Genomic DNA, 66,201 nt, shown 5'->3' with positions numbered 1-66,201 from the left:
AAGGAATAGAATGTGATTGCCTTAGCGTATTGGGAGGTTGCTAACCTCGGTTTTGGCTAATTGGGAGAGAGCCAACCTCAATTTCTTAAGAGAAATTTTAGGGATTAAGCTTCTTGATTTCCATTCCAATAGTATCCTATTAAATAGGTACACAAAAAAAGTTATCCATAACTAATGTAACTCCTACTAACACTACAACTCCACGTACACACTATAACCGATCACAATGGCCCATGACACACTCAATAAAAAACTTACCACTAATTCATGTTTGACTCAACCAGTTAATTCTAACTAATCCAAAATAATAAAATACTATTCTATTTTATTTTGGGTGAGTGGTAGCAGGACCTACGTATTGCAATCTTATTTTCACTTTCTTTTAATATTAACCATCCATTTAAGTTTAGATTAATCTAAACCATCAATTAGTTTTTTATATTGTAATTGATTCCTAGTTTTTAGGGTGGAGAAATGACGGATGTGGTTACTTAACTTGTCTAATATTTTTTTTATAAATAAAAAATAAAAATCCAATATAAGCGGACTCCTCCTTCGATTTTGTTGGGAAATCTCAATTCTCTCTCTCTCTCTCTCTCTCTCTCTCTCTCTCTCAAAATAGAATGAGATAAGAAAAAAATCAACATAACTATTTTCAGGCACTGAGCATATGGGAGACTTGGCCACACATATCCAAATACCATGTTTACATATTAATCATCAGGGAAGGGATTTGGACAGTAAAGTTTGCATGTATGGCAAAAGACAAATTTGAATTTATAAAGTAAACAAAGCTGTTGAATATCTAAGATTTTATTATTATTTATTGGGTAGATATTATTAACCTATGAGAATTTACCATTGATGCAAATCTTCACTGAAATTGGTAAACAAAACTTCAACTAGACTAGAGAGCGGTGAAAAAGGAAGAAAAAAAAAGGAACAACCTTGAAGAAGAAGCTAGGAGAGAGAAAAAGAGAGGATCGAGATTTCTAAGCGGAATGAAAGGAGAAGTCCACTTATATTGAGATTTTTATTATTTATTTATTTAAATATTAATAATATTAAACAGAGTTATAACTGTTTACAACTCTGTTAGCAGGATTAACATATTTAACACGTGTCAATCATATCACTTACGTAAACATTCATCGAGCTCCGAACGTTCTGCATTCCTATTTTTTTGCACGTACCGCGACCATTTTGCCATTTTATTGTGCAAGGGTTGCACGTAACAAATACTTAAATGACAATGCCTTCACATGAACAGAACCCTCTCAAAACCATCTCTAATTTAGGGTCTCTGCCTGAGAATATTTATGTTCCTCAACCTATCAGTCTCTGTTTGTTATCCGCTTGCCAACCACTCTGGTACCGGCTGAGACATGGGTCGGCCTTCTTCACTCACACCAATAAGGATGTGAGACATGCCATGTGGGCACTGGAAAGTAATATGAACCTTGTTTGTAAAATCAACCTCTTATATAACACGCACACACACACACACGCACGCACGCACGCACTCACACACAGATGGAAAATCCACATTAGAAATGGATAAAAACCAAAAGCTTAGAAATCTTCAACAAAAATAAGATGGAAAAGAGTTTCTCACTATTACTGAGACAAAATAACTTTTGTCACTCCATGCCATGCAAGAATGGGTTGCAGATGTGTTTATATAGACTGCTGGCCAAAGATACTTCGGCGAATACAACATTTTTTCTTTTTAAGAGGGAGGAGGGGGGGAGGAAACATGCAAGCACCTCAAGGTCCTCCCAGCCATTGGCAGCACACTTGAAGGGCTGGAGGATAGGCAATGTGTGTTACGTACACCAGGGATCAAAGGGATCAGTATTGGATCAGTAGAACTGGCTGGATCGGATAAGTATCAGTAGAGGCCGATTCTGACTCCCATATCGGTCAGCCCAAGGCCCCAACCCCAAAATCCTCTTAGTTGAGCCCAGGCCCGGCCCAGCCCAGCCCAATAATGACTTGGGGCCTGAAATAGGATGAGTGATTTTCTTCCTTTTGCAACCCACACCAACCTTTTCCTGGTGGTCAGTCAGTAACTCAGTACTAGTAGTTACTATATGGATGAAGACCAGTTCTGAACACAGGTTAAGGCCAGTCCACCAATCAGTTCTGAATCACAGAACATGAGACCCCAAATCCAATGTAAAAGGCCTACAGCCCTAAACCATAGAAATTCCCAAAGAATGAAGTGAGTAAACAAATCAAAAGGACAAAAATTAGCATAAAATCTTAACCATCTGACCAAAAGAAGACTATGGCTCTGCCTTGCATAGATGAGTATTCTAGAAAGTATCCAATCATGGAAGTTGAAGTACCTCTTACTACCTGCAGCCAACAAGCAGGTAAAGGGATCCATCTGGAAACAGTAAGTTCTGGAGAAGAAAACCTAGTTATTAAATCTCAGTTGCAATAAAATACATAGAATGAGTTCCTTTGGGATATTGGGGACCATTAAATGCACTGCTGCAGGCATCAATTTGAAAGAAGAATCATTGCTCATGAATATAAAAAAATGGGCATCTTCCTAACCCATATGAAATACAATAAACTTTTCCCCTTCAATTTATTTCACTCTGTATATACTCACTCAAAGTATACCTTCTGTAACAAATGAAATATAACTCTCCCTTGTACAATGTTCGGCAAATAAAACTGTTCATGAATCATCCTCGGCATCCAAAACTGCTGTTACACTCACCTCTGCTTCTCAAGCCCTTCTTTTACTCTCCTTTTCACTTTTGTTGGAGGTGCTTAGCTGCATCCAGGCTCAATATTGCCAAACATGGATATGAAGGAAAAAGAAAAGGATCTTCAATTTTTTTCATAAAATAATATGTATGCTTCACACCGCAGAACCTCTGCAAGAGAAACCTCACGGACATGGGAATCGCTGATATAGTACCATGTGGATTCACCACTGAACTTTTCAGTTCTCCCTCGACTTTTATTGCCTCTCACGTATGCAATATAATGCCCACCTCGCATGGTCCCAGAATGCACCACCACACCAACTAGGTGGTATTCACATTTATATCTCTCTTCTCCACACCTAGACAAAGGGCAAAGAAAGAAAAAGGTCAATAATCTAACTTATCTTATTGTTCATGCTGGACTGCATACACTAAGTGGTTTCATAATTAAATCAAGTAGCTGAAACTACAAAACTCTTCTCAGTTTTCAGAGGATTATAAAAATAAATTGGAAGGCATGCATAGCTTAGGCCTAAAATGAGCCTAGTATTGAGTATGACCTCGAATAGAGCTGATTGGAGGGCAAGGGTCCATGCAGCCGACCCAATTTAGTTGGAATAAGGCTAAGTTGTTGTGTAAAAATAAAACTGAAAGGCTAAAAAACTTGCTGACAGCTATAATCTGATCTGTCTGAATCTGGACCCCAAGAACAACGGATCCCTGAAACATGGATTTCTCCTTCATGTGTACTTCATGCCTTCAGTACATATGTGGTTGTTCACATTTTTTTAATGTAAGAAGAACTGTGAAAGAGAAGAGAGGGGGCGGGGGGCGGGGGCCGGGGAGGGGGAGGAGAAAGAAAGAAGATCATACTATGACATTCAACATAAAGTTCTAATTTTGTTGTTTGGAGCTTAAATCTTCTTGTAGTTGGTGGCCTGTTGTTTGTATTATATTTTTCTTTCCCTTCTCTTAATAAAATGTTAGTCATATACAAAAGAAGAAAAATAAATTTCTGATTTTGTATTCCTATTGTAGTGGAATATATAGAGCATCTTGATGGGTTGACATTCAAAAGCAACATATGATAGTTGAATGAAAAGAATATGATCATTAACAATCATGGAAGCCATTTCTCTTCATTAACAACAACATAGTATTACATCATCAGGTTTTAGGCAACTAGAGCTCAGTCTATTGTATGCATATCATACGAAAATTGAATCCCGTTCAGGGTTTTAATAAGACTACACAAATGCATATATGGATATGCATTTACAAATAGATGTGCATTGAATCAGATGGCATAAAAAAGCTAATCAGTGAACATCGAGGCATTTTAATCACAAGAAATGGGTTGTGTCTGTAACTTTCTTGCCATTGAAAATTACAAATATGTGTATTGCTTTATATATGCAATACGCAAACTGTATAGCATCACAAAGGTTACTAACATTTCTGATCTAAAGCTTTGGCCAGGAGTAAGTATCTGTCACTGATTAGCATCACATGTTGGATGCAAATCATGAAAGATGGTTTCAGCTAGGAATAACATTTGGCTGGAGATAAGATGGTTACTGACATGGATTAGCATAATTTTCTAATATATAATTGTGTATTACAAAATCTATAAACTTGTTAAAACATTAGAAAGGTTTACATTAGACCAAAAAAAAATCACGAAATTGAAAAATATCATGACACTTACAACTACAACATAAGCAAAGGAAAAACAAAATTGTAACAGCAGCTAGCACAACCATTAAAATTGTGGATAGCACGACATTGATGGTTGTTACCCTCTTTTATTCATTATTAAATATTAAAACTAGGATCTTATTCCAGACATGACAAAGATGTCCCTGTAGAAAACAAGTACTGGAGTAGAAAGACATCCAACATAGGAGGTCCTTACAAGCCAAGCAGAAGATAACAGCATAAAATTCATGGGATACTCAAGTCTATTTAAGGGACTGGAGCCAGTACTGTATGGTCCCCACTTCAGAGCATCACACTGATTGATAGCCAGAACTACTCAATAATAGGCCAATCCTAGGCTGCTTATCTGCCATACAACTTTTTTCTGACCATGCAGAATATGGGAAGCAAATCAAGGTCAGGCAAACATAACTCACAGAGTAGCAAAACCTCGGTACCCTGCTGTTAACATTTCTATATGACCAAGTACAGATTGGATTAAGAACAAAATTGAGACATGGAAGAGGTATGGAGCAACATATGAAAACAAACAGATACATCAGAGAACCACTTTGAGCTCAAGAATAGGAGGTCAAAATCCAATGCTACTTTCTCAGACAACTGATAAGAGGAAAGTATAATGCATGGTGCATGTTTCATGCACAAGACATTGGATGTGGACTCAATTTAATCCCCATCAAATTGACAAATGCACCCCCCCTATTTGATGAATCATCGTTGCATGGAATCTCCCGGGCGTCGACTCCTTCCCCTATAGTTATTTAGAGAAAGCATAAAATAAATTAAAGTTTGATGGATGAAGTGGAGAGGGGTGACCAAAGTGCTATGTGACCGACGTATTCCTTTAAAGCTTAAAGAAAAGTTCAATAGGACTGTTGTATGACTGGCTATGATGTATGGGGCGAAATGTTGGGCTGTTAAGAAGTGTCAAATAGATGAACTATGAGTAGCACAAATGAGGATGTTAAGATGGATGGGCAGCAAAACTAGGAAGGATAAAGTAAGGAATGAACGTACTAGAGCTGATTTGGGAGTTGCTCCGATTAATGACAAGCTCCAAGAAAGTCGTTTGAGGTGGTATGACAATGTTCAATGGAGCCTTGGGAACACCCCAATAAGGAGTGATCTGATTCCAATTAAAAGAGCTGAAAAAGCAACGGGTAGGCCTAAAATGACCATAGGAGGAGTTGTAAAGAATGAGATGCATAATCGAGGTCTTCTCCCAAGCATGACCTCAGATAGAGCCTATTGGAGAGCAAGGATCCATGTAGCCAACCCCATTTAGCTGAGATTTCCTAACTTGCTGGGTTGTACCTTTTCCCTCTTACTTTCATTCCTCATTTCTTCATTTCTCCTCTTTTGGTTGGACCACAATTTTCCCTACTTTGTTTTGCACGGATCCATGCAGCCGACCCCATGAAGTTGGGATAAGGCTAAGTTTGTTGTTGCTGTATGAGTCAAAATTTCTAACAGAGAGAATTTGGTGTGTTTGGGGAACAAAAACAGTAGATACATCTATATCATTAAAGAGATGAGTGGACAGTAACTCGCATGAAAAGAAAATCAAAAATTGAAGATGTAAATTACAGAAGGTTTAGAGTAGGGTTTGCACTAAGACTTCTTATTTTGCACTTTTTTGTGGATATAGTTGCACTTAGTACACAAGGAAGAGGTCCTGTTTTGTATGTTCCTGCCAGATAATCTAGTTCATTTGATGAGAATAAATAGCCATTAAATTCAATAACCCACTCACTCCCATTATCAAGATTGAGTAAAGTGATAAAATGAATCTGCCAATACAGAATTTTCTGGGTGAAAGTTTAGCAGAGTGGAAGTTTAGTAACAAAATGATTGATCAGATGAAAGCCACTAATTTAGATTGACATACAAAAAATAACACCAAACACGCACCACCATTATCTCAACTGATGCTATCAAGAGGTTCAAATTGGACATAAGAGATATCCTTGTCCTATATGTATGGGACGTCATGCACTTTGATAAATATTAAAAGTGTTAACATGGTCCATGAGAGGTATCTATCTCCTAGAACATATTCTCTCAGAATTCAGACGCAAGAATGGAAGAAGCCTCTGATGTCTGCAATATTCCCTGGTCTTTTGTTTCTCTAAAAATAATTCAATACAAGACTTGCAAATATTCTATTACTTATTTCCCACATGCCAATATTTGAGTGAAATTGTACACAAATTATGTTAGAAATCCACCTCTCCCTTCGAATTGACATCAGAATGAAATTTTACAGAAGTCATGCTAGCATAGCAGGGCATACCACCATGAATCAAACAATAGTTTTTGAAGATAAGACCTTACATAAAATCCATTCATTCTACCAGGAAACAAAATTTATTTCAAGAAATGGAAAGAAGGAAGCTCACAATTTCTACCAATGTACAGATATTGATAGAGCACATTCTTTTGCCCACGTGTCAGGATCACCAATAGTGCTTCAAGTACATATATATAAACATATGAAGGCATAAGTAAGTATGACCAAAATTGTGAGCAATATTAACAAGTCTTCAATGGTCAACCTCTCTGAAGATTTAACATTAACTTTAATGCCACATAATATTTCCAACAACTTAAAAAAAATTGAATAAAATCCTTGTGTAGTAGGACAACCAGGCTCATAAATTAATGGTGTCATAGCAGGTCAATACAAAAAAAAATCATAATAATAATAAATAATGTTTCAGTTGCTGATTGGAAATTCCCAGCAAAGAAAGAAATAGGTATTTCAAAAAGTAATAAATATATAAATAAAATAAGTGAGATTTAAAGAGAAAATGGATAGGAAACAAAGGATGGTTGGCCCATGGATGGAGATGAAAACCGGAGATTTTAAAAGAAAAAAAATAAATAAATCCCACATGAGGATATGGTATTTTACTAATAAACCAGAGCTTTGAGGAAATTAGATTTTAGAATTCGAAATTATAGATTTTGTAATCCTTGACGTTCTTGCTCTGCATAACCTTGGATATATGTTTGCATGTGTTTTACTTATATCTATATGATTCTGCTTGTTCAATTAATTGTCTATGTGAGAAAAGACCACAGTTTAGTAACTGTTCAGGAAACAAGAACAGCAGAAGCAACAAGAACAACAGCAGCAACAAGAACAACAACAAAAATAAGGTGATAATGACAATGAAACACCTATATAAAATTATATAAACTGGCCAATAAGAAATTCCAAGAAAATTTGAAAAAGCACCTGGGGTCCATATATGGCCGAAGATCAATTGTTTCTTTGAAACTAACATCACCACTCAATTTGCTTAAGCGGCCACGGGAATCTTGACTGAATCTCTTAAGATGAATGGTCAGGATGGGTGGGACCCTATTGATGAGAATCCTCTTAGTTGCATCTCTCATTGCCTTCACACTTTTTGAGTCCATTTCCTTATCTTCATTCTCATCTGAGTCACGTACTACAGCCAAAGGCTGAGAAACCTTAGGCTGTGCTTGAACAGTTTCACATTGTATACAGTTATCAAGAATACACAACTCACTTGTTTGATTACTAGAATCATGGTGATCCAAAGTTGGTGTTTGCCCCTCAATAGTATTATTCGACAAACCAAGTACTTTGTCCCCTTGACAAATTTTCAAGCATGCTAGACAATTGGAAATGGGGTTTACAAACTCTGAATCTGCCTCCTCACCCGTTTGACTGTTTTCAAGCTTGGTACAATTTTGGTTTGAATCATCAAGTCTCTTATTATTCAGAGGCAAGCTTTCAGCGGTAGTTGTGGAAACAGTATCACTTTCAAGCTTCCCATTGTCCAAATGACTGCATTCAGCAAGATCCACAGAATCCTTGTTGAAACCCAATGGGGCATTGCCGCTTCTTACCTCAACTCCACTTCTTACCTCAACTCCATTCATACTAGTCCTTGGTGTGGTTTTCTGCAGACCTCCCTTACCTCCCATCCCTTGGCCACGCAAAATCTTGGAACAATTTTCACAATGCCAAGCATGTTTGTCAGGGAGAAGTTCAGGCTTCGTAAAATATGCCAAACAACTATCAACAGAGACTGGTGCATCTGTATTATCAACTTCATCAGGACAGGAGTCACTGCTGTTTCCAGCTACAAAACTTGTTTCCGTCGCTTCAGTTGCTTGGAACTGGAAGCTCATGTCACCTGACCAGGACTCTGTATTGGGATCAGGAACAATCTCAGGCTCATTAAATAACTCCCCAAAGCCATCAAAGTCTAAACCGTCTGGTTCACAGCCTGCAAGAGACGTAGAGGCCTCACCTTCTTTTCTCACAATCTCTTCAGTGCTTGAGTTTTCCTCTTTAAAGGGAAGCAACACAACTTCTGAACTTTGAACCTGTAAAGGGAGCTCATCCTCACAAGAATTACTTTGAGAAGAATATAAGTCCAACTTTGGTTCTGCGTTAGGATAATAACCCTGGCTGAGCAAGTCAGAGCCACCCCGTAACATGCCATTCTGGATAACTTGCCCGTATTCAGAATCTTGAACAGCTGAAGTATCATAGTTTTGTGAAACTGAATGGCACTCAGCAGCCAGTTCACCTGGTTGTACATAACCCAACCATGAAACATCATCTGATGGCTTGGCTCTCTCCTCTGCAACATCCTTAAAGACCTGCTTGTCACCAGAATCTTGAGCACCTGAGATGTCCTGATTCTGTGGAACTGAAACAAGAAACTCCGATGCATTATCTGTTTCAATGAAATCCAACCAAGAAGAATCATCCACTGAAGCCATTGATTGTTCGGCAACGGGCACAACAGATGGATCAAGAGAAGAAGACTTATTGCTTTCTGATGGACCAGGATCAGGCTCACGTTTTGGGGAGAAAGTAGTACCCTCCTTTAATAGATTTCTCCCACCTTTCTTAGGAGGCAATTTTGGTTTCCTAGGTCGTGAGACTGTTAAAGCCTTCTTAGGTGGAGATTTTTTAGTTGGCACCGGCAGTGAGAGATCCAAAAAGGGCTCATAAACAATGGAGGAGTGCCCACACTCCACACAGCAAACAGTACTTGAGAGTTGTCCCCCAAAAATTGCATCTACAAAAGTGGGACTATGATTTGAAGTGGCTCCCTCTTCCCCAGAAGAATTCCGTAATCTTCTAGCCTCCAACTCCTCAGTGCACAACCCATCAAACAAGCACCTGAGAAATTCATGGCTGTCCTGTTGCTGGTATCCCCTAAATTGGGGGGCTTTGGCACAGATGCACCCAAAGAAGGATTTTGGGTTTATCACACTCCCTGAATCCACTTCCAGACATATTTCACTGAAAAGCTTCTTTAAAGCTGCAGTCAAAGGCCCAAAAGACCAGTCCAACTTCATGAAATAGTCCCGCAACATATCAATGGCAAAAAGGTTCTGCATCACTGAATTGAAGAAGCAAGTATTCCCAAGGTTAACCAAGCCCTTTACTCTATAACCAGTGTCTAGAATTCCTGATCCAATGTTGTCTAACACCGATTTGTTCCCAGCATTTCCACCACCAAACCAAACATCTTCAACATCAACTGAAGCTCCCACTGATGATTGCCCCTTGATCAATTTCACTACATCCAATAAGATATCTTTCTGCTCACCATTGTCTTCTGACTTTTCTACTGGAATTAGTGAATTACAAGGGAAGCACCAGCGGAGTTGAGGGTTGTCAAATTGAATCACACAAGGGTGACGACATTGTCTGGCATGCCTAGCAGCATGGCTTTGGGGAATTGTCGGCAATCCAATCCCTCCACAAGCAAAATGCGCACATTCCAAGCAGATCCAAATGGATCTTAAATCCGACTTTGCATCCAAATGACCTGTTCCTTTCTTCTTCCCAGCTTTACTCCTTCCCTTAGCTGACCTCCGATCAACCGCATCTTCCCTACAATCTTCGCACCTAGCAGATTGGACTGAACCAATTTTTGAAGAGAATCTATCCAAATCAATACCCTTACTGAGATGGGTACATGCTTTTCTCTCATTGACTACAACTCCAGCACCTCCAATCTCATCCGTTGGATTCAAGTCCGTGGGAATGGTTTTGGAAGAAGCAGAGGAAACTCTCCTCTCCTTCTGAGTGCTTCGTATCTTCTTTTTAGCCCTTTTCACCATTAATACAAGATGAATCCAACAGAACCAGGCACACTAAGATCTTCAAGCCCAACTAGCATAAAAAGGAAAACCAAAAAACATTATACAAGGAGCAAAAGGGCAAAAACTCCAAAAACAACGCAGAAAACTGGTCCAACAACCGAAGTTTAATCGAAAAAATCAACCCAACGCCGGCTATGTGCTAAAAAGCCTAAAACAAACAGAGATTATGGAAACCCATCAACAGATTCATGTTCTAAGAGAAACCCAGATGCTACTATTGCATCAACAGCACAAATTAGGAATTTGGAACAAACAGATAAACATAAATAAATAAATAAAGGGGAAATATCTGCTCACCTAGAAAATTGAATGCGGAAGCAACCCAGATTACTCGGCATGCATTAGTGTTTGGAGAGAGAGAAAGCGAGACGACCTCGTTCCTGCAAGATTAGAATCCGAGCTGCCAAGCATGGTAGGACAGTGGCGGGGGCATTATAAGGCTCCTCCGCACCTTCTCTGTTCCAAGTATGAGAAGAGAAAGGAGAGAGTATCAGCTTGGATTTGGGAAAGGACGTAAATAATTGGAGGTAAGAGAGAGCGTTTTATGTTAGGGTTAAAACTGTAATAATGTTCTAATAATCTTAAACACAGACCAAACAGAATGGGACCCATAACTGCCTTGGTTAGAGGATCCTTACCGTCCATTCTTGGGGTTACATTTCCTGAATTGTGATAAATTAAAAAATCAAACGGCCACAGCTGACCCTTCAATATATGACAAGTGTTATAGACGTAAAGGTTTATTTTATTTTGAATAAGAACAGAGAGGCCATTGACTGAATAGGGGAGCACAACCTCACCCACCCTCCACTATGGTTAGTGACAAAGGTGACTCTCAGCTTCAATACCTCGTCCTTCCACCAAAGAAAAAGAACAAAAACCTCAATAACTTGTACCCATCCCTCTCACAAATAGGATTTTGGATTTCAAATCATTATTTTAATTAATGGAGGATTCAAAAACACCTTTAAGTTTCATGGGTCCATTCCTTTATTTTCTTTTATGATATTTCATATTCTATCTTTTTATATTTTCACATGATTTTTCATGTTTTTACAATGTACATTTTTCTTATCCAAGGAAGTATTTAGATTGGATCCCTTCCTTTTGTTTAGAGATCTTCTCTCTTCATCTTTGGGACTTTATTACTTCAACTTCTTGAGAGTCTTTGTCTCTTCATTTTCAAGTATTTTGTCTCTTCATGTCTTTTTTAAAATTCTCTTTTCCTCTATAAATAGAGGGGACCTTTAGGCATTGCATACATGATTACATCAATTACCAAGTTCACTCAAGTCATTTTTGTGAATGTGTGTAATCACTTTTGTAAAGATTAAAATCATGTTTTGCTCTTATTTTGAGTGTTTAAACTTAAATTTGTTTTAAGTATTTTACCTTTGGTTTAAGCACAACATTGGAGAACTCAAAGGGGTCTAGCAGTTGAGTGCGCAACTATTAGGGGTGCTATTAGGTTGTTTCATCTTGGAGGCCGATACTCAATTCACTCGATTGCATCATTGGGGACATCTATGGTCTTAAGGAGAGTTTCAAGTGGCACGACTCAACCCACCTATGTTACTAACGTATTTTATTATCGGATCCCTAAGAGTTTGTGGTACAAAGATAGTTTGAAGTCTCAACAACCAAAGATAAGTGTGTTTCATCAATATTCTGACATATTTTCCTACATATGGCCTGTTGATGCTGAGAATCCTTTGGAGATCGTATGTCTGTCATGCAATAGCACAGAAGGCAAACGCCCGGAGATGGCTCCGGGATTAGTCCTCCGATGCCCAAGTTAGAGACTTGTGCAACAGTAGTAAAAGAGTAATAGCGAGTGAGATAGTGAACTTACCTTTGCCTAGCTCCTTCATTCTCTTTTATAGGATCGGATCCTTTAAATTCCTACTAAGAGACATCCTTATGTTTCTGATAGACTTGGGGCAGTTTGGAGGATCTTATCTCGTGAGTCTCCTTCTTCTATGAGGAATATTCCTATCCTTTGGGAATTGCCTTGTCTCTCACTTTTAGGTGGGCAGAGTCCTATAATGACTCTATCACGGAAAGAAGGCTTAAATCTCCCAGCGATCTTGATATCCAAAGTTGCTAGCTTTCTGTGGTCGTTGCAAATTTCTTCTAAATTTAGGCATGTGATGGAGTGCCACATGTTAGCATCTCGCTGGGTGATTAATTTATGTGTATCATGACCAGATAGCTTCCATGGGGGGAAGTATTGGAACAGTCCCCTCCTCCACTTAAAATATTTTGGAATTTCCAATAAAGGATAAAAAAGAGACAATTGCAGTGTTTGCCTAACATTTTTCTTTATTTTTTATATAAGAAATAGTGTACTCAATGCATGAGGCTCCCGCCATTGTGGAGTCTGAGGAGGGTCATAATATACGTAGCCTTACCTTTGCTTCATGGAGAAACTATTTCCAAACTCAAACCCATGACCATTTGATCACAATGAAGTAACCTTACTATTGTACCAAGGTCCGCCCTCAATACAAACTTAAATTAAGAATAGCAATGATAACCATACGAGAAGCAACCAAAACCATAGTTTTTACATACATTTAATAGAAACATCCAATTTAGACTTAAGTAAACAAATTCTATGTAAGATATTAAAGGAAATCCAAAGGCCATCCCTTCTTATTTTCCTTCATTAATAATGAACTTAACTCTTTACTATCCACCTAAACCTTTATTTGCTTGAGTCATTTTTCCATTGCTTGGGACAAGCCCTACAAGATGCTTCTGAACTTTGATGCCAATCAACAGTTACCTAGAAATGTTGTTTACTTGTTTTTCTTGTTGGCAATCTCAGCCACATGGCAATGATGATGTGGCCAATTTGGCTGACATGTCCAAAAGTGGTGACATGGCTACACGGTCTCTTCAATGAGATGGCAGTGTTACTTGATGTGTATGGAGTGGATAGAGTCATCCATGTAAAGTGGTACGAGATTCCGGGTCAAAGCTGGTAAATTTGGCCTATTTACGTTCGAGGAATTTTCAACAGTAAAAATTATTTTTCTAGAAGATAGTTCATTTATAAAAAATTTTAAGATTTATTTATCATTTTCAATGCGCCTGATTTCATCTAGTTTTGATACCATATGAAGAAATTAGGGATCCACAAGCAAAAACTAGCTTATTTGATAGTCGAGACAATTTTGGCATTTATGATGATTTTCTGGAAGAAGAGTTCTCTATGTAACTTTGAGAGAAAAATCAAAATTTTCCAATGCACGTAGTTTGTCTCATTTCAATTCTATATGAAGAAGTTACAACATCCAAAATTTTTGGGGCAATATGGTCCTTTTGTATAGCTGAGTCTGACGATCAGGTCTTTTGAAAAGTTGTAGAGCATTGAGTTGTGGTAAAAATGTTTTTCATTTTGTCTCGTTCCAAAGTTGTATGAAGAATTTATGTGTGTTTTCGTGAAGCCAATCTGAAAATCCAACTCCAAAAAGTGCCAAAAGCTCTCAGCGATGGTAGGAATTTTTGGCATTTTTTATCTGAGGAGAGGGGGCTTTGTGTAAATATCAAGAGTTACGTTGGGGTCTTTCAACACACAAGTTTGAAGAAGGAGGGGTTAGATGCTATATAGGTAGATAAGTTGATCCAGATCAGAGGGTTGTGGCAAATCCATGTAACGCAGATCCTAATCTGGTGGTTAGTGACAGTTTGCACTGAACAGGGGATGATGAATATGCTCCCGCGAGGTTCCTCAGTGGTTAGGTGCATCGCCTACGGTGCTACATATAATCAAGGGTGGTTTTGGTGAGTGAAGCGAATGCATACACAAGCGCAGCAATTTTGATTCATGCAATCTGGATTAAACTAGATCTCATGATGCCAATCTAAGGGATAAGATTCTGTTGATGTGACCAATGGGCGCTTGACAATAGATATGGTGCTGATGCAAGCACTGACAGTTGAGTCAGTGTTGATGCCAATCGAATGGTTTATATTAAATATTCGTTATATTAATCCTAAGGATGAGATTAAAGGCGCCATCGTATTCTGATCCAATGGCCATGGTGCATGCCGCCAGTGCACTCCACATAGCCCTACGAAAATTCCTTTTGGAGCTTTCTAGTTGCTCCAACTTTGAATGGCCATATCTTCCTGACCCTAGGGCCAAATTGGTCCATCCAAGTTGCATTTTCTCAATTTTTCGTTTTCTATCTTATGAAAGCAAATAAAAAAGGAGTTTGGACTTGAGGAACGTTATAGATTTTTAAAGACAAGCTCCCCCTCCATTGTCGGCCTTTGTATGAGCTTAAATGCTATATGGGTATTGTATTTACTCCATTGAAGAGAAGTAGAAGAGGTAGTTGAGATCCATTAATGAAACTTTGATTCCAAGCCAAGGAGAGAAAAGTGAGGTTGAGGGTTTGTGTTTAGTGCATTGAAATGCAAGAAGATATAGAGAGAACATTGTGAGCTTCCAACCTAACAATGATCACTTGAAGGTGCAAGTCTCCTACTTTAGAGGGGAGTTGAAGATTCCAATGTGTAGAAACTGTGGCCTAAGACAACTCTGAGATCACCAGACAACAGATTGTGAGATTCCCTAACCCTAGCTTTGATTTACATGTCTGTTACATTGAATGCATGTTAGCTGCAGCAGTTGATGTATACATGCTAGGCAGAGCTTGATTGTAGGGAATTGTGTATAAGTCCCGATTTATCTATATTTTGTATTGGGTGTTTAGTTGGTGCTAAGCATCGGAGTAGGTGTTCCCTTGTAGTAGGGTGCTACAAATTATACCCGCATTGCATGCGCCACCTTAACTGTGGGTTAAGAAAATTGGGTTTGGGTGTTTCCAACAATAGGTGCAGTTAAAGTAGTGTATTGAGTAGGTACGAACCCTTTACAGGCATTACACTGTGGACGTAGGAATATTGCCAAACTTCGTAAAATTCTTGTGTTGTGGGTGTGTCTCTTGTTTGCACAATTGAAGTACGTAGAATGTGGAATGAGTGTGCACACTTGGAAGTGCCTCTGAGAGGCTGAGTGTGCATACGATTATGTGCAAATAGGCACATGTACTATAGGGTTTGCAAGGTCAGTACTCAAGCAGATTTAAGGGATCGAAATTAGACTCACTGATTCACCTCCCCACTCAGTGACTGTCGGGTTACAACAATAGATGATCAAAGCAAACTCTTACAATCCAAAGAAACTAGATGAACCAAATTAGTAAGAAGAATCAGAGTAAATACGAGATCAAAGAAAATAATTAAAAACACTCAAATATCAAATAAAAAAAAATGATATATTTTTCTTTGAAGATGAGTGGCATGTTCAAATTTGGAAAACATCTCACAAATGAGAATTTTCATTTGGCTGAAACATCTAATGGATCTCATAACTGAGGAAGCAACTCCGTGTATACATGGTGAAACCATAGCCATTGATGGCAAATGGTCGATTTTTTGAAAATCAGGTTGAACCACTAGTTTAGATGCATGGTTGGACCACTGACTATGATCCATCCTCCAAAAAACCCAAAAGAGGAACCTTTGGAACTCCTACGTTCTACAGTAGAGTCACCGACTCCATCAACCAATACTCCAGAAGACCATTATCAGGATCAAGCTTCTCAATACGTAGATGGTATAGTGGTGCTACCCACATCAAAATACATATCAAAAATTCAAAGTCCATATGACAACTAGAAATATATGATGTATCTAGAGTGTTTACCTAAGATTTGTTTCTCATATTCTATGCAGCATTTTAAAATATTGTTTGGAGAGAGAGGAAGAGAGAGAGAGAGAACTTAGAATATTATATCTGAAGTACCTAGGACATTCTCCATTTATAGAGAAGAGATCCTTTGGAAACATATATCCATGAGAGTAAAAAGAATATGTCTTTTGAAGAGTGAAGACACAAAAAACTAACTATTACTGGAATCAGATGCATTTGGATGACACAACAAAATATCTCCAATGTCAGCAACAAGCCTGACGTCTCGCATTCGACATTGGTAAAATCACATTAAATGTTATATAGAATTAAAGCATATCGGCAAATTCTTGAGACACCATCTAAGAACATACTATGGCCGACGTTTAACCAAATATACATTCAACATTGGAAAAATCTTATCCTATGTTGGTAAAAGGAACACACATACGAAGGTCTTGCCACTCCATGGGCCTATCTGGCTCAACGCAAATGTGTGAAATTAAACCCTGAATTCCTGAAGACCAAAAAGTTTAAAATGAGTTTTCTTTCATGGAATCGTATCCTTATAGTTCTCATTATACTAAATGAACCTCACTCTATATTCTCTTCCATAAACAATGTTTTCCACTACTTTATTTTATTACAAGCAACATTAGGAAGATCTTGGGTCCAAAACTTTTCGAGACAAAATTAGGAAAACCCAATAATTGGTACTTTAAAAAAAATTAACTAAATACAACATACTTGGCTAAATGTGACTGAATTTTAACATAACCAAGTTTCTTCTTCTTCTTCTTCTTCTTCTTTTTTTTTTTTTTTTTTTTTTTTGAGGGGGGTGGGGGATGGGGTGGGTGCCCCAGATCCTTTGCAGCACTGCATCAGGTGCAATGAGAATCCAACGATTGAGAGTACCTTGGGATGTGTGCTTGGATGCTCTCAGTTGCCGGAAGTTGTATGCACTCAATGCAACGCTGTAGAGGATTCGAACTCGGGGTTGGGTGGGTTGTTCGAAATAGACACCCATTGTATAGAAACAAAGATATGTTTTATGGGAAATGTGTACAAAATAGATGTTTCTCAATCATAATTCTTTCATAGAATTAGAACACATTTGGTTCTACAGAACTGTTATTTCTTCCAATGGAAAGAAAAAAAAAAACAAGGTTCACATTTCTAATGGAAACCTGATCATATATATGACACATTTTTCATCATTTCAATAGAAAAACAGTATGCTTTTGTCCTTTTATTTTAAATTTGCATAAATGACTTATGCGATCTTCAACTTATTATACGTTCAATTAACAACCAGGAGTACATACAAAATAAGGAAGATGATTTTCTTAGTAAGTGGCATAAAGGAGCACAATAAGTAGGTCTGGTGGAAGGATTTCATATGTAGAAGGATAGCAAGGTCATTTCATGTAAGGAGGAGAGATTGCTAATGTACCTCTTGATGTCGGCTCAGAGAAACTTTTCCCATAAAACAATAAAGTTAATAATTTGTTTGAATTATCATTTTTTGTCCATTTTGTCATAATTTCTTGTAATCTCAACAAAATTGTTTGTGGGCTAGGCATGAAGTAAGCTTTAATGGATCTGAATTTTACCAAGTTGGGCCTCTTTCTCAGCTCATGTAAATATTACCAGATCTGAATGGGAGCCATTAAACATTCAATAGGATTATGTATGATCCTAATAGCTGCCATGTGGCAGTTTGGATGGGCATAAATTTTGTAAACAATTGGACTCCAAGGTCTACTATTTACATACCAAAACTTCAGCCGTATGGAGTTTACCAAGTGATAAAATAGAGCCATGAGATTATTATTTTTTTTTTTTGGTAAACGAGCTGTGAAAAATTCAACACTAGGAGAGAGTGCATGGTAATAGTCGAAGTACTATTTATACAGAGATGCATGGACATACATGGAGAGTTTTTGATTGAATTAGGCTTTATGACTAATTAGACCATGTATTACTCTACGAAACATAAAAAATGCTTGATGAAGAACTAAGTATTTGGAACAATGAGAGGGTGCATGCACGAGACTAATTCAGATTATTACTATGTGTGCAATCCACATGTTCGATAGTAGGAGAGGGTTCTCTAAGCCGACTGAGTAGAAGAGCCAACTAGTTGAGAGCGTGGAATACGGTTTATCAATAAGTGTGGAGAGAAGTAGGGGTGCAAGTTTGGCCCTGACTGCCCAAACCCACACTTGGCCCACCCTAATCCCGAACAAGTATCGACTCAAAAATTTTGGCCCTGAGGGTTGGCTCGACCCTGAAATTTCTGACCTTGAGTCAGGGTCAGGGTGGGTAAAGGTTGATGTCTTTGGCCCACCTTGAACCCAACCTTGATTTTTTTACCCTGACTTTTGGCCATGGTTTTGGTCTGACCCGGCCTTGGTTTTTTCCCTTGATGTTGACTCTAGTTGTGACACTGATATTAACCTAATTTCAGATATTGTTTGACATTGAGTCATTGACACTTCAAAACCCCTAATATATCTTCCCACTAATCTCTCTTGCTTTTTTTAAAAAAAAAAAAAAAATAGGATATACCAAGCCCTTGATGGCAAACTAGGATTAGGGTCAGGGTCAAAGTCAATCAGGGTAGATAAGGGTTGGGCATGGGTTGAAGTTTTACAACCCTGAGTCAGGGTCAGGGCGGGTTTTGGCCTAGTTAAGGGGACTCAGGGTTGGATTAGGGTTTTAAGAAGCCCAACCCAACCTGGCCCTGTTGCACCCCTAGAGAGAAGAGACATAGAGATAGAGGGCTGAAAATAGGTTTTTTCTTTTAAAGAATTTTGACACTTACACATATATGGTTACTCTCTAAATATATAAAGTGTAGAAGGGGCAACCACCCTTGTACACTTATGCTGAGGATTTTGACCCAAATGATTTTAGTGATGATATATTGCACAACATTATTGGAGTCAGTCTGATAAATAATCTTTCATTGAAAATTCCACTTTCATTGGTAACCTCAAAATGTTGAAGTTTCAATTCCTCACCTTGAGAGTACACATGGGGGCATCAATATGAATGAGACATTTTATTCCACACTACTCTGCCCTATGTCTGATGCAAGCCCGTCAGGCCTATGCGATCAGACAATTTTCTTTTACAATTTTTATATTTTAAAAAAAAAAAATTCTAGATAAAACACAGGGACTATAACTAGACACAAGGAATGTAAAATGATCCTTGTGCCCCAGTCCCACCCATAAAACACTTACCCTTGTGCAGGTTCATGTGCATATGAGTGTGTAACCAAGCTAAGAGATCAATTTCATTCCTTACCAGCAATTCTCGGTGCACGGGGAATATTTTGACTTCTTTTCCACCAGATTATTAAGCCAACAACAATGAGTGTAAATGCCAAAAATACCCCTAATACTATGCCTATCGTTGCTCCAACAGAGAAGCGAGGCCCGCATGATGGTAGTCCAGGTATGCCACCCAGACCTGCATTGGTAGTAAAACCGCCAAGCATTTCTAGTCCCCACCCATCTTTCTTTCTTTTTTTTTTTTTTTCTTGAGACTATCACATGGTTCCAACATTTTATCATTTTGCACGGTATGGAAATAGCAAGATTTGCCTAGGGCTGAGGCTATTGGATTTTAAATTTCATGCTTCACTTAGTTGACTTATTATTTACTCTATGGATTTTAAATATCATGCTTCAGTTAGTTGACTTCTTATTTACTCTATTAGCGTTATCATCTGTCACTTGGAAATCCAAATATCTCTGCCATTATGAAAAAAATGTTACAAGTCAGCAAAGCCAACACTTCCAGTGATTCCACTACATAGACCATCACGTAAGGTGGGTCCTAGCCGACCCTACTGCAATTATAGCACCCAAAAATCAAGAACAAAGAATTGCAATAAGTAACACTCACATCAATTAGGGTAGTCGTTCCTGAAATAGGTTCATCAAATAGTATTTTTTGTGTTCTAAAATGAAATTTTGACATAGAAACTGAAAATTTTATTTTTAATACGAAACGTCGTTTCTGAAACTGAATGACTACTAAACATAGCCTTAGTTCCTCAATTATGTTATATTTATATTGTAAGAAGATACTGAAGAATTTGAATATGGTGATCTTTTCGCACCTTTGTCTCTGGGCTTTTTTGCTCCAACCGGACAAGATTCTTTTTTTCTTTAATTAATCAATGAAATTTGGGTACAGAATGCCTCAATGCATGTGAGAATCGATGCTCAACGACTAGTCATCAGAAGCCTTGCTTGTTCTTCTGTAACATGTGCTGCAATAAATGTTTATGTGTCCCCTCAAGCACATATGGGCACAGGGAAGAATGCCCTTGCTATGATGATTGGGAGACGAAGGAAGGCAAGTCCAAGTGTCCTTGAATTGAAAGCCGCCATGACAAAGGACTTTAGACATGTTTCTACCTTCTCTTCTCTCTATGTGCTTATTGTTGATCCAGATTTGGTTGTCTAATAAAATTAATTTTAATGTTTTTATGAACCTATTTGTTATGGATACATGGTAGTGCCTTTCAACTGTTGGATGAGAGTGGGAGGTGGAAATATAGTTATATTTTTCCCTCTCTCCCCAGTCCAAAGGGTTTGTCTTTTTTTTTTTTCCGTAAAATATCCAAAAGTTGAAGGCATGTCCGTCTGTGTACATATACAATCAAGGATAAAACCGTTTGCCATTTTTTATTGAGGAAATGGAACTAAGTAAAATTTTTTATAAAGTTTGCTTTCACCCATGGAGAAGAGAGTATAATAGGGGGTGGGTGACCAATGATTTTAGTGATGATAATGGACAGCATTGTTGGAGTTAGCCTGAAAAATGATATTTTTAAGTGAAAATTCCACTTTCATTAGTAAATTCAGGATGAGCAATGGTAGATGAACAATTTCTTTTACCTTTTTTGTTTTTTGGAAATAAAATTCTGAATAAAACACAGGGTTACGTCTAGACATAAGGGGTGCGAAATGATCATTGTACCCCTTCTAAGGTGAAAACATCATTTGCCGTGAGTGCAGCGATGTGACGAGCATCAGATGGCTGAAATGATATCAAGGCACATGCCGATGTCATCTCAGCCATTCGATGCTCACCGCACCACCGCACTCGCAGCAGACAATAATCACTTCACCTAGGGTTACATGCCCCTGTGTCCCACGGACCCCCACCCAGAAATCACTTATCCAAGAAACACTTTTTTTTTTTGGGTAGAAACTTACCCAGAACACTTGCCCCCTATGAAAAGATCTACCTTTCTATTTTTATTTTAATTAACTCTTTATGAATATACGCATGCAATCAATAGATCCCATGGTGGACTGCACAATCTAGGATACTTTTTTATTAATTTCTTTTATTTTTTATTCATTTTTAGTACCTCTTTATGAATAAGAAAACCGAATATTTGTTTTCTATAAATAGTATAGCATTTAAAGAATCACCTAAAAGATTTAAAGAATTTTGATACCTTTGGCTTTTGAGACATACATGGTTGGTTAATTACTCTCCAACTATATAAAGTGTACAAGGGGAAGACCACTCCTTACTTTCTTTGTGTTCTGCAAAACCTGCAAGCATGGCTCGCTTCTCATGTCTTCCTTATGCCTTTCTCCTCATGATCGTTATGTCTTTTCTCATGGCAGTTGCAATTGTGAGTCTCTCTTTTCTTATTTTCTTTCATTAAACTTTATAGTAACAGGAGCTTCGTGCATTGGGATGCTCTTTTACTAATTATTTTTAACATTTTCATTTTGCAGGCAGGAAATGTTCGTTTACAAGGTAAGGGACTAAGGGATTCATTTTATCTTAGTTCTTCAATTATGTTTTTGTGATAATCAAATTATTTAATTGATTAAAGTGGGTATTAATTCGGGTACAGATTGCCCCAAGGCATGTGGGTATAGATGTTCAGCTACCAGTCACAAGAAGCCTTGCTTGTTCTACTGCAACAAGTGCTGCAAGAAATGCTTGTGTGTTCCCTCAGGCACATATGGACACAAAGAGGAATGCCCTTGCTATAACAATTGGAAGACAAAGGAAGGCAAGCCTAAGTGCCCTTGATTTGCCCTTGATTTGGAAGCCAACATGACACAAGGAATGTAGGCATGTTTCAACCTTCTGATCTTCTCTAGGTTTTTATTGTAGGCCCAAACTTTTATTGTCTAATAAAAATCATTTTAACGTATTTCTTTTATTTTTATGGATTTTTTTTTTCCATGATACATGGTAGTGCCTTTAAACCATTGGTTGGGAATGAGTGGCAGAAGAGTAATTACACCACTTTCTCTCCCCCAATCCAAAGGTTGAAGGCACCATGTCGTAAGTGGTGTTGTTCCTTACGTCCTCTAATGGGGCAGCGCACATGGGGTATCCACCAAAGCACACATAGGGGGCCAAAGATAACATTTCACGAAACACTATGAGAAGGCATAGGGAACAACGCTGTTAATCTTTCTTCATCCCATCAAGATTTATGGCTTTTCCTTCTCCTTCACCCATGGTGAAGAGAGCACAATTTAAGCACAAAAAATGAGCATTGAGAATTGAACTGTGGAACGGCATTTTTCTTTTTTTCTTTTTTTGATGAGAAAAAAGATACTTTAATTAATCACAAAAGTTAACCATGTTCAGACAGCAAGCATGGGGGGTTACGGGTGATAGTAGTAGTAGTCACCCAATAATTTACATATTTCACTCTCATTGTCTTGTCTTAATTTAAAACACACTTTAGTAGCTAAGTTATATACATCTAAAAGTAAAGGAAGGGTACATAGGGGCCATGAGAGGGGGGTTAGGTGATTGTAATAGAGTTCCTAGATTTGGATCATCACTCCACATTTCCTTAATTTTCCAATCAGCCTGTCGAGCTTTACTCATCCTATGAAGGAGCGTTCTCGCACTTTGTGGAAGGGCATTTTTTTATCATGTATAAAAAGGGGTAAGAGTCAATGATGAAACTGGCCCGCCATTATTCCCATGATGGTCCAATCTTGGGATCACATTATAGTGGATGAATAGATAGTCACCATAATCAGTTGCGAGAAACTTTCTTCATATGTTGTACAAGTAAGGTAAAGGATTTCCACATTATTTATGTGGGGACAAATCTGCACTCTACTCTAATGATTGTCTTGAATAAAGGTTATATCCACTTAGGACCCACTTCCACCGTAGAAGAAAAAAAATTCCAGATAGGACCCAAGAAATCAAAATAAGTGAGAAAATAAATTAGGGATAAAGAATGTTGTCCATCTATTGGCCCTTTCCAATTCTGATGGGGTCTATGCTTTCTGATTGCAATTTTTTTCTCACCAATTTCAATCACTATTTTTGTAGAATCTATTTGATTCTGGAATGATTCCGATTAGAATTGATATCCCATAACCGATCCCTAGTGTTTTAAACCTTGGTGATGAGCAATTTGGATGGAGCATCAGGTGGCATGTTAGTCTCTCTATAAACATACTTAACAACAAAAATAATCCACCAAGTCATCCAAGATGCTTGCTTGCACCCATAGATATAATGCACTTCACTGTTGGAGTTAGACTGAGAAATAATCTTTGGAAAATCCACTTTCATTGGCAACTTCAAGATGAGCAGAAGTGACTTGAAACTTGGATTTTTTTTTTTTGTTCATTGGAGATCACGAATATTGAATCTGCAGGGTAATTTGATCAAGCAGAGGTTGACCTCGATGCAACTGTAAAGTTTTTCCATTATGACCTAGTGCTTGTAGATTTGAATTAGCCTTTCTATGAAACAAGATAATAATATTGCATACATTATGTCAGACTTGACGAGAGCCTCACATACTAGATACACCTTTTTAAGTAGAATTTCATAAAACAGTAAAACCCATTTTTTCTCTTTTCCACCACATTTATAATAAGAAGTAAGGCTATTAATCGGTTTGGTTTCAGTATATACGGTTTGATTCGGTTCGATTCAATGTAAGATTTTTTAGGTGAAATCAAAATTGAACCATTTAGTAAACGGTTTCATAGATTAAAATCGAAACTATTTATAAACGATTTTCTTATGTTTTCCAAATTTTTCTCCAAACAACTTCTTTACCTTTGAAATTTTGTAGTGAAATGGATGTGTATTGTAACATTGAATTTAATTAATTGTTTTTTGTTATATGCTGTTCTTAATAGTTATTTGATGTAAACTTAATTTTTTTGATTGAAATGTATGTAAACTTAACATTGAATGATTTAAATTCATTAAGTATATATTAATCGGTTTAGCGATTTATCAGCAATTTAAATTTTAAAACCAAAACCGAGTTATGGTTTCAATTTTAAAACCGAAATCGAACCATTTAAATAAATGGTTTTACAGTTTTGGTGTAACCAGTATGATTTGATTTCAGTAAACGGTTTCGGTTTCAAATTCACATCCTTAACAAGAAGTATTGGTACTTACAACTCTGGGCAGCTGGTCTCTTGTGGTGAAGCATTTGAACATTGCTAATGAAGTTGAAGCTCTAGCGAGGGATGTGTTGAGGAATCAAAACAAGAGCAGCCTACACAAACCTTCTTTCTTTAACTCTTTTTTTAGGGTAAATTGCCTCCCAAGCAGTCAACATAGAGGATTAACCACTTGTATTTAGCTATCTTGAAAACTAATGAAAATTTGGAGACATCCATCCCACTATCTTTTCACTGTCACAACCCTAATTAACAAAGATTATAAGGGTAAGGTATCCTGAAAAGCAGTGTCGCCCTTGTGTCAAGGCCTTACTTTTCCATCATAGTTAGTTGTGATATATATATATATATATATTCATGTCCTTCCAATTATGTTTAATTATTTTTACTTAAAATACTTCTTCTTACCAAGCATGTTTCACTTCCGTGGAAGTGTTCACTGAGAACAAAAATTAAAGAATAAAAATAAAAAGTACTATTAAATGGAATTTAAAAAAATAATAATAATAATGTACACATTACTAGTAATACACACCTTCTCATATTCTCTATCTTCCCTCATCATGTTGGTCCCCTATATATGACACTCCGTTCCATTGCATCTATTGACTTGGCCGAAAAAATGCCAATATACATGGCAAGGGGTGGCGCTTTCCCTAAGTGGCACGCTTGGTTCAAGAGTAAGATACAAATATTATGACCTCACTAACCTGATAGTCAAATCGTGAAAACAGCCTCTCCACATCCTCGGGGTAAGACTCTATAGCTCGAGCTAGTTTTACTCGGCGCTTTTGCCAACTAAACAAACCACGGTCGAGCCGCTTTCGAGTTTCATCGCATCAATGGGTAAAGCGTAAACTGTAACACAAGTAACGACCAATGTGGACTTGCCTTTCTACCCTTTCAAGCGATCCCGCGAAATTGTCTCTCCTTGTCTTTCCTCCGTCATCGTCGCCATGGCTGATGATGAGTCCGCAGATGTGTCGTACCCCTCGATAGATCCCTCCACCTACGACCTCATCGTCGTCGGAACCGGACTGCCGGAGTCCATCATCGCCTCTGCTGCCTCCGCCGCCGGTAAATCCGTCCTCCACCTGGATCCCAACTCTTTCTACGGCAGTCATTTCTCCTCTCTCCCCCTCGACCTCTTCACCTCTCACCTCAACTCTCTATCATCGTCCTCAATAGAAGAAGATTCCACTGTCAACGATGGTGGCGATTACATTATCGTCAATCTAAAACCCCGTCGTTTATACTCCGACATTGAGATCTCCTCTCACGTATCTCCAGAATCTCTTGGACCAGCGCGAAAGTTCAATTTGGATCTCTCGGGACCTAGGGTTCTGTTCTGTGCCGATTCGGCTGTTGATTTGATACTGAAATCCGGGGCAGGCCATTGCTTGGAGTTTAAGAGCATTGATACGACTTTCATCTACGGACTTGACGGTGATGGGAAATTGTCAACTGTGCCGGATTCTCGTGCGGCGATTTTTAAAGACCGGAGTCTTGGATTGACGGAGAAGAACCAGTTGATGAGGTTTTTTAAGCTCGTCCAGGAACATTTTCGACCGGTGTCTGCTGATGGTGATAGGATAGAAGAGCGTGGGAGGATTTCGGAGGAGGATTTGGAGAGTCCCTTTGTTGCGTTCTTGAAGAAGCAGCGGTTGCCACCGAAGATTAAATCGTACACATCGCCTCGCCCTTGTCTCTTTTGTTAGTAAGAGTTCTCGTTTCTAGTAACTGTTAATAATTAGGAGTCTCGTTTTCGGTGGTGTTTAAACTTTAAAAATTTGATGTTCTTAATTGGTTTCAGCTTCAATTGGGCGCATCAAGCGTTTGAATTAATTCCTTTTTATTATACAATGCGTATAGATGTAATGAAATATGTGACTGTTTTGAACTCAATTTGCTCATTAGCCTGCTGATACTCTGATTTGCGTGGGTTGCTTGAACTTATTATGTAATTAAAATACAAGAAATCGAAGTACAAGAAAAATGAAACTACAATTAAATAAAACGACCTTGTATCACCTTAGTAAGATTAAAGTGGCCGCACCTTTGCAGCCATTCTTGAATTCATAATATCACAAAACAATCTGGTCTTCACACTATTCTGGAAGTATTCGAGTCTTGTTCTTTGTTGTGTGCTTGTTGTTATATCTCCTTTGAAATTGTTGCTCACTAACTTGCTACATTTAATCCCCATAGGATTGTCCTTTATGCAATAGCCATGGCAGATTATGATCAAGATGACCCTGATGGCTCTAAGCATCTTCTCAAGACAAAAGATGTAGTACAGAGTTTAGCTCTCTACTCCTCATCAGTTGGCAGGTCAGTCTTGATGCTCTTTTCATCATCCTGTTGCCTGTTTAACCAGTGATTTATCTTCAAAATCACAGATAATTGTATGATCTCACTAATAGTATGAGATATTGCATGGCTGCTTGACCGTATCCTGTAGAAATATAATTTCCACTGTGGTTAATTTGCTGTAATTTCTGTTGTGGTTACCTGTGTGACTGCTAGTTTTTGCTATTGCAATCTGAATAATGGTTATCTAATTAGCCAAAGGCTGTGATTAGAATAACCAGCAGTGATCCAGAACAGCAGGTTGACAATAATCTATAATGGAGAAAACCGGCAACCTGGTGTAGAGGGCTCTGATATGGTTCCTGTTCTGGTCGATTGGCCTGATGAACAAAAGGAAGGGTTCCCCAAAATTAGAGGTTATTCCAATGGCTAGATTAAGAGATATCAGTGGTTCACTAAAGTAGAAAGTGGCTGAAAACAGAATTCCAGAATTAGAAACAACAGGATCAGTAGCTGAACTGAGAATAGTAAGTGGAATTTATCTAAATGAAACTAAGTATGGAATTAGTACGGAAAACAAAGTAGCAATTAAGATGAACATACAAACTAGTAACAAAATTTGAAAACGAAAGAGCTGCCAGCCTTAAAGGAGATTGATGGATTAGTTTGGTGGTGGTTTCACTTTCAACCCTAAGATAAGATCTGAAACTGAAAAGAAGATAACAGATGTTAATGGACAGAATAATAAAGAGTAAACAGAGTTAAAGAAGGAAACTAAAGAAGATAACAGATGTTAATGGACAGAATAATAAAGAGTAAACAGAGTTAAAGAAGGAAACTGATATGCGCAGTTATAGGGAAGGAGTAGATCTGACCTTAAAGAAGAAAAGAAGAAGAAAGGATCTGTTAGGCTTCTCACCTAACTCCAGCCCTGGCATCCCACCAAGGTTTCCCTACTGCATCCCACAATAGAGAAGTTCTAAATCCCAAAGAACCATGCTCTATCTCTCACAAGACACAAGCTCAAGGATAAATTTTTCTCAAATCCTTGGGGTAGTGTGATTCCCAACTCTATATTTATAACTGCGATGAAATAAATTTAACAGGAAGCCCCTATATAGGTAGGGAGAATCCCTTACAACATAAGTCTTCTTCATAATAGAAACCATTTTAGAACTTAAACAAAATCGAAACTAGGGGCTGGAATGTAGGACACGTGTCCAGCTTCTAGATACAATACAAAAATAAATAATACAACTTATTAAAGTAGAAGCTGACAGTAATCATGTATAGGCCTTAAATCCCTAATAATTTGGGCTTATTGAATTGGTCCATTACAATAGTAAACCCACAAATACTAAGCTCATGGTTCATATAACCCATTGGATTAAGCATATTAGTTCATTTTTCGTCCAGTCCAATGGCAGATTTTGCTGCTGACCTTCTTGTTCTTCTGAACTGCATCACTGAATATTTGTTACTTCGTTTCAGGTTTCAAAATGCAATGGGGGCAATGATTTATCCTATTTATGGCCAAGGGGAGCTGCCCCAAGCTTTTTGTCGTCGTGCTGCTGTTAAAGGTGCCCTCTATGTAAGTTTTTTTTGGTCTTGGTTTCGACCTACCTCAGGTGTCAGGTGGAAGAATTCCTTTTCATCAATTTGGTTTAGAGGTCCTTCTACTATAATGTTACCTGTCTTTCAGTCTATAAGCATGTCAAAAAAATTGTTTCTTGCTGTTATGTTATATCAAACTCCATAATGTTTCTTACATGAGTCTCGTTCTGCTGTCATACTCTATTTGTTATGGTCTCTTCCATCACATTACAAGTTCTTTACCTTTTCCCTACTAACCCCTGACCCCTCTCTTTTTGGCTCTCTCCTTGACCATTTTAAGTCCTTAACTTGCATAACACTCCTAATTGTTTTTGTTTATTTATTTCACATGAGCAAGTCATAAGCGTTTCTTATAAGCCACTGATGAGAATAGTTTTAATAGATGAAGTCATGAAGCTGAAATTTGGTGGACAAATAGAACCCAACGTCACCTGCTGACATGTCAAATTTCAACACAAATGGAGTTTTCCGCGTTGCAAATAGAACATTTTTTATGAATAAAATAGAGCATTGGAAAATTCAGGATTGCCCAAAGGGTGCATGAACCATCAGGGGATGTATGGACATACAAGGGAGGATAAATGTTTTAGCTTGAAATTTGACATGTGGCTAATCTAGTTCATTTCCTAGATATCCAAAAGTCAAAATTGCCACATCGTCTTTCCATGTGTCACAACTAGGTGTTCTGTCCACAAAAGGGGATGTGGGTGGGCTGTCTACAATCTTTTTTTTTCCATTAATTATTATTATTTTCAGTTTGGTTGGTTATAAATTTTATGCTTCCCATTGCTTTCTTTGTATTACACTGTGCATGCATATATTTTCTGTTACCTAATCATGTGATTCTATACAATAATGGTGTTGGTTAAAAACTGCTGGGTGCCATCTTTTCCTTTTTCTTGGAAATGAACTGAATATTGGAGTAAATCATACTGACCATTAGATACCTTATCCATCTTTGGTTGCTCGATGGTAGCTGGGAGTCTCTATATTTGAAGGATGAAGATGGGTGAGGGATGGGCAATGTGATGATACAAGGCAAAACATTTTTGGACTTGGTAGTGCCTAGTGCATGGGTATGTACCAACTGATAGTGGTTGCATCTTGATAATAGTATGACTTTTCAAAGGATAAGATCTGCACATCAAGTCCACAAGTTTATAGAGTGAAAATTGCATTGGCCCTTATGCATCATGTTCCACATATTAGCTCTCAACTTTTCCATGATCTTAATTGGGATTTTGTTGGTAGACTCTAGAATGATGATACTACTGCTCAGATGACTGGGGTAAGGATATGCATCATGAGAGTAACACATTTTCTGAATTTTGCCTTTGAATGTCTTAAGAAAGACATCTTCTCTTTGTAATCTGTACCAAATCACTTGAGAGCGTTGAACTAAAGATGCAACTTGGGCACGAAAAGCCCGAGCCCACCCGTAAATTTTAGTTTGAATCTTTGTTACAGCTTCTCCCAGTGAATATATTTATAATTGTTTTTGTTGAGCTTTTCCAGCCAGACCGGGCTGGCCTGATGTTAAGTTACCTCAGGCTGGGCCTGTGTTTTCAAAAACCTAGCCAGCTAACCTGAGTTGCACACCTACATTAATTGACATGACAGGAATCTTTGGTACTTTTACTTCACATCTATACTGAAAAAGTTGTCATTTAGGACCCTAGAGGACTCACTATCTGTTACATTGTTGTGCTCTTGATGGGCCTAGAGTTTCTAATGTATCTTTCCTTTCCTGATAATGAAAGGACACAATTTCTGGATTTATCATTGCGCTTTGTCTTGTCATAACAACTGTGTAATGTACCCTCATTTTTTGCAGTCGTTGTTATGACTCTTCCTGTCTGTTTTCTCTCTTCTTGTTAAGCTTGTCAATTGGCTCGGTTCCAGTTTTTCGGTTTCGGTTTAGTTCAAAGTGGTGATGGTGTGCACCATAACCGAACTGAGAACCGAGTCGATTTTAAAATTGCATACTCAAGCCAAGCCGAATGTTTTTGGTTCCAGTTTGGTTCCTTGGGTCACCATCATCTCTACAGGACTCCACTGCGAATCACCCCAGCTGCCCTCCTATGTCACAACTCCTCCGAGGACTGAGAATGGAGAACTTCCAACTCCACCCTTTTCCACTCCTTCGCTTCCTCCTTTGACTACAGTCATTCATTGACCCTATAGCACTTCCACAGAGTTGAGAGAAATCCCTGGGATTTCAACCACAAATAGGCCATCCTAACAAGAGATCCACTCGGCTAGAGTTTCAGCCCCAACCAAGCCCCTAAATCAAGAGATCTGCTCATCTAAGTAGCAACTTTGGTCACAATCTGCTCATCCATCTTCATACATCCCAAGTAGTCGACAATTGCCATTAGAGAAGGAACCCAAGGTCTCAGCTGGCCATAGTTGGGGGAAGGAAAGCCAAACAGGAGATGAAACCCCAGGTACTCCATAGAATGAAGAAAAAGTGTCAAAATTGGAACTGAGTTTATTATACTTTGGAAATTATAATAAGTATTATATTAGGTCGAAAATGAAGAAGCGTCTCGAAACCCTAGATACTCAAATTTTTTATTATTACTTTGGAAATTGGAATTAACTTTACTTCTAATCATTGCATTTGAATTTTGAAACAAATAGAGAGTATTTATGTATTGTATTAGTTTTTTCTTCCTATTGATTATTGTCTTTTCTTCATTTGTATTTTATTTTATATTATTTTAATAGAAAAAAGAACATTGTCCATTCGGCCCATGTAAGTTTGTCAGTATGTTGCCTCCTCTCAAAACCCTTCCCTATTATATTTATTCTAAAATAATGGAATAAAGACGTGAGAAACTCTCAAGGTTATTTAATGAGTTAAAAGGTTCAGTTGGAACCGACAGTTCCAAAGCTGAAACCGGAACCAAATCGAATTAAAATACCATAATTAGAACTGAATTTGGACCAAATTTAATTCGGATTGTCCCGGTTCTGGTTCCAAATTGACACCTTACTTCTTGTGGCCCATGGTTATTCATGAAGCTGAAGACTGAAGTTTCTATCTGGCAGAGTTTTATAGAACATCTTTCCACTTGTAGTTAAAAACACAATCTTTCTTGTGAGCCGCTTTTTTTGCAAGTGTGGCAGACACCCAATCGAGGCAGTAGTGCTTGCTTTTATTCTAGGCCCAATTTGAGGAAGGTCAAAGCTGAAAATAAGCTAGTGTTTGAAATTGTCCAAAATTAAAAAAAAAAATGTGTTTGCTAACAGGTTTACTGATGGTAATTGTGGATTCTTTCTCTGCACAATTTCTTCACTTCAGCTGCTTATGTGTGAGGTCATGATGGCTAGTTAATCAAATGTATAGCCATTACCATTCTTTTTTTTTTTTTTCCCCTTTTCCTTCTTTAGTTACTATGTCTGTTCTTGTATTGAACTGTAGGTTTTGCGGGTTTAACTCATTTGCTGCAGGGCATGTTATTCATTTGAAACTCCTTTCTTGTCTTTTATAGCAAATTTTTTTCTTTGTTGCTAATGATTAATCTGGGAATTAACTATCTAAACTGACAAAATTCTATTTTCCAGGTCATGCGCATGCCAGTGACATCTGTGCTTCTTGACAAGGTATGAAGCCACATTTGATCTTCTGGTGAATTCTAGAGTCCTGTTAGATTTATCCCACTCCCACCCCCCACTACCCCCCCCCCCCAAAAAAAAAAAAGGGGGGGGGGGGGGGAATAAGAAAAATAGTCCAGGTAGGTTATCCTTGCATATGAATGTACATTTGTGTGACACTGGTACAGGACAGGTTTGGGAAGGTCTACTAACACAAAACTCACAACATACATGTAGAAAATCAGATCTAAGTATCTAACAACAGCCATAAATGATGAAAAATTTCCAACTAGGATTCGTGGAAATTTAATAAAGGATACATGATAGGTAAAATGGTCAATACCTTCCTTTGCTGTTCCAAGTGTTGGAATGCTGTGATCAAGTGCTAAGTCACTACCTAACTACAAAGAATGCGTCCTCAGTGCCTTGCTGTTAATTGATGAATCTCCATTGTTTTTGAGGCTATAATTTAAGCCAAAAGTGGGAAAATGGGGACTGGTAGAAAAAGAATAGTGGAGAGGGAGAGGGAGAGGGTCGTAGCCTAAGAGAGAAGAATTATGGAAGAGAAAGGGGCTTAGCTTCTCACTAGCTTGGATTCACTCCAAGGTTTGCAGGGAATCACTCATGCTGCAGAGAATGGTAGAAATCTCACAAGTTCCAACATCTTTCGTTGTCTTCCTAATAACTTCTTATCCAGCAATAACTTCTTAATAACTACCCAATTGGCTACATAGTTGTCATGGCGTGGCCTAGGCGGCGATTTGGCGTCTAGGCGGAAATTCGAGGGCATAGCAGTACAACGATTTATGGGAGTCACGATTGGCGGCCGCCATGGTCGCTGCCATGAATGCCATCGCACGCCTATTATACTAATCGATCGCTTTTTGTATTTTTTTTTTTTTACTTGCTATTAGGTGAAATAGAAAAGAGACCCTCTAAGTCTCTCGAGTCTCAACTATCAATTTCTCAAATTGAAAGTCAAAAACCATCGAAGCTTCCGCCTGCGATTGCGAGTGACCTTCTCCTTCTCCGGCAAACTGGCAGTGAACCTGAACCCTCGAAGCTTCCGTCTGCGACTGTGAGTGACGTCCTTCTTCTCCTTCTCCTGCAGGAAGACCAAGGTAAGGGGCCTAAGGGCCTGCGACGTCTTTCTCCTTCTCCTTCTTCTTCTTCGACTTCTTCATCTTATTCTTCTCTCAGTTCTCTGCTTCTTTTTCTTCTTCTTCTTCTTCAGTCCTTCTCTCCTCCTTCGTCTTCTGCTTCTTATTCTTCTTCTTCTCTGCTAGTCTGCTGCTCTGCTTCTCTTTCTCCTTCTCTGTTCCTGACTTCCTTCTTCTCTCCTTCTCTCCTTCTCTCCTTCTCTCCTCCTACGTCTTCTGATTCTTCTTCTTCTTCTTCTTCTTCTTCTCTGCTTCTCTTTCTCCTTCTCCTTCTTCAGTTCTTCTCCTTCTCTGCTCCTTCTTCTCTTCTTCTCTCCTTCTCAGTTCTCTTCTCCTTCTTTGTCTTCTGCTTCTGAATTCTGATTCTTCTTCTTCTCTGCTTCTCTTTCTCCTTTTTCTTCTTCTTCTTCAGTTCTTCTCCTTCTCTGTTCCTTCTTCTATGGTTAATGTTTCATAACATCATAGATAGAAATATAGAATTAGTTTTGAATCGAAGTATTGGATTGCTTGTTTTACTGCCTTATTTTAATCCTTTCTTGGATCACTTGTTAAGTTGCTTCTGACTACTGATTTGATTTTTTTTTTTGGATTTTGATGTTGTTCTAATGGTTTTTGGTTAACATATATGTTAATGTTACTGTTTAACAAGTGTTTATATCTTTACAACTTGTATAGTTGTATACTTAATGTTAATGTTACTGTTTAACATACTCTGTTACTCCGTTTTATAAATTATAACTTGAATACTTGATGTTATCATGTTAATGTTATTGGTTAACACTTGACATACTTTGTTACTCTGTTTTGTAACTTGTAGGATAATAGGACCATAGGAGTTCATAATGGATAGTACTGTTGGTTTTATATGTTATAGGGTATATATTCTAGGCTTGTAGCATGCTAAATAACTTTAAAAATTAGGGAAAATAAAAAAGTAGCATACTAAATAATTTTAGAAAATAGGGAAAATAAAAAATGACACATGGACGATTTGACCGCCATGGCAACGCCAAAATGGGCAATTCATCGCCAAATCGATTAGCCACCCCTCCACCGCCTTGGATCGATTTGACGCCGTGACAACTATGATTGGCTATACAACATTAGTACATAAACTTAAAAGTTGGTGCCACTTTTCTTCCTTCTATTCAAATATTTTAGCAAACTGTTTCTATGATCTCTTCGTTGTTGCAGCTGATGCCAGGCTTGGTTTTATCTGTTCTAACTTTTCTTTGAGAAGCTTTCAGTAAATTCTACTAAGAATCTGCAATTTGGTTCTGACAGCTACTGAATCTTTGTAACTAAAATCCAGACTGTCTTTTGTTGAAAACTTGTGCAGGAAAATAGGCATTATAAAGGTGTTCGATTGGCATCTGGCCAGGACTTATTCAGTCATGAACTGGTTATGGATCCATCCTTTATGATCCAATTACCGGCATTGTTGCCCCCTTCCTCAAATCTACAGCATGAATATTCTTTAGTTTCTTGTCTGGAAGGCATTGAAGGAAAAGTGGCCAGGGGAGTATGCATTATAAGGGGTTCCATAAAGCCGGATTTATCAAATTTGCTGGTGGTATTTCCTCCTAGATGTAAGATCCTGTCTGCCTTAGCTTTTCTATTTTTATTCCAAAGACAAGGTTAAGCATTGATAGTTGTTTCGGTCCTGGCAGCTTTGTGCCCTGAGCAAGTGACATCGGTTCGAGCCCTCCAGTTAGGTAGCAACATGGCTGTTTGTCCCTCAGGCTTGTAAGTCAACAACATTAGATTTTTTGTTTTGTTAATTGACAACTTCTGAAGTGTCATGGTTAAATTATTGCGGCAATTTTATTGGAGAATGGAAATTTATTCTCTATATGATAGACATGGATAATATGGGCCATGCATCCCATGCATGTTACCACTATGTCCATGTATAGGAAAAACTCAAATGTCGGATACACGAGATAAAACTGATTGCAGTGTGTTTTATCAATTTGTTTCATGATTAAAGGCATCGTAGTGTAAAACATGTAAAGCAAAGTGGATGTGTGCATATGAGTGAAGGGCATGTAAAGCATTGTCCCCCCCCCCCCCTCCTTTTTTATTTTTATTTTAGTGAAATTTCACCGACATTAAAATAAGAGGTGTTTGAGCTGTTAATTCCATTTGGTGGTGTATAATGATTTTGAGATGAAGGAAGGATGTTTAAGCATCATATGATAAAATGACTGGTTGCTTAAATTTGTCTGATCTATGTGATGTATGTACTAACTTTTTCAAAAAATGATTATCAAATTGACCTTTGTTTCAATGGAATGCCGCTTGCTGCTTATGGCCATCCAAGCTATTGATCACCTCTAGAACTTAGGAGAGAGGGGATGCACCTTGGGCGAACCATCACTCCAACTGAATCTAACCAGAGAATCACTTTGGCTCTTTTTATTTTTTTTTAATGGAAAACATTCTCCAGGAATTGCTTAAATGCAGAGGAAAATTCTGTTGGTCTAAAAAATATTATATTACTGGAACACAATACAATATTCTGGAAAAGACTTCCATTTTAAATGTCTTGATGTTATTTTATGAAAGAAGTGTTGGCATCTTGATCCATGATATAATTACAACCTATGGAGGACACTAACCCCATCATATGTCGAATTTATTTTTCCTCATTTAACCATTCCTAAATGTTCTTCCTTGTCATGTTTAATTAAAGAGCAAATGAAAAAGAAATATAAATGAACTTCCATAATTGAAAGTCAAACTTGTGGAAATATTTTCCGTTGAGACAAACGAAGCCTTTGTTAAGCTCTTGCTCCAGGAAATTCAAGCCCTAAATGCAACCTGCTTTGTCTCGAATCCTATCTGAATCCATGATATTATTCTGTTGTGTCAAGTTTGCTGACAGACAAAGGCACTTTCATTTGCATAATCGTATCTTGATTGATTCAGTTGCCTGAAGCTTCAGAGAGAAACTGTCTTTGAACCATGCTTTCACTTTTTCACCTTCTCATGTAGAAACCTAGCTCAACTCATTGTTTAGAAAGTCTTTTTCAAGCCAATGTAGGATAGGTCGGGCCACCAATTGATGATTGGGCCCTCTTTAGCATGGAATGTTGGGTAATGGTTTGTCTTTTTTGTTTCGATCATGCCATTTAAAGAAGTTACTATGAATTTAGTATCATTTACTTTAGCTTTTCTTGCCACTCAGGTCTGTTTTGTATCTTTCGGCTCTTTGTGATGATGCTTCTCAAGGAAAGGGGCTGTTAGGAGCAGCCATGACTGCTCTTTTTCCACTTCCCATTTCCAAGAACTCTGAAGGTGGTGCCTCTGAGGAAACTGAGGATACAGAAGGAGAAACCAGGCCCACTTTGATGTGGAATGCAATTTATATTCAGGAATTGGCAACGGTCTGTTTCTTACCAACTGCCGTATTTTTTTTTTTTTTTTTTGTAAACTTTCAATGCTCTTATGTTCCAACTTGTTAAGCAAATTCTATTATTGTGGAATGTGTAGTAGATTATTTCCATGCATCTTTCATCGTTCAAGGATCTTTATGTGCTTCCAATGCAGCATGTCTGTGCCACTGAGGAATGCCCGGGCTAACCTTAACTATATATATATTTTTTTTCATTAGAGAGACCTAAACAAAATTTCCTGGACATAGGTTGAGGTTTTCTGAAACCATACTTTCCAATTGTTCCTTGTTTCAATGATTTTGAGAAAATATGTGAGACTTTTGTGCAGTATATGTATAAATGGAAACTTCCTGATTCTGCTCTTGTTTTTGGTTTTGAGAGACCCAATTAGCTTGATTACTTGTACTCATTGATCGAGACCTTGGGTAATTACAGGGTTCATCGGAGGCAATCAACTTGTGCCCTATGCCAGATGGAAAACTGGATTATAGTAACCTCCTAGAATCAACAATGAAGGTATCTTATAGTTGGTTCTTATAAGAACTTCCTTTTTCATTTATTTTTACATGTTTCCTTATTTGATGATATCTTGGAGGATGATGTCCCATATATTTAGCTTGTGAACGAGTCTTGATGCCAATCAAGTTAGGTTTTATTTATCTTCATCTGACAGAGTGACAAAGCACTACATTTTTGTGGAAGTGAGGACATCTCTCATTGGCTATTTGTGATGAAGCATTATTTGTTTTCTTCTCTTCCTTCCTTGGAAATAACTTATCATTGTTCATAGAAGTTTCCTGTTACAGTCTTATATATCAGTTAATACATGTCGACATTTATCTAATAGTAGAATGTTGTTAGGGTTGGTACCTATGAGGCTATGACACAGGTTAAGTGGGAGGGCTGGGAGTGAGTTTTGTTTAGCATCTTGGTAGCAGGTATAGGTTGACGGTTGTTAACCCTATTCAGGCTCATATCGAGGTTGGGTTATTTCTATCCATTTTGAGGGTTTTGTTGTGGAGAAGAATACTGTTGCAGGCTTCTAGGTGAATTTAGCTAGCTTTTCTAAGGTTTTTTGGTCTGTGGGGCCCATGGAGTAAATTTCTTAGGATTTGGGTTGATTAAGTTAAAATGTTTGATGTACCTAGGGTCAAAAGGATTTGGGAAGAGCATAAGTCCTTGAATTTTTTTATTTTTTATTTTTATTTTTTAAATATTTTGTTTGAGCCTTGGATTTGGTCGGATTGTTGGTCTATGGTTTTGTTGTTTTATAGGCTTTCGATGTCTATCGTTTGCAATTTCTAGAGCTGCTAGAAGTGCTTGTAGTGTTAGTAAGAGTTGGGCTATCTGTGGCGAGTACATCCTAATAGAACTTCAAGGCCTGGACCACTGTTAGTTAAAACGCGTTCGCGTTTTTTTGCCGTTTAAAACGCGTTTTGCCGTATGCTTCCATACAATACGGAAAAAAAGGGAAACGGCAAAAGAATCCGTTTTAAACGGATGTTTTAAACGCGTATCCGTTTTTTTGGGGTAAAATAGGAATTTTATAANAATTCTATTATTGTGGAATGTGTAGTAGATTATTTCCATGCATCTTTCATCGTTCAAGGATCTTTATGTGCTTCCAATGCAGCATGCCTGTGCCACTGAGGAATGCCCGGGCTAACCTTAACTATATATATATTTTTTTTCATTAGAGAGACCTAAACAAAATTTCCTGGACATAGGTTGAGGTTTTCTGAAACCATACTTTCCAATTGTTCCTTGTTTCAATGATTTTGAGAAAATATGTGAGACTTTTGTGCAGTATATGTATAAATGGAAACTTCCTGATTCTGCTCTTGTTTTTCCTGGACATAGGTTGAGGTTTTCTGAAACCATACTTTCCAATTGTTCCTTGTTTCAATGATTTTGAGAAAATATGTGAGACTTTTGTGCAGTATATGTATAAATGGAAACTTCCTGATTCTGCTCTTGTTTTTCCTGGACATAGGTTGAGGTTTTCTGAAACCATACTTTCCAATTGTTCCTTGTTTCAATGATTTTGAGAAAATATGTGAGACTTTTGTGCAGTATATGTATAAATGGAAACTTCCTGATTCTGCTCTTGTTTTTGGTTTTGAGAGACCCAATTAGCTTGATTACTTGTACTCATTGATCGAGACCTTGGGTAATTACAGGGTTCATCGGAGGCAATCAACTTGTGCCCTATGCCAGATGGAAAACTGGATTATAGTAACCTCCTAGAATCAACAATGAAGGTATCTTATAGTTGGTTCTTATAAGAACTTCCTTTTTCATTTATTTTTACATGTTTCCTTATTTGATGATATCTTGGAGGATGATGTCCCATATATTTAGCTTGTGAACGAGTCTTGATGCCAATCAAGTTAGGTTTTATTTATCTTCATCTGACAGAGTGACAAAGCACTACATTTTTGTGGAAGTGAGGACATCTCTCATTGGCTATTTGTGATGAAGCATTATTTGTTTTCTTCTCTTCCTTCCTTGGAAATAACTTATCATTGTTCATAGAAGTTTCCTGTTACAGTCTTATATATCAGTTAATACATGTCGACATTTATCTAATAGTAGAATGTTGTTAGGGTTGGTACCTATGAGGCTATGACACAGGTTAAGTGGGAGGGCTGGGAGTGAGTTTTGTTTAGCATCTTGGTAGCAGGTATAGGTTGACGGTTGTTAACCCTATTCAGGCTCATATCGAGGTTGGGTTATTTCTATCCATTTTGAGGGTTTTGTTGTGGAGAAGAATACTGTTGCAGGCTTCTAGGTGAATTTAGCTAGCTTTTCTAAGGTTTTTTGGTCTGTGGGGCCCATGGAGTAAATTTCTTAGGATTTGGGTTGATTAAGTTAAAATGTTTGATGTACCTAGGGTCAAAAGGATTTGGGAAGAGCATAAGTCCTTGAATTTTTTTATTTTTTATTTTTATTTTTTAAATATTTTGTTTGAGCCTTGGATTTGGTCGGATTGTTGGTCTATGGTTTTGTTGTTTTATAGGCTTTCGATGTCTATCGTTTGCAATTTCTAGAGCTGCTAGAAGTGCTTGTAGTGTTAGTAAGAGTTGGGCTATCTGTGGCGAGTACATCCTAATAGAACTTCAAGGCCTGGTATCTCGCTTATGTTCATCTTTCTCCAAGCTTCTTTAACTTCAGTCACTCCAACCTTTCATATATATCTATGGTGTGTGCCTGTGTGGTGTCTTGATGTGTAATGCATTCTTCTGCTTGGTGGTGATTACAACAGCCTGATTGGTGATGATTCCAATCACACCTAACGTTGGTGATTCAATAGGTTGGGTATGGTGGTGATTCCATTCCCGCAGTCCAAGTGGTGAAGTCTTGGTCATATCCTTTCTTGTTTCTTCTTTCATATATAAAAATATACTAAAACAAGGCTAGTTGAAAAACATTTCTGTTATCGACTTATGTTTGTCCTATATTGTGATCTTGTTGCTATTGATCTCTTGCTGACTTTACTGATTTGAGATCGATTATGCGTTATTTATTGTTCAAGTTCTCACCAGCCTCTTTCGACCACATGACCAGCATCCATCTACCTACTTTTGTCCGTTAAAACCTTACCAACTCACACCCATTGCCTGCTCCCTTATCCCTAAAATAGCCTTGACTTTGCATGGTAGATGATTTACTTATTTCTCTTGCCTTCTTTTTTTTTTTTTGGGGGGGGGGTGTGTGCCGGGGCAGACTTCAAATTCGTGTACGAAGACATGTAGCTCCAGGAATTTTTTGAAATGATTGATCTTAATAAAACTATTTTAGATTTTGGACCACTATATTTATGCATTACCTTTGAATGGTTTGAGGGGGTTGCAGACCTCAATTATATTTACTTAAGAACTGGCACTTTTGACAGTTAGTTATCTAGGGAATGATACAGATGGTCATGTGTCAAATTTCAGACCAAATTTATTTGTTATAAATGCCATGTTCTTCCCTCTTCAGAAGAGACAAATTATCTTCTCGTTCTGTTCTATGTATTTAAAAAATTGTATACAATACCATTTATCAGCACTTCCCATATATTTTTCATCTGTGCACATATTGGCATGCACCCTCCCTTGGTACTGGATTTTCAAAGCTCTATTCTACCACTTAGCCAACACTTTTTGTCTGCATCTTGATATGTGAGTAGGGGGACCTTGGGATCTTCCTGTCCACAAAATTCAGCAGCATCCAAATTGCCACATGGCAGAACTAGGTGTCCATCTGAAGATTCCTTTTTTGTGGGCGAGTCTACAAAAACTGCTCCCTTTCTTATCATTTTTAGGATAGATTACACCTAGGGTATCTCACATTTCAAAAATTATGTTTGGGGTACCGCCACGTTTCATAAATATTTTGTTTGGGTTACCTCACGTTCCATAAATGTTATGTTTGAGGTACCTTCTCTTAAATTTGCTCATAGATATTATATTTGACTCTCTTTTTCCTCTCTGTTCTAAGCTTCTCTTCTCTGGCTTATCTGCCATGACACTCACCCACAGGCCACAGTGGGAGGAGTAGGGAGGGGAGATGCAGGTGGAGGTGAGCCAGGGGAGAGAGTGAGTGGGAAAGTGGGGAGACAAAGCAGGGAAGGTGAGTGAAACAAAGCGGTGGGAGAGATATAAAGAGTTAGTCGGGGGAGTGTGGGGAGACTGGAGAGAGAAAAAACGGGGGAGTGTGGGAGACAGGAGAGAGAAAAAAAAAGTAGGGGGTGTTGTGGGAGTTGCGGAGGATGGGGAGCAGAGGGAGGGGTTGTGGGAATTGTGGAAGAGAGAGAGAGATGCAGCAGCAGGAGGCAGAGCAGCACGCAATGGTGGGTGCACAGGTGGAAGAGGCAGTGGCAGGTAGTTGCATTAGTGGCGGCAACAGACGAGGTGTTTCTGTATGTAGTGGTTTGGGCAAAATTGGAAATATAAAAATGGTATCCCAAGCATAGTTTTTGAAATGTGAGGTACCTTAGGTATAGTTCTCTAAACATTAGATACCCAAGTGTCACCCTTTTTTTTTATGCTTTCCCTTGTATGACTATTCTTGTGGTTACCCTAGTGTCGCACTAGGGTTCCTCTGCCTGGACTGGCATGGCTGCCCCCCTTTGCTTGTTGAGGCTTGGCCTTTGACTTTGCTTGCCTCTACTTTTCATGTGTACATGTGTACATGTGTTGTTCGGTGGGATTGACTGAATGACTTCTAAAGACTTTTTTTTTTTTTTGTGTGTGTGGGGGGGGGGGGGGGGCTTCAGTATAGTGATTCTGGGACTCGGACAGTGCAAATAAGGAGGCCCAACTGCTTCAGTGTCCCAGTAGATTAAATTAATCTTGAGTCATTTCCTTAATAGTAATATTAGTTTCTTTTTTATGTTATGCATAAGTGGTGGGTGTTCCTGGCTATTGCAATCTAGCTTATATACAATAGATTGAGCATGTCAATTTCTTAGCGTGCTGCTTGTATTCCTTATGTTGATTGTTATTCTGGTGCTTCTGATCTTTTTGGCAGCTTTTTGAGAAGATTTATCCCCAGCAAGAATTATTCCCACATGCAGTGACTGAGGATACCGAGGATCATGGTGACTTGCCTGATGACATGTCGGAATGAGGTGGTATACGTAAACATAAGAAAATTTGAAAGTCATCAAGGATATTCTGATTTTTTTCAAAATTGATTATGGAGCTCCTTGTTTAAGCTACGCTCAACAAGTAATGTAATCGAAGGTCTTCAATGAAGCTTGTGGAGCCAACTGTGTACAAATTCAACTATTACAGAGAAAATTTGATGTCTTCAGGGATGGAGAGTTTTCACTGAAAATTTGGATAGCCTGAGCCCTGTGGATTGGAGAAGCAAGTCCCACTAGTTTGAGATAGAAGATAGAATATCTTCATGTGTATGTAGGAGATTACTGTGACCAAAGAATCTGCATGAGAAAGTGCCTGAATCTTTTTTGGTTGCCAGTCCAGTTGGTTTAAATTCAATTACTTGTCTCTGTAAATGGGCCTGGACACGTTTTTTATTTTATTTTAAAAAATCTCTTGTTTGCCAGACCTAAAAAAAGGGGGGGGGGTATTTCTAAACTTAAAAAAGAATTGGTTCAATTTTGGTTTGGTTTTGGACTAAGAAACCATTGCTTCTATAACTCATCAAAAACTGTTAAACCAATACAACAGGTGATCTTCCAACAACCTGAACCTGTTTTCCCTTGCTTCTATAACCTTGATAGCACCATTATGATATATGTTAGCATCTCAATCTTGTGGTTGGATTAAATCGGATTGGTATGAGCCTTGACTGATCTTGATTCTTGATCATTATCATATCAGTGGATCCATACGAATGAAAGGGTAAAACGACGGTAATTTTCTTAATTGAACCAAAGGATACTTCTATACAGTCCGGGCTGATCCGAATCAGGATCAGAGCGGCCTTGACTTATCCCGACCCCATTTCGTCTTCTTAAACCATATAGACTAGGGGGCATGATTATGATTTCTTTAGTCGGTTTATGTCATTTCAAACATTTTTAAAAACTTAATATGGCTGAAATGATGATGGTGCGGTGGATGACTGATAAAATTAGAAATAAATAAATAAAACAAGAAATGAACAAATTAAAATAAACCTGAGTGTTGCTCTATTCATGATAAATAACGAAAAAATCGGTTGAAGTGGTTTGAACAAGTGCAATAGAGTTCTTTGAATGTTTTGAAAAAAATAATTTATTTAATGATAAAGGAGCTAAAAGAGTTAGAGATAAATCCAAAATAACCATAAAGAAGTTATGAGAAAGGACACATATAGATTTAGATTGGAATCTCATACGAATTCAAATAGAACAGATCAGAGAACTAGGATCCATGAAGCTGATCCCATTTAATTGGGATAAAGATGAATTGAGTTGCGCTATTCAAACATAGGTTCCCAACTAAACCCAAAATATGAGCTCATTTTTCTTTTAAAACCAAGGATGTGCATCATTTATGAACTTTTTAATCTCCATCTAATGGAACCGATAAAATACTTACGTAAGATTCTCTGAGCCCCTTACATAGGGTACACTAGACTCTTTATCTTATCTCTCTTACTCGTATTAAAAGGGAGATGTATCATGTGGGAGAGTGCGGTTCATCTAGGTGTGTAAGGGCCAATGATAACATACAAGAAAACATCCACAAAGATGTCATTTTCCATTTGTAGGGTGTGATCGATCATTTTGCCCCATGTATCTAGACACAAGGACCGCACTTCCCCATGAAAACATTTCCTCCATATTAATCGTACTTTACCCTCCAATGTATGATACCATTTTGCTACACCTTATGAGTGGGTTTCTCCTCATTTACTTGCGCATGGATCTATTACCAATGGCTCAGGATGCCCAATCACCATCATAACAAATTGTTGTGATATTCCGATCCGAGCGATTATTGGAAGGGAACTCTGAAAAAGCCCATGGAGACAACTGTCCACACGTGATCAGGCATAATTTAATATGAGGAAAGTGGGAAACGCATGTTTCTTATCAGGCTTCGAGAGACTTCTGTGAATCGGCGGAAAGGAATCTAAGCGTGAGGTTTTTCTTTCTTCTTTCTTCTTTCTTCTTTCTTCTTTCTTCTTTCGTCCTTCGCTTTTCACATTATTAACGTAATCCTTCCTCTCCGATCCCAGTTAGGAATCCTTGTGCGAGGCAGAAGCAGAACCACAGATCCATCTAATCTCTCAAATCTTCTCTTCCTCTCCTCCTCTCCTCCTCTCCTCCTCTCCTTTCACTAAGGTCTGCCACTAACATACTCTTCTCAGTATTCCCCCCTTCTTTTCTCTCTCAACCACTTGCAGAAAAGCAAAAAAGAAAATGAACCCTTTTACCAATTTTCTTCTCTGGGTTATTGTTTTCTGACACTAATTGACTCTGTTTTGCAGGGGTTTCTTTGTGGCGGAACTTCTTTGGGCTCTTAGAGAATGACCCATATCCTTTGATTTTTTTATTTTTTTTTCTTTTAATTTGATTTTTCCTTTCTCTTTTTCTTTATTTTTTGGTTCACTGATTCTCCTCATAGTTCATGTTAAAGATTTCTGGGTATTAGTGATAATCAGTAGTTTTAGTGAAAATGTCGATAAATTTGGAGAATTGGTTCAGTCTTGTTGGATTTTGTTTGGCCTTAATTTGAACTTACGCGGGAACCAGAGAGAGCGTGACCGAGAGAGAGCTATGGCAAGGAGCGGATCCAAGACGAAGACCAAAGACGATGGATTGACCCCTGAACAACGCCGAGAAAGGTCGTTATCTGCTACTTTTTTTTTTTGGGACTGGTCTTGATACTTGATTGGAAATTTGATGTCCAGGGATGCTAAAGCTCTTCAAGAGAAGGCAGCGAAGAAGGCGGCACAAGCTGCATCGGGAGGAGACGCGGGAGGTAAAAGTAATAACAAAAACAACAAGAAATAACAGCAATCAGGTTGTATTGATGGGGGTGTTAAGTATTTAGATCGGATTTGGGTTCTCTCTAAGTCCATGGCTAAATTGTTGAAATTGTAGAGTTTTATGTGGGTATCCAGTTTCATGTTGTTTCTATCTGTATTGTGATGTCTTTAGGGTCTATGTCCATAAGTGTCATCATGTTGTGAAAATAGGTTATGTCTCTGCTTCCTGCAACTTTTCTGGCTATTGGATTTTAATTTATATCTGATCTAAAATTCTTTTTAACTTCTCTGTCAATCTAGCTTATTTATTTATATATTTTTTCAGTTATTACAAATTAGAATCTATGGCTTTCCCCTACCAGTTGGAAGCCTAAAAAATAAAATAAGAAGAAGAATTAATTATTTGTCTTGTAGACACTATTCGAGTAATTGGAATTGGCACTGGAATTGATCTCCACAGATTTTGATCAGAATTAGGAAGAATCGGCCTGTATTGAGTGGGGGGTGGGGCTAGGAAATCTAATATGGATAGGTTGGAAGTGGGATCGGCTAAGCTGATCTGATCCCAATTCCTAGACCTGTGCTTGTAGATCTTATTTCTATGGGAGAAAAATGATCAACCTACTGAATCTGTCAAAACTGATGATTTGTAAACCGACTCTATGAAATTTATCACAAATTTAGATTGTATGTCTATTTATTAATGATCCCAGGTGGTATGGATGGATGGTGTATTTCAAACTGCTGAGCTTGTCAATGAGGTGACCTAGTTGTTGTGTCTAATCTCGTAGATGCAGCCAGCTAACCCTAATTCTAGATTAGGAGTCAAGGAATTGATTGGCTGCAACGCTGATCCTGATCTGAAATATTTTTCTAATAAATTGGGATTGAGAAGGTTTGCTGGTTTGTTGATTAGCAGCCTGTGAGGAGGGCTGTTTTGGTAATTGTGACTAGTACCATGAACAATAGCATGAAGAAATAGAAAAGAAGAGAAGAGAGGGCAGAAGAGAGAGAAAGAGAGGATTGAGAAGGTTTGTTGGTTTTAGCAGCCTGCAAGGAGGGCTGTATAGAAAATAGAAGAGAGGATAGGGGAGAGAGGAAGAGGAAGCCGTCTCTCGCCTTCCAACTCAAATCCAATTCTGTACTATATTCCATACATAAGGGAGGGGTGATTATATGTATTTAATAATCCAAAAAATAATAAAAAAATGAAATCCTTCTAATTTCTAGTTTCCTTAAGTAATTTAAGTTAGATACTACCTTTAGGAATCTTATCTTAATAACACATTAACACCCCAAAACAGAAATTAAATCTAAATAGGATTCTACTCAAGAAAAAACTCTTTAACAGCTAAGGAATGAACCCCACAACCCACAGGATCCCTATAACTACTATTATTAGATATTTAGTAAGCTAATCTCTGATGGCCCCACCACTGTATAAAATATTCATTGTCGTGCATTTTTTAGATCCTCACTTTCCCATTACAAATAAAACCCAAAGAATTAAAAGTCCATACTACATAGGTATTAAAGTAGGACCAATTTTTGACAGTTCCTGCATTACGTCTCTAATCTTTGTTTTAATTGCAGGCTGTCATTTGTTATTTGTTATTGCGGTTATTTAGTATATTTGACAAATGTGAATTCCCAACTCTTCATTACAACCCTAGGAATTTTGGAAATTGTCTCCCTTTTTTAGAGACTGGAGTTGATTCTCGTCATCCTTTACAGCTTTCATTGTCTTAACATTTTATAAACGATTGTTCTCCACAGAAATGAAGAGAAGAATCTTCAGGGATGACATTTTGTTGGAAATGGTAGGATAATAAGAAATGACTAGTTAGATAATTTGTGTTGGGTATAAATTTTTGGCCAGTAAGTGAGAAATAGGAATTCAACTTGCCTGTAGTTTAAAGTTTCTTCTACTCTCCTACCTGACATCGCGTGTGAATTGTAGTTATTCAAGTCTTGAAGGGGGGACATAAATTTATAACTTTGGGCATTTGAGCTTCAAAAGTTCTGTATTAGGCTCCACCGGACTAAACGATTGTTGGAACTCCTAATTTTTGTTCTGTTTTCCAGGACAATTCTGATGTTCAGTGATCCATATGCCTTAAAAGCTTCTGATAGAATTCAGATTCATACTCAATCTGGTGCAAGATGTCTCTGTTGTTTCCTAAGCATTGGTACCTATATCTCTTCGATTACATTATGCCTTTGTTCAACACTATACTTTTCAGAGGGTTAGGCTTTGTTAGATTTACTGGGTGGGGGCAGGTTCAAATTGTCATTAATTGACTGGGTTGCAGTTCTCCAGTAAAGAATGGTTTCGGCATGATTGGAATATTCCTGTGAACCATGATGGAGCACAAAACCATCATCATGAACCTTCAGTCATTTGGCTACCGGCTGATGATGGTGGATGTGGGCTCCAGCATTTGCAATGCTATGGTTAGTGTCTGAAGCGGGTGAACCATAAAGATATGCTTCCCTTGCTACACCTGAGATTTTGCAAAACAATCTCATCCCAAATCCCCAATGTAGCATATGTTGGTAGACCCTATGGCCTGTTGAAGTAATTTTTGGAGGGCTCTTCTGCTGAGTAGGTGCAAAATGCACTGTTTTCCCTGTTACCTTTATAATCTCTCCTACTTTGCAGGGGCACTTGGTTCATTATTGCAGAATTTTGTTTAATATTAAGATTCAATAGGTATGGAGGAACAAGGAAGTTTGTTGTTGAGTGTAGTCATGTTCCTGGTTTTTTGTGGATGACAAGTTTCTCAGAAGTGACTTGCATCTGTAAACAAGGAATTAATTGGTCATAGTCTGAATAGCATTTGATGTATACATGGCTCTAGGAGATCATAACTTCACCTTCCACAAGGAAATCAGAGATTCAGCATTGTTCATTCTTAGGGGAAGGGGTGAGGACTGAGGACTAACAAAAAGAAAAAAACTGCCCGTCTCCACCACACAACCACTGCGGAAAATGACTGCGACAACTGTAACAAGAAGAGGAGAGCAGAAACGCCGGAGATTTTGGGGATGGAGGGGTACTTCCAACAACAGCAGCAGAGCTTACTAAACCCAAAACAGTGAGAATAGAATGAATACTGCAGGCAGAAACATCATCCATCACAATTCATCATTCTTTATTGAAGACAAAGAACGCAAGCTTAGGAAACTGAGATGGTCGTCTAATGGTAAGGATGTGGGGGAATAGTGTGGAAAGAACAGGGTGGAAATTGATAGTTGGATTCATAATAAGGAGAAGCCTCTTCACTCCATTAGCCTTTTAAGTGGTAAGTCTCTCTCTTAAGAGGAAAGATGGAACCTTTATATCTTTCAAAGTCAAAATCAAAAGCAGAAAAGAACAGTTTATGAACATATTAAGTCTTCCGCTTGTTTCCTCTAGGTCTATAGTCAATCCGTTTTAAAACTGTGAAATCAAAATCGTTTACAACTCAGGAAATTAAAATTGTTTAGTAAATAGTTTTGGTTTCACAAGACAGGAACGGTTTGATTTTAGCTTCCCCTCTACAGGCTAAAGATCCCTCAACATTTTTCATTTGGATCCAATGTTAACATCTTTTGAGCTCCTTTCTGTATACCATTTAATATGTTTAGTTACTTTGAAGCAGCAAACCTTTTTACTTCACAATGTCTTTCCTTGTCTTGTACATTGCGAACACACATCTATGATCTATCCTCCTCGCAGAGATGAGGAAGTCTTAGGCACTGTTTGATAATGTTTCGACTGTTTCTGTGTCCAGAGATGGTAGAAACGGCTTTTCACATTTCTGGGAACATAAACGGATTTTTAGGTGTTTGATAAACTTTGTTTCTTAACCCAGAAGCGGCAGAACATGTCGCAGATTTCATATACATTGTACTAGGAAGAGAAGAAAAAAGAATACTGAGTACCAACAACAGAACATGCATCATAGCCAATGGAAGTGCATACAATTTTCGTAGAATTATTTCCACAATTCCACACGTATATCACTGATTTCATATACATTTAACTGAAAATGGAAAAAGAAAAAAAAATAAATAAATAAAGCAAAATAAGGATGGAAGGTCTAACACCTTAAAATCATAGGAATATGTAACAGCTCCTTAACCCTACAGAATCGAATCATATGAGGAAGAAATCCTCTCATGCATTATGATAAAAATCAGAAAAGGGTTTAAATCCCCTTACTATTCTTGAAGCGAAGCATAGATTTCTAACAGATTAGTTGAAGCAGATCGTACCCAACGAATTGGACTTCTAAAACGCAAGAAATTTCGATCGAGAAATTCTGCAAAGTAGGATCAAAAGACAAACAATCACTCTATTCACATATTCCAACATTTTCCATTACAAATTTTTAAGGTTTTTGTAAAATTGGGGAGAACATTCTCCTACCTTGTAGAGGAATAGAGAGAAGCATAAGGGTCGATGGAACCGATAGCACTGAAGCTTGAAGTTGAAGATCGTACCTGAACTTGCATGAAGCTTGTGGAAGGATAATCTGAGGTAGAAGATCGATTGAGTTTGCCTCTTTTGTAGCATTACCTAGGATTGCTTAACAACTTACTCGGAGAATGATCAAGGATTCAAGTATTAGTATCTGTTTCTGTATCGGTCGATCAAAATTAAGATACGTATCGGAGGGTATCGTATCGTATCGTATCGGAGATACGTTGAAGATACACATAAATGGATAAGAAATATATTTTTAAACACTTTTGCATAAAGAATTTGTTAAAAAAAAAACTATTGATAACATGTATTATGCATAAACACTAAATTGAGGGTATCGTGCTAAGAATTCAAGGTTTGTAGTTGTTCCATAAATGTAAAATCCTTGTTTCCAACCTTGATTTCTACTTTAGTTAGAGAGAAATATGGCTGGCAGCAACTTTGGAACAAAAACTCTTCAAAAATCGTGTTTTTCTGAAAAATTATCCATCTTGGCCATTATATGACCATAGCGCATTGTATCGGTACATATCAATACGTACCGATCGGTGAGTACCGATACGTATCGATACTCACCGATACGTACAATTCGATACATGCTAATATTCACCGATACGCATCGATACATATTGAAATGTACATTTTAATTCGATTTTCTATTTTTCATATAGTCGTATCGGTGCATATCGTATCATATCGATGTGTATCGGTGGTGTATTGATGCATATCAATATGTATTGTATGATATATATCAATACGAAAGGATTTTAAAAATTTCATGTATCGTATCGGTCGGCTAAATTTAAGATACGTATCGGAGAGTATCGTATTGATATTGGAGATACTTTAAACCATGGGTATGATTTGCAGCACCATGAACGAATCTCTGCAAGTGAGAAGAGAGATGCGAAGTTCACGGGACCTCCAATCGTCTTCACGAGGGTTGCCTTGAGAGGTATCACTGGAGTTTGGTTCGTATTTGTAGAGGAGTATGAAGGCCCTTGTTCTCTTTACAGTAGAGAACCTCAGCGTGAGGTGAAATGTCGAGGCAATATTATCGGGCATGGGTAAAAATGATGTCTAGAAGTCGTTTCTAGAAATGATGAAATGAGTGGAACTCGTTTCGTCGTTTTTGTTTCTTGTACTATAAATTGATATAAATTTCAATTTTTGTTTCTAAAACAAGATGAAACGAAACACTTTTATCAAATGTTTTTCACTCCGTTTCTGCGTTTCTAGGAACAGAAAAACACAGAAACACGTTTCTAGGAACGTTATCAAACGGGCCCTTAGATCTCATTCATTTCTCAGTTCTTCTTAGAAGCTCTCAAGTTGAAGTTGAGAAACACTTTGATATAACAATTGCCTAGTGCAGTTGATGAGATGTGGTGAGCAAAAAGCCTATGCTAGTCAAGAGAGAGTTTTTTTTTTTTTTTTTGGTAAGAAAAAAGAAATATAGATTAAGTATTGTAAAAAAGTACACTTGTTTGATATTGTTTATAACCCCCATCACTAGTAGCTGTCTTACAAGTCATGTTAAAATTAAAGTTCATGGATGGATGACTTCCTACCTCTTTGTGATGGAAGGTTGTAGAATTTGATGGGTCTTTGATCTTTGAGAATGTGTCAAAATATAGGAGAGACCATACACCAAAGTAACTTTTAATCTGAGAACCAAATTTCATTTATATTTCATCCTGTAGTGGATATTATCTTCATTTCTTTTAATTTCACGGCTTCTCATAGAGTAGTTGTGGTAGGATTTGGGTGGATGATCCTAAACTAACCCTGTTGAAAGAATTCCAAATGTCCATCATGAAGTTGAGTTAAAAGATCAGTTGCACCAGGACAAATCAAAAAAGGGTTAGGAAAGCAATTTTTTCACTTTGGCGGGACCATTTGTATTGAGTAAGACAGCATTTAAACACACAAGATAAAGTTTGAGATCATAAATCCATTAATATTCCTTAAAATTAAAACAAGGTTAGGATTAATAATAGATGCAATCACATAATTTCCATCTCTCTAAATAAAATAGATAGTGATGGCAAAACATTAAAAAACTAAGCAAGGTCTGATCTAGATGGATTTTAATTGAGAAATAATTACTTTATCACTTGCACAAAGGAGGTTGAATTTATGTTCTGCAAGTGTAGACCGAGGGGTCTTGCCAACCAAATGTGCGACATAAAGTCGTAATTTATGAACAGATGAAAGATGGTTTCTGTTGGACAGTTTCAGAACACATAGGATTTATCAATGTTCATCCATTGACCCAATATATCCCGGAATGGGATTCCGTTGTTTAGGGTTCTTAGAAATATCTTAAATTTGGAATGAATTTTTAATTTTTAGGAGGTAACTTTGATATCAACTTTATGGCTATGTTTCGTTGTAAGAGAAATTTAAGGGGAATGAAAGTGAAATTTTAAAACTTAGAAAATAAACTTTCATTGGGTTCTGTTGTTTAGGGTTCTCAGAAATATCTTAAAATTGGGATGAATTTTTAATTTTCAGAAGAATTTCTATCAGGAGGTAACTTTGATATCAACTTTATGGCTATGTTTGATTGTAAAAGAAATTTAAAGGGAATGAAAGTGAAACTTTAAAACTTAGAAATGAAATTTTCACAGTGTGACTATATCACCTGGAATTAGGCTCAGAAATCTTTTTTTCTCATTATGCATATACAAGAGGACGACCCTTTTTATCATGATATATTTAGTTTACTTCATTTAAAAACACGAGGAAAATGACTGCACAAAATTGGAGGATTGAAAAGAGAGTAAGAAATTCTAAAAAAAAAAAAAAAAGAGAGAGAGAGAGTAAGAAAGAAGTGAGAGAATTTTTATTTTTTTTATTCAAAAAATAAAAATTTCAACTAAAGTAAAAGAGAGAAGTGTTATGGGTTACATACATATATAGGAGTTTTGTTTATAATAGTCTAGTGAGCTAGTTTGGCCATAAGGACCACTACTTCATTAGTGGGCCTGAGACAAAAAATAAAGTTGTGCAAAACATTTTAGACATCCAGAAGCAAGGGAACTATGCTCAAAGGCCATGAGATAGTTGTTAGGGAAAAAACAAGTGCTTTAGATCGTTCTAGTTGCACCATACTTTCTTGGCATCCCATCCTTCTTTGCTTGTTGTGCCCCAAGTAAGAGACCCCTTGTGCCTGTTTCGAGAGAATTTCCTATCATCAAGTAATCAATCATGAGTAAAAGACATTTTCCCTTAAATAAAATACAAACAGCTCATGTGGTCTTATGGAGGGATGGATTGGAAATAACTGCACAAATCATAATAATGAAGTTGATGTTAGGAATATTAATAAATTGAGGATCAATTGGGGAAGGGGTTACCTGGTATGCGAGAGATGAGCGAAGTTGTAATGACCATTTTGGAGAAACAACCTGCAGACTCTGTTACACTCGAATGAGTGAGAATTTTGTAGGGTTCAAAATTAACATTGGTGTCTATAACATTTCCCATATTAAATGTAAGAGGATATTCAAGGACTAAGGCTATGTTTGAAGCCAAGAAAAGAAAAGAAAAGAAAACAGTCAAAAAGATATAATAGGAAAAAAAATTATAATTACACAATGATTTTTTTATGTGTTTATCTCTCTCCTCAAAATTTTTTTTTTCTTGGATTAGCTTCCAAACATAGCCTTAAGTCCAAAAAACACTGCTACTACAAATCTCTCAAGAACTAAATTAAAATCTTTCTCCATTTCTTTTTTTTGCACCCATTCAGGAATTAGAATTTCTAGTTTAAGACTCGGTATCAAGTTTGGTTAATGGCTTATTTTCATTAAGTATTATTGGAGATATTTTTGATTATGGCTTATGAATGTGGCCAAGTTTATTGGAGGTATTTCTCATTACAGTTTAATACTGATATTGGCATCCAATACAACTCTGCATCTGAGCCAACTCTTTCTTCCTCCATCGTTGGTGAAGCATCCTACAGGCCATTGAGGATAGTTGGGATGATCTTGTGATTGAATCAGATAATAAAGCTCTAGTCTCCACTCTCATTGGCGAGTACCCCTCACCACTTGCAAAAGTGGTTCTGATTGTCTAAGATATGCATCTTATTTAGAATCATGCTCTTTTGTTTTCGTTCCAAGGGAACGAAACAAATTGGATGATTCCCTTGTCAAGAAGACCTAAGAAGGCCGTTGGACTATTTAGCCCCTTTCCATTCCATAGTTTCTTGAAGCTTCTAATTTGAAATCCATGCGTAATACACTTCGTCTACAATAAAGCTATGTTTACCCTAAAAAAAAAAATTGAATTCCCAGTACACTTCATTAGTACCGGTCTCGACTGAAACCTATCCAATCTGGTGGATTGCACTGATCCAATACCGATCCCTCATTCCCTACATGCAACTAAAAAAGAAGTGGTAATGCATAACAAGCTCTACACAACAGCTCCTATATGATATTTTCACTAAGTGTATATATATATATATATATAGTTTAGAGTAGTAGGCGAGCTAGTGGCGTAACGCTTATGTTGCACTATTGTAACACATTCGCTATAGGTTCAAACCTTATAAACAACTTTACCTATGAAGGGGTAAAGCTGCGTATATTTACCCTAAGTGAAAATATCATATAGGAGCTGTTGTGTTGTAGTAGCGGAAGCCTCGTACCCTAAGTTGCTCTTGTTTTTTAGTGGAAGAGGATGAATAAAACAATGTCTTAAATGAGGATTCAATTCAATAGAATGAAAGGGAGGATAGATGTGCTTTGGGATCCATCTTTGGATTATATTCCCTACTTCTACTATAGATCATCAAAACATAAGACAAAATGTTAAGTAGCAAATAAGGAAATTGAAGATATGAGGTAGGCATGCTCTAAAAGCAAATATACTACTGATTGTTAGTGTCCTATTCATTGGCCTATTCCACGATTATGATTAGGTGTCCAATAACTTTCATGGTCTGCCCGTGTGTAACCATCAGGAGCAATCATGAAAATGCATATCATTCGATCACCTCTTGTGTTTTATCTAATATAAAATAATATTTTCTTGAATTAAGAAATGGTTTTCAATATGGATGCAAACTTGGTAAATTTGACTTTCCTTAGGAGCCTAGCTATTCCAAAAATTTTGAAAAAAAAAAAGATAAATTTGGGTTAAGGTTACACACACTGTTGGTGCGGGGAGGAATCTATACAGAAACATCAATGGGTACCTTGAAAAATATATTATCCATGTGGGGTCTACATTTTCAAAATAGATGACAAAATAACAAGAAAATCATGTGGAAGGGAAACTCACACTAGAAAAAAATAATAATAATAAATAGGTGCTTCCATTAGGGGAGAAAAAAGATTAGGCACCACTATTCTTTGGGGTATGAATTGTTTCCGCGTCAAATTTATAAGGGAGAGGGTTTTGGACGACACCAGTATGGAGGATCTCCTACACCACACCAATCAAGATGCGAGAATTGATTTTTTAATAAGTAAGGCTCACATAGTTGGAAAGGAGAGAGAATGTAAGGGATGTGAGAGGGCATGTGAAAGTATCATCACACTTTTCAATTTATAATTCGAATATATCCCTCATCTTTTCTCTCTCTGGTTTGATTACACTGCTAAATTATTTCTTTAAACCTAAAAGTCTCTTTAAGAAATAAACCTAGCTATAATATTTGTCTTACTCAAAGGAATGAAACAAGAAGATGATCTGGGCATTATATCTCAACCATGTGGTAGCTTTGATAGTGCCCAAATTTTGTGAATATGTTTACTTCAAGATTCTCTCTCCACTTGTATAAGTTTTAGCCCAATTCAAATAGGTCAAGTGGCAAAGAATATCATTAACAATCCAGGACCATAAAGGTGCCATAACATAAGGGGATACACCATTACATTTAAAAGTAAATGATTGAATTTGATGCATGGCAAATTCGATTTTTACCCTCATTATCAGCCAAGTAGAGGCATTTGCTATGAATTATAGGGTAAATTACACCTGAGGTGCCTAAATGCCTAATCTTCGGAGTCTAAATTATCTGTAGTGAGCGGTGAGATGTAATGAGCATCCAATGGTTGGGAGGACCCGGCCATACACCCCAGTTGTTGGATACTCACTACAACTCACCGCTTCACCGCAGATGATTTTGACACTAATCTTTGTGAAAAGTGATGTTTAAGGTAAATTATACCTTACTTATGTGCCCAAGCAATGGTTGATAGCTTTTTTTCTTTTGGCTTGCAACCAAAGAAATCTATTTGTTTCTTGGTCCCCTCTTCCACAACAATTTGTCAAAGTGAATATCAATGGCTCTGCTCTTGCCCCGTGGTCTCCTGATCATCCTTTTGAATGAATCACTGAAAGATCCTCTTGGCACAAAGCCCATATCATATCATCCCAGATTGCCTATTGTTTATACCTTAGGATCTTCAACAACATCAGGTTTGTTCACCACTTTAGGTAAGGAAATGCAGTGGGGGATCTTCTTGCTTCTTTTTCTACCAAGAAAGAAGGAAAAAGATCAGCTTCTTACTTCTTCCCAAGATTTTTAAGCATTATCAGGTGGGCAAAAGGGAGTATATGACGCAATAGGGTTGAGTTATAAAAATGAAAAAATGAACATAAAAGACAATGTGGCCCCAGTTAAAAGACATAGATGGGGCAAAATGACAGCCCAGCTTCTTATGAAATATAAAAATTTCACCCGTGTTGATGTTTCCGCATGGGTTTTCATTGGCCCCATGCTTGCACAAGACCACATTGCCTTTCAGAAATCCTCTCCCTCTAAAAATATAGGGAAAAAGAACGCTCCATAATTGTGCAACCCCTCATGCCAGCACCAAGATCAATGAGGAGATGCACATGGCATGGGCATCAACAAGGGTTGGGTATTTGTATTTCACAAGCGTGGGAGGATCATTTTGCCTCCTTAGTCTCCGGGAGTAGGGCCATGTGACCAGGGACCATTCTTTTACCCAAAAATATATAATAAAACTTAGTGAAGAAGAACGCTACATGATCGTGTGGCTTTAGCACCAGTGTGGGGCCAGTGAAGAGGCATACAAAGACATCAACAGAGAGTAAATATTTTGTTAGATCAAACACCAAGAAATACGAAAATAAATAGACAAAAGATCCGCACGGCATAGAGATTTAACGAGGTTCACACACCAGTGTGGTGTGCTACGTCCTCGGGCAAAGAAAAAGATGTTTCACTATGCAAAAGAGATATTACACCCAAGTAGCGGCGAGAAAACTTGCCCTAAAACCCTAGCGCGAAACCCCCCCCCAAAATACAATGACCTACTGAGCAAGACAACAGTACATTATATACTCCAAGTCACGAGTCGACCCATTGGATCGCGGTCGATCCAGTCGAACCATACCCCCCGCACAACCATACGAGATTAGTGATGGGCTCCAAGCCCATTCGGGTTGCCACCAAAATATGTCGGAGCGAATCAATTTTCAAAACGGGTCAAGAATTCAAGACAAACTTAACATATTTTATATTTCACAGGGATTGGGCCATCATTTTGCCCACAAATCCCTAACATATATGGATGAGAAGCGCTTACCTCTTCACTTATGATTGAAGAAAGAGATCTAATTTCACCATATTCTAAGCTAGGAATCTTAAATTTGTTGGCTTATATTAATAAGATGCATGTATTTGTGGCATCATCTCTCAAGTTTTCAGGCGCAATAGACCTGCTCCAATTGACCCAGATGAGTCCCTTTTCTAAGGTAAATTTCAGTACTGAGAAGGATTCCATACTTTCACAACTTGATGATTACTGAGGAAGGCACCATTACAAATAGGGTATGATATGATATAGGGGTTGAGGTAGCAGAAAATGTGGTCTGAAAAGCATCCACAACATGCTCACCACATCACCTTTTTTTAACTATGTCCATATCCTGCACATGACCTTCTGGGTCATCTACTCCACTCTTCGTTTGACAATAGAAAAGGGCTTACTTGCATGCACAGCAAAATCTATACATGGGAGATCAGGATATGGGCCTTAAGAGGATAAAGGCAATGTATCTTTCACAGTGAGGCAGCCTAGAAGGATCTTACACCTAGCTAGCTTCAAAAGATGATGACCACTTCTAGCTTGAGATCACCTGTGAAGGGATCTCAGCCCACGTAACTCTCTCTCTCTCTCTCTCTCTCTCTCTCTCTCTCTCTCTCTCTCTCTCTCTCTCTCTCTCTCTCTCTAGGGAGAGGTTGTGAAGAAAGCAAGCATCTCCCTTGTGTAGTGGTCCTATGTAGAACTTGTCTTTAACTTGCCATCCACTCCACTCATCATCATCGATCTTAAATGGTTGAATAAAAAAGCCATGCATCTCTCTCTCTCTCTCTCTCTCTCAGGATTTTACACTTCTTTATGAGTGTATATGCACTTATCTAGTTAAACATCTATTATAACCAGTTCTCACCTTCTTCCCCCCCCCCCCCCCCCCATGCCTTGTTAATTACAATATTAATAGCTAACTATTATTTATCTCCCATTAAAACAACCTTTCTACGTACTCAATGCAAAATAAATGGAAAATAGACTTAACACCCTCTCTAGTAGCTACCCACTAATTCTTGTGACTCATCAAAGTCCCAACTTCAAAGGAATTTTTTTACTAAAAATCAGCAAAAGAACGAATTAATATAAAGCGACGTAACAGTATTAAGGAAGAAACAAAAATCTAAAATTGAAAATTAGATAAGACTTTGATCCCCCCTTTCGACATTACCATCAACGGAGAACAAAAACCTATCTATCGTTGTCCTTAGACCCCACCTACGTCATTGTCATGTGCACCAAACTCAAAAGAATGCATTAATCCTTAATATATTAAGTTGATAATAGATTAACAAACCCCTAAAATATCTCCTTATGGAGTTGTTATCGTGACTTAATATGTTCTCTATATTAATATTATCTCTTATGATTTGAGCAGTCATGGTTGAGCTAAACAAACTTATCCTTGGAATGCACAACTCAAGGAGAATGAATGTGGCCAAGTAAAACCAACTAGGGGACAAACAAAGCTAGCTTCACTGCTAGTTAAGGACCTTAATAAATTTGCATACCTCTATGGCTTAAACCTTCTTCAATTCCTCCACTCTTGGAATTCAACTCCTCATCATTAATAAGGAAATGATAATTGGTCATTTCTTTGATGATAGAGAATCTTTTAACACGTGGAGGCTCCTCATTAGCCGGCCGCCTTTTTTTATCCGTTCCACCTAATCATTGTCGCCGCAATTGACTCGCCATCCACGTTGTCTTTAATTATCCAATCAACTTTGTCTAATTTATAACCAATCACTAAATTAATTGAAGGATAGTATTATCTTAACAAGACTGATAATCCGTCGTGTTTTATTAATATATTTGTAAAGTGCATCTTTGAATATTATAAATCACTTCTATTGTTGGTGGGGGTGATGATGGTGCTCATGAGGCCTAGTTGAGCAAGTTCAACTTAGTTTTCATAGGATAAGCTTTTCTATTCAATCTTCAAAAGGGTTTGCTGGTTTTATGCTTATATTGGTTACATATGTTCTTCTTCTACACTTATGGTATAGAGGTATGTAGGAATACTTAAAATAGGTCTTTTTGTCTCACATTGATTAGCTTGAGAAATGGGTAAGGATCTATCAAAAAGAAAGAAATAAATAAATAAGGAGAAATGTCTTTGGGATTGACACTTGATGATAGATTATGTTCCTAGACAAAGTTATGTATTGAGCTAGAAAAATATTGGAAGAGTACTGTAGAAAATTAGAACTTAAAACGATGTAGAAAAGAATGAAAATCACAAATAAATAATTATAAAATCAAGCACAAGGATTTACATGGTTCGATAATATTGCCTATGTCCATGGTGAGAGAAGATACACTATAATATAATTAGAGAATAGGTTTCCAGCCACTCGTCTTCACTTCTCTCTCAGATTGATGACCATAGAGAAAGAACATATGGTGAAACCCTATTCAGGAAATTTACTAAAATATCCATATAACCTTTCAGGCTCTCAATCTCGTAACAACGCTTTGAAATCTGCCCACTTATGCAAGCCATGGAATACAAGGCATCATTACCCAAACAGAATATGTGGTGTAAAACTAAAGTAAAAAACATTGAATAAGAAGGATTCCACTATGATGCAGTTTCTTTCCCCCTCTACAGTCTTTTTCGGTTGTATATTTTATCTAACCTTTATGTGAGTCATGGAACAACATTACTTGTCTGTGGGCTGTCACACCCAGAAAAGAAGGAAAATATAACAAGAAGGTGAGACATGAAGAACTCAGTCACTTGTTCTAATACTACCAAAAATGACATTGAAAACAAATGAGGACTACAGACAGACAAAGAATCAATCAAAGGCTTAAGGGTTAGTTGCACCAGACATGAACCATTGCTTTGTGTTTTGGTATTTAGTTGATGCTTCTTGAAACTTCTTGAAACAGTAATTTGTTTATGGAAATTCCATTGATACTTCAACCAAAAGCCCCTGTGGTTAGTTAGGATGGTTAAGGTCTAACATGTCAGAACTGTTAATTGAATATGACCAATGTCCAAGATCAGAAAATTTTCTTTGCCTCATAATATTTCATACATTAAAATATGACCTGCTGAGCAGATTGACATGCCTGGCACTTATAAAACAAACATATCTTGAAAAGTTGGATTGGTGGTAAAGAAGCTAGCCAATCAGGATTAAAACCCATGTTGCAGCTGGCCCTTGTAACCACTTCCTTCCTAGTGAAACTTAAGTTGTCCTGGGTTGAACAACAAACCACTTTGAACCCAGATCTAAATTTAGTAGTACTAAAGTGTACCTAACCTCCCCTCTCTAACCAGATCTCTGAATTCTACTATTTTAAGATGTAATCCATGGTTACACATCTGATGAACTAAGAAAGTTACAAGTAGGGCTTGGTTTTATATTCAATTTGGAAATTGGGCTGGATTTGTTAATCAGTCCACTTCTTAAAAACATTATTGGCTATAATATTGTTGGGAGTTTAGTCCCACATCGGCTATTAATTAGTCTACAGTCCTTTTATATCTTTGGGAGTTTCTCTATCCATAAGTTTGAACTCTCAGAATGAAAAATTTATATGGTATCGGAGCAGTTTTTCACCATATCCATGTGTTCGCAACATTCCTTTCCCCACCCCCTACAAGTTGGAATTAATAATTCTCGAAACTGTTTTTTTTTATGTATTTTTTTTTTGTCCTTTATTGGTTTAGGGGGTCTGGAAAACACGAAGGAATAAAGTAGTCTGTGGAAAGGGGAAAAGAAGCAAAAAAGTAACATAAGAAACATGGCCTCCTGTTTGCTTAATAATCATCAGTTTGTAGTCAGCTAAAATAGGGTTTTGCTTAGCAAGCACCATGTGCTTATCAAATTTAATAACAGTTAAAACTAGTGCACTACCAGTTGAAGTTGGCCATGAATGAACCTAATCTGACAAAACTAAATAAATAACTAAAACCCTTCTCTCTCTCTCTCTCTCTCTCTCTCTCTCTCTCTCTCTCTCGTCTTCCCTTGCTGATTTCACCAACAAGCTCAGTTTCATAATTTAGAGGTGTATATGATTTTCTATCAAGTGCACCTCTCCCCTAGGGGAGAGCTCTATAATTCCTTTTAGAGTAATGAGGAATGAAAGAGATTTTGGCTTGGAATCTACATTACCAAAATGGTGTGGTAATGTAGATTCCAATCCATCCCAATTAAAAAAAATAATAATACATAAATAAATAAAATAGTGTTTCTAATCATTTGAGTCTCAACTCTCAAGATTGGAGGTAGCTAGGGATGGTCCATGGACCTCTCTTTTTTTTTTTTCACTTTTCTGCTAGCCTTGATGAGGTGTTAGTGTCCCCTTACCCTTCTCAAAGGACAAGTGTAAAAGGTAGAAGGAAATCCAAATAAGTTATACCTGTATTTTAATATTAATGTATTATAAAAAAATTTATAATAAATTAATATAATTTGTATTAAGGTCTGCTCAAAACTGAAAATGAAATTTTGATGATCATGATGATTCTTTCCAGATTAAAGCAAAGCAAAGCAATATGTGCTGTCCCTAAGATTACCTCTAATATAAGACAAGGAATGAGGCTGTAGTGTAAACACCATATGAAGGCTTCTGGCACAAGCATCTCTACATATATGGTATGTATTCCAATTCATTAATCTGAACAATTCAATTGGCACATTGCTTCTTAAAAAGCCCGATTTCTGACTTGGCGGCTGATGACCAATCGATCGATCACACGTAGAATGACACATGAATGGTTAGGATCTGAGTCATGGGTTCCACACCCAATGCATCATATATATGTTATTCCAAGAAAAATTGGACTTTTGCATGATAGAATTATTAATTAACTTAAACAACCTTTAATAATAGCTGCTAACCTGTCATGATCAACCAAGGTTACTGTTAATATCATTCACTATAAACATATTAATTTCCTTTTTAGTATTGGTCTTAATTCAGGGATGATGTTGCACAGAAAGGAGAAAGATAATCAAAACAGCATATTCTTAGTACAGATTAAAATTCTAGATTAGTGTTAAAGAGTAATAAGCTAGTTGAATCCCTTTTCAATATTGCTGTTTTGGCACAGAAAATGTTGATAACAATAAGAGGAAACTGAGAAATCCAACATATTAACAGATCAATCTCCATATTAAATTCCATGAAGAAAGTAAAAAAGTGAGAAGGACATGTGGGGTGTTTGAGAAGGTCACATGATCACTGGAAGAAAACACCACATAAAGAGCAAAGCTGATTCTGAGGTTTGTTCCCATTCTTCCAGTCCTTGTCATGGAAGAATAACAAACCCATCCAAGAGAGATGAAGGACAGTTATACCGCGGGCATATGAGCTGTAAGGTTTTGATTGGTGCTTACTTTTTATAGAAACTTTTAAGTATTGGCAAGCACGATTGTGAGGGTGGAAGGTGTCAAGCTTTTCCATTTTAAGCAGAGATCCTACTCAGATGATCATAAACTAGGCTTCCTTCACTAACAGTTGGTGGGTCTTTTTTTTTTTTAATGATGCTTAACAGAAACCTGTCACATGAGCTGTGTCAAGGTTAAATATTTATAGCATAGAGCCTTACTTTGCATCATTCTCTATACATATCTCTTCCTCTCTTCTACTTCTTCTCAATTCTTTGATCAGTTTCCCAAGATGGCAAGCTACATACAGAAAGAATTGCCATTTTATGTTCGTGGAATGACAACAGGTTTCCCAATGGACGGAGGTAGCAGTGGTGGCGGTGGTGGTGGTGGTGGTGGAATAAGGTCTTCATCGCCATCATCAGAGTGCAGTTCTTCAGCAGATGATGCTGCTATGTCTCCTTTGAACAATAGTGCTGCAAAATTCACCTCTCACATTATGGTACCAGAACAAGGAAGCAGAGCATTTGCTTGTGCTGGTTCTATAACTAATTCTGTGAGACCAAGTGGAGGTGACATCCACCAAAGCTTCATTCCTGTAAACTTCATAGAAACATTCCCTGAATTAACTCAAGTCTCCCAAGCACCTTCACCTCCATCTTCATCCCCAACAGCTTCAAGCCTCCCGAATTTGACTCTGTTTTTGCAGGAACCCACTACCATAGAGTCCTCCAGTACACATATTGCCAATACAATTGGCAAGGATCAGAGGTGTCAAACCATGTCATCCTCACAAAACCCATTTCTCCCTGTCCATGATCTTCATCAGATTCAGATCCAATCAGGAATGGAATGGCTCAAGATCAATCAGAATTTTGTGAATTGCACATCAAAACCTCTCCTCAGTGACCACTGGCTAGGAGCCACCAAGACACAGCCGATGAAGTACACCGGAGGAAGACGGGTGCAAGATCATCTCCAGAAGACTTCATCCCCTGGAAAGCTGTTTAGAGGGGTGAGACAAAGGCATTGGGGGAAGTGGGTTGCAGAGATCAGGCTACCAAGGAATAGAACAAGGGTGTGGTTGGGGACATTCGACACAGCCGAAGAAGCCGCTTTCGCATATGACACTGCGGCTTACATACTAAGAGGGGAGTATGCCCATTTGAATTTTCCAGACCTCAAGCAGCAACTCAAGGCCAATTGTTCTCATGGTAGCACTGTAGCCCTCCTGGAAGCAAAGCTACAAGCATTCAGTGATCAAAAGAAAGCCACTAACCCATCAGCACCACCACTCCCTTCATCACCAAAGAGACGTATATCTCAGAGTTCAAACCTCAAAATCTTGAGCCAAAAGCCAATGAAAAAAGAGTGTTCATTTGATTTGGAGAACAGAAATGGCTCTGAAGTGATTGAGACCAAGAAAACTCAAGAGTTATCAGATATGGATGCAGTTCTTTTGAGTAGAATGCCTTCATTGGACATGGACATGATCTGGGATGCCCTTCCAGTGTCTGATTCATGACAATGAGTTTTAGTCTTCTGTTTCAAATTTCAAATATTGAATATGGTACAGTATTATGTTAAATTGGATGGAGAATTATAGTGAACCCATCAGATATGAAAGATCAGATAGATCTTCATCTGGGTATGTTTTTTTATTTAATCTTATAGCTCAATGTCAGTTGGAAGATTATAAGTTTTATTTTTCTTCCATTGATTTCCGTATTTTGGATTTCTGCTTTCTGCTTTCTGCTTTCTGCTTTCTGCTTTCTGCTTTTTCTTTCCTTTTGATTTTCTCAAGATGATTTTTTGATGAAATGGAGCATCATTGACAATTTCATCTTGTGTCCATGTTCAGTTCTTTTCAAAGTATCTCTTTCTTTTATTCTTTCTTTCAATGTTGCTTTCTTCCTTTCTTTACCAACAAGGTACTGTTATTCCATTATGGGATTTGAACTACAACATGGCCATGGGGAGTTACAGTCATACAGGTATCTCTTAATTCTTTTTGTTAGGCTATAAGATTCTATAACTAGAATGTGTGGACTTATCTCTCACAGACTATATCTGCCAAAATCAGAAAGTGGAAAATGGAAATGGTTCCTGGTGGGCCCTCCTTTTGGGGGTTGGACTGCATAGCCCATGATGGCATTGGGTAATTTAAGGGCCCATCTTAGAGAAAAAAATCTTGAGTTAATTGAGTAGTGTGGTATCATTATTTGAAACAAATGTCGTTGATGAATGGGGGACCTAAATGGGCCCAACTCATTTTCATTACAATAAGCTTGGGATCCTAGTCAGTTGGCTCTTCGATTCTACTGGTGGAGAATGTATCTTCTTCAACATCTAGAACTCGATCCCATAATGTTTGGAAGCAACCCTATTGGTGTGGATTGGAGCAGACTTTGATGGATAATGAAAACTATTTCTACTCTTATTTTCTCAATTCCAAGAGGATATATTATTTAACAATCTCAAACCCTGTAGTGATAAAAATCTGGTGCATTAGATACACTTTTTATTCCTCGTAATATTGTAAGCTGGCTGAATTCTAAATTTTAATAAGTTGGACAAGCAAATATTCTTGTACTCTTTTTGTAATTCCTTAAATTGGAGGGAGGTGGTTGTTTCTCTTTTCCGTATTCTTTTGACATAGGTAATAGAGAATGAATTGACTTCCTCAAGCCTTCCAATTTCCAAATGAGAGTCTTTTAAATGTTTTAAATTATGGTCAGGGGATCAGATCATTCAATCCTATCAATCTGCAATCCAAAGGTTTAATGGTCCAATTAATGGTCCAAAATGGATTATTCTTCTGAATTGATCAACAGCTCAAATCATTTAGCTCAGAAAACTTCACTATTTTTAGAAAGAAAAAAGAGTTAATTACATAGACATCCCTGTACCACATCCTAATGACACTTCCCATCTCCTACATTTTGGAAAACTACCTCTGTCCCCTGTTGGCTGACGGTGTTAGATATGAAATGTAAAACAGTCAACCCAAAACGCATCATTTGAAAGAGGGAGCCATCTTCATCTTTGCTAGCTTGGCAGACCTGCAACTCTCCTACTGTTTTTGGCTAAAAGATCAGAATTGTATTAAAAGAAACAGAAAGAATATACAAGTAAGGAAAAATAAACACAGCCGTAGCTCAAAAATAAATCTAGCACATAGTAAGTAGAGGATCCCCACCTTCAGCATTGCCATTAGTAGGGCCACACTATCACCATCTACAAAACCTATATCGAGGTCTTAGCATTACATTTGATCCTAGTTACCTGATGACGTGAGGTGGGAAATCAACCATAGAAGTTGATACCCCCTATTTTTGCCTTGTCTTTAGCAAGCTAGTCTGCAATAGGATTAGCCTCCATGAAGCACTGTGTGATCTTCCACGAGATGGAATTAAGAAAAAGTTCAAGTGAAGCCAAACCTGCTGAGAAAACCAAGGCATGGTTCTTCTCTTCTTCTTCTTATTCTTCTTCTTCCTTTTTTTCTTTCCTT

At 37.6% G+C, this 66,201-nt stretch overlaps 5 protein-coding genes across 10 annotated transcripts in view; 4 read left to right on the top strand and 1 right to left on the bottom strand.

Moving 5' to 3' along the window:
- The window catches only part of LOC122069931 (ubiquitin carboxyl-terminal hydrolase 2-like), an 11,719-nt gene extending 609 nt beyond the window's left edge, over positions 1-11,110 (bottom strand). The window contains exons 1-4 of one of the 3 annotated variants that reach the window (XM_042634003.1): positions 10,908-11,110; positions 7,687-10,620; positions 6,845-6,913; positions 2,950-3,085 (exon numbers count right to left, since the gene is read on the bottom strand). In XM_042634003.1, the coding sequence (XP_042489937.1) occupies positions 6,850-6,913; positions 7,687-10,568 (2,946 nt within the window). In that variant the 5' untranslated portion in view covers positions 10,569-10,620; positions 10,908-11,110 and the 3' untranslated portion in view covers positions 2,950-3,085; positions 6,845-6,849. Of the gene's footprint in view, positions 1-2,409; positions 3,086-6,844; positions 6,914-7,686; positions 10,621-10,907 lie in introns of those variants that run through there. The other 2 variants (XM_042634002.1, XM_042634001.1) reach the window with 2 other exon arrangements.
- Positions 11,111-21,852: 10,742 nt separating this feature from the next.
- Positions 21,853-22,522, top strand: LOC122069918 (gibberellin-regulated protein 12-like). The gene is made up of 3 exons (XM_042633980.1): positions 21,853-21,988; positions 22,095-22,116; positions 22,217-22,522. The coding sequence occupies exons 1-3, from the start codon at positions 21,914-21,916 to the stop codon at positions 22,396-22,398; spliced, it is 279 nt and encodes a 92-aa protein (XP_042489914.1). The 5' UTR covers positions 21,853-21,913; the 3' UTR covers positions 22,399-22,522.
- A 3,108-nt stretch (positions 22,523-25,630) lies between these two features.
- LOC122069934 (rab escort protein 1) lies at positions 25,631-42,912 on the top strand. Of its 2 annotated transcripts, none has more exons than XM_042634009.1 (9): positions 25,631-26,457; positions 26,982-27,104; positions 28,575-28,674; positions 32,268-32,306; positions 34,797-35,046; positions 35,128-35,203; positions 36,648-36,846; positions 39,036-39,116; positions 42,373-42,912. In XM_042634009.1, the coding sequence occupies exons 1-9, from the start codon at positions 25,730-25,732 to the stop codon at positions 42,469-42,471; spliced, it is 1,695 nt and encodes a 564-aa protein (XP_042489943.1). In that variant the 5' UTR covers positions 25,631-25,729; the 3' UTR covers positions 42,472-42,912. The 2 variants fall into 2 exon arrangements, with proteins under 2 accessions (XP_042489943.1, XP_042489942.1); XM_042634008.1 differs by lacking the exon at positions 39,036-39,116 and adding an exon at positions 37,291-37,371 and having other exon boundaries at positions 25,632-26,457.
- Positions 42,913-44,334: 1,422 nt separating this feature from the next.
- On the top strand, positions 44,335-48,952 carry LOC122069933 (small EDRK-rich factor 2-like). 3 transcript variants are annotated; one of them, XM_042634005.1, is made up of 5 exons: positions 44,335-44,440; positions 44,788-44,833; positions 45,042-45,144; positions 45,211-45,281; positions 48,150-48,952. In XM_042634005.1, the coding sequence occupies exons 2-5, from the start codon at positions 44,827-44,829 to the stop codon at positions 48,224-48,226; spliced, it is 258 nt and encodes an 85-aa protein (XP_042489939.1). In that variant the 5' UTR covers positions 44,335-44,440; positions 44,788-44,826; the 3' UTR covers positions 48,227-48,952. The 3 variants fall into 3 exon arrangements, with proteins under 3 accessions (XP_042489939.1, XP_042489940.1, XP_042489938.1); XM_042634006.1 differs by lacking the exon at positions 48,150-48,952 and adding an exon at positions 44,536-44,641 and having other exon boundaries at positions 44,354-44,440; positions 45,211-45,571; XM_042634004.1 differs by lacking the exon at positions 44,335-44,440 and adding an exon at positions 44,447-44,641.
- A 13,786-nt stretch (positions 48,953-62,738) lies between these two features.
- LOC122069928 (ethylene-responsive transcription factor ERF062-like) lies at positions 62,739-64,414 on the top strand. The gene has a single exon (XM_042633994.1). The coding sequence runs from the start codon at positions 62,983-62,985 to the stop codon at positions 64,213-64,215; it is 1,233 nt and encodes a 410-aa protein (XP_042489928.1). The 5' UTR covers positions 62,739-62,982; the 3' UTR covers positions 64,216-64,414.
- The last annotated feature ends 1,787 nt before the right edge of the window (positions 64,415-66,201 follow it).

This window comes from Macadamia integrifolia, unplaced genomic scaffold, assembly GCF_013358625.1.
Source record: "Macadamia integrifolia cultivar HAES 741 unplaced genomic scaffold, SCU_Mint_v3 scaffold766, whole genome shotgun sequence".
In the NCBI taxonomy this organism is placed as follows: domain Eukaryota; kingdom Viridiplantae; phylum Streptophyta; class Magnoliopsida; order Proteales; family Proteaceae; genus Macadamia; species Macadamia integrifolia.
This window is presented reverse-complemented; position numbering and strand designations above follow the sequence as displayed.

Coding starts and splice junctions, on each gene's coding strand:
- LOC122069928 (XM_042633994.1), top strand. CDS start 62,983: ATGGCAAGCTACATACAGAAAGAATTGCCATTTTATGTTCGTGGAATG.
- LOC122069934 (XM_042634009.1), top strand. CDS start 25,730: ATGGCTGATGATGAGTCCGCAGATGTGTCGTACCCCTCGATAGATCCC. Junction 26,458..26,981: donor TTGCCACCGAAGATTAAATC/GTACACATCGCC, acceptor TAATCCCCATAG/GATTGTCCTTTATGCAATAG. Junction 35,047..35,127: donor GGTGGTATTTCCTCCTAGAT/GTAAGATCCTGT, acceptor CGGTCCTGGCAG/CTTTGTGCCCTGAGCAAGTG.
- LOC122069918 (XM_042633980.1), top strand. CDS start 21,914: ATGGCTCGCTTCTCATGTCTTCCTTATGCCTTTCTCCTCATGATCGTT. Junction 21,989..22,094: donor TTCTCATGGCAGTTGCAATT/GTGAGTCTCTCT, acceptor TTCATTTTGCAG/GCAGGAAATGTTCGTTTACA. Junction 22,117..22,216: donor AGGAAATGTTCGTTTACAAG/GTAAGGGACTAA, acceptor ATTCGGGTACAG/ATTGCCCCAAGGCATGTGGG.
- LOC122069933 (XM_042634005.1), top strand. Junction 45,145..45,210: donor CCTGAACAACGCCGAGAAAG/GTCGTTATCTGC, acceptor TTTGATGTCCAG/GGATGCTAAAGCTCTTCAAG. Junction 45,282..48,149: donor ATCGGGAGGAGACGCGGGAG/GTAAAAGTAATA, acceptor ACATGGCTCTAG/GAGATCATAACTTCACCTTC.